The 62730-nt window shown below is 38.2% G+C and overlaps 1 protein-coding gene across 1 annotated transcript; it reads right to left on the bottom strand.

Moving 5' to 3' along the window:
- Positions 1 to 3249: 3249 nt before the first annotated feature.
- Positions 3250 to 28604, bottom strand: LOC120108706 (PH, RCC1 and FYVE domains-containing protein 1-like). The gene is made up of 7 exons (XM_039122394.1): positions 28139 to 28604; positions 27355 to 27441; positions 12823 to 12912; positions 12636 to 12722; positions 12286 to 12480; positions 10027 to 12126; positions 3250 to 3303 (listed from the first exon to the last, which is right to left on the bottom strand). Exons 1-7 carry the CDS (start codon positions 28187 to 28189, stop codon positions 3250 to 3252), a joined length of 2664 nt encoding a protein of 887 aa, XP_038978322.1. The 5' UTR covers positions 28190 to 28604.
- Positions 28605 to 62730: the final 34126 nt, after the last annotated feature.

Below are 62730 nucleotides of genomic sequence, written 5' to 3'. Positions count from 1 at the left end.
GAACAGAGAAATAAAATCATTTTTCTCTCTTTTCTCTTATTTTTCTCTTCTTTTGTAAATATTTTAACATGGTATCAGAGCCACCGATCACCTAATCTACCGCCACCATCTCTTTCGCTTTTATTGTGGTCGTCATTGCCATGTCTAGAAGCTTTGATAACTTTCGTTACCGATCTATCAATCTCTATTTCTAGATGAATCAACACCCAAAGATTCTCTATTTTTCGGTGGATCCACAGATCCTCTATGTTCTAGTGAATCAATATTCAAAGATCTCATATTTTCTTAGTAGATCTACATATTATCATTTTCGGTGGATTAATACCCAAAGATCCTTTATTTTCTAATGGATCTGCAGCTCCTCTCTATCGCTTTTCTTCACATCTTCAGATCTTCGGTTGTCTCTTACAATGGCTTGGCCCCTTTCTATCTCCGATTTTATTTGCTACCTCCAATTTCTTCACCATCCAATTCGAAGTCTCTTGCTCCTCTTTCATGGTGTCTCCGTTTATGAGGATCGTCGACCTTCGGTTGTCTTCTCTCTGTCTATCTTCACTGCAACTGCCATCTTCTATATGTCTTCTCACTGTCACAATATCAGGCAAGTCAATCAGCCACATCGGCAAACTAATGTCACATCAATAGGACACATCGATAGACACCAGTTTTCTATATTAGTCAGTTATGTCAATGGACGTATTAGTCTACGCATCAGTTAGCTACGTCAGCATTGCTAAACATATCAGTTTGCTAGATTAGCATTCTGATCTGCCGCATCGATTACTTAGCTTCTATGTCAGCTTTTATTCTATCATATCAAATTCTATAGTCACATCAGCTTGACACATCAGTCTGTCATATCGGCTTTTGAGTTATTATGTCAACTCTTAATTTGCTACACAGTTCTGAGCTGCTATATCAGCTCGTGTTCTGCCACATCATGCTCTGTCCTGCCATATAGCTCTTGATCTACCACCATGTCAACCTCTGAGCTGCTATATCAGCTCCTACTCCCATCATGTCAGCCCTGAGTTGCTACTTCAGCTCTTCATCTAGTACGTCAATTTTTAAATACATTCATGATCTAGTTTCCAAAACTCAAGTTGGCACCTATAATACCATCTTGAGTTTGAGGAAAATATTAGCATAATCTTAGGGATCACGTAAATAACCTGCATCACCCATAATATTTTTTTTATTTACGTAATCCTATATCAACCTATATTATTTTTTTTGTTAGTATGATTTTGTTAAAGTGATTTTAGGAATCACGTAACAACCTGTATCACCCATAATATTTTTCTTTATTAGCGTAATCTTATATCAGCCTATATTAATTTCTTATGTAAAGTCTATACACAAAGTATATATATAACCCCTGAAATATACCGAATTGTGATGGAACAAAGAACCTAAAATCACTTTTTTCTCTCTTTTTCTCTTGTTTTCCTCTTCTACCAAATATTTAACAGTTTCCCTTCATTACTCCTATCATATAAACTTCTCATTTATGTGTGCACTTTTTTCATTCTTCTCATTTTAGTGGAATGCCACCACTCTCCCTCTTTTTCTTCAGAACATTTTTATAAGTAAACCTCCAAAAACCAAGATTACCACACTAGTTTGAAAGGAAGTACTTTCTAAAGAACTAGTACAAACTTTATGCTTAGCACATATATTTGGAAGCATATACCATATATTAAGTGGGTATTTCAAGGTACGGCATCTAGATATTGAACCCCATACCAGTACCATGCTGGTACATGTTGGTATGCTAGGTGTAGGGCTCCTTAGATGGGTAGGCTTAATTTGTAATATAATATATGGCACAACCAGCCAGAGGCGGAGCTAGAGCCATTATTGATGTAGAGAGAGTCAAGAAGTTCGTTAAATGTTGAGTAGTGAGTTTTTCCTAATTTCTTTTTATCCCTATTCCCTAAAAATCTGCACTTGTTCTCATCCATTTCTCCATTACTCTCAACTACCCCTAGAGAATTCTGACGTGGGACCTCAGTGGTTAACTCAAATTGTGAACTCAAGAATTCCAGAGTACTTAATTGTCTCAAGTACAGTCAGGAAATAATATTTTCCAAGGAATGAAAAACATAATTAGCATTGCTTAATGCCGAGTGTAAACTAGATGTCGCTACATGATGTTGCTATGTTGCATGTTGCATGTTGCAGTATAACATTACGCTCCCAATTTCTTGCTACATGACCTATCTGATGACATACTCAAAATTTTAGAATCTGGGATAATTTAAAGAAAGTACAAGAATAATATCTTGCAAACAAAAGAATACAAAAAGTCTGATAAACATTAAAAGATAGAGGAACAGAGAGAAAAAAATTATGCAAGTTCTTTTTTCTGCGTGCGCATGTGTGCATGACTCCTTTCTATCCTATAAAATCAGTTCAGGATACTGTGGACTTTAATATTCACTTTATCAAGAAAAAAGAATGTGAAAACTGTTTCCCTCTTTTATAAAGCCAGACAAGGAACTAAGAATCATATGTAAATGTAAATGATAAATAATACTAATACATAATGGAGCTTTACGGTAATACATATACTTAGCACTTCAGAAGATTATAACTACAGAGACTAAAGAGATTTATTCATTGCATTTCTTTGTTTCATATGTTGTAACCTTCAAAGACCCAACAAAGTTCTACTTGACATAAAAATGTGTCAGATAGTTATGACTACAACTACGGATTTTTCCCCTCCAGACTGCTTTTTGATATATTTCAAAGATCTAGGTAATTCGTCTTGACTAGTCAATGGACTTAATTCCATTTTACAGAGGCATACTTTATTTCTACAAATTGTTTATGCTTCCTCTCAATGGAATATGGTTGTAACCACGAAGGTAGAATTTTTGCACTAGTACTAGTTCATATTATGAAGGGTTTTAGCAAGAGACAAGCAAGAGCTGACTCTGTATGTTCCAAACAGGGAAAATCATTCTGATACATCCATATCAACTTTATAAAGGTTTGGTCAAGCAGTTCTGCAAGTGGAAATGCAACTGTTCGTATTAAATACATCCTTTGTTGCGAACTATCCTGTACAAAATCCTTTCCTCTCAAACAGTTCTAGTAACGAGCAATCATGCAGTGAACACAGTTTGTTAAGAAATTATATGCCTCGCACCTGATTTGTCAGAACTTTAATTACATCTTTTGCTGCTTTGCATTTGCAGCTTCATCCCTTGCAAGTGACCAAGTTTCCTCGATTTACATTTATTAATGTTGGAGCTTCCGACTTCTACTTTGACATTGGTGTGTAAGGAACATTGCCTGTATCAAGAGCATGAAGAAGTTAAATCAAAAGGTATTCATCTTTCACATACGTTAAAAAATATGCATCTAACTGATAAATAGTTTAACTGATGCAAAGTGCAAGAGAACAGACTCCAAATATAAGGGTTGGAAAGTGAACTTATAAATTATCAATTTAATATTCAGTTTTTCAAATCTTAATTATCAAGGGCGCTTGCATAAACTTATTGGTCATTGCTATTAGTTCTTTATAGTTTTGATGCAGGCTGAAAGCGATGCAAGGATGGTCCAGACTAGAAGTCTGAACAAAAGGGAATAAGATAATCGCAGGAATCATTCATCGAGGAAATGGACACCACTCAACATTGTTAAGTTGTAGAATCACTCACACAACTATAACAATCCAAGACCTTACACAACAAGCCAGCTAAGAAAGTACTATTTGGGTTCCCTACCCCTATACGAGTACCAACGATCTATCTAGTAGATAGATGATATGGGGCAACACACACTTGCACGGGTCTTTTCACACACCCCCATTTAAGCCTCATGGTCCTCACCAAGTCAAGGGGTCCAAATCCAAGCACAAATATTGCCATCCTAGATGGGCAAATTGCTACAATATACCCTATCCATATGGGCTATTGGCCAGGTCACCCTGATACCATTTATAACAATCCAGGACCTCACCCAAAAAGACTAGCTAAAGTGTTATTTGGGTTTCTTGGCCCTACACAAGTAGCTAGAATTTACCCAGTGCATAACCGATGTAGGACTAAACAGACAACCTGCATGAGTCCTCACAATGACCAAGCTAGCCACTGGATTTATTGGAGTAAACTTCACTCCAGAAGCAAGATTACTTTGCTGAGAGTAATTTGCAAGAATAGTTATAGGCTGCTGCACTATTAATTGTTGTTTATCTTATTAATCTAATGCTTTTTTTCTGTTCTATCAGGTGTATCTCCAAGTGAGCAGTTATTTTCTTCCCCACCCTTTTATGACCATTTTCATGTTTTTTTAGTTGTACTTGTTTAGTTTTTTTACCACCATTAGTAATCACCTTTGATCTACTATTTGTATATTTCTTGGTTACAATTCTGATCCAATTGCAAGGCACTTTTACTCTCCCGTGATATGATTTTATTTGAACATCTACCTTATTAGCCTAAACCACCCTCGATGATACCATGTGTCCTTTAACTATTGTTGGTTCATCTTTCTTAGATCTATTCTCTTCTCTTTCTAAGAATTCAATCCTTTTCCCACAGATGAGGGCACTACACCTGCTCATACCCCAAACTATACCCCTCAAATCCTCGCTGTAGGTAACAATGATGTAGCTCCAAATCCAACTTAGGCTCCTCTAGTTATACCGCTGGGTTATGCACCTGCTCCCTTAAAACATTATTATCCTACTTAGGTATGTCAACTAAAGCAATTTTTTGGCTGCATTGCCTCTCATTCTTCTCTAGAGTATCATACTTTTCTTGCAGCCATTCATCGTCACCGGGTACATGCAACATAACACCAAGCCACTAGCCTTCCTGAAGTGGCAGGATCCTAAATCAGAGGAGCTTGCAGCATCGCAGCATCTTCATACTTGGCAACTTGTGCCCTTGCCTCTTGGGGAACTGCCAATTAGTCAAAAATATGTTATAAAATTAAGACTTGTTCTGATGGCTCTGTTAAGCATTATAAGCTTTGCCTAGTTGCTTGAGGCTTTATTCAAGAGCATGGTTGCCCATAGCTGAGATGACATCAATGTGTGCTCTTATAGCAGCTATTGCTGAAGTTCATGGATGGGCCTATCTAATAACTTGATATAACAAATTTATTAAGGTACACCGCTCTTCGGTACCGGGCTCCATACCAGTGACAGGAAGTATGCTCGATACGGAGGCCGGTTCGGCGTATCGAGTGTCAATACGCCCTTTATACCTATACCGGTACCGAATCGGTATGATATGGTATGTACCACTCGGTTCAATAAGGTATGATGGTGATCTTTAGGAGGAAGTGCCTATGCAGCCACCATCAAGTCTTCCTCATCCTCTTGGTCATATTTCTTTGCTTCATCATGCCATGGTCGCAAACAAAGCTTCTTGTGTTTGATTTGAGAAATTTAAAGCTACTAATTTGGCTATTGGTTTCTTTTTTCATAATAACCATAACCATGCCATGTTTATACCAACCTAAACACCATGGAAGACCATTCTTCTATTTTATGTTGATAGCATGATTATTTCTGGCAATGTCTATAGTGTTGTTTCTAGGTATTTTATCTGTCCGGTACCAATACAATACAATATGGAACCATACTATACCGACACTCAATAAGTAGATGCTTATTAATTCAGTACTAATACAACATTTTTTGCTTTTCTTGCTTTTTAAAATTTTTTTTGAAGATTATTTTAAGATTTATGGATTTTTAGATTGTGATTTTAAGGGTATTTTAATATTATTTTATGTTACATTAATCCCGAGAGACCCTATGACTACTTATTGGATCCAATTTTAATATTAAACATAGCAATAGACATTTTTAATCTTGAAAATACATACATCAACTTGATTTAAATTAAAAAATACATATTGACAACTAGTGCCTCATGGAGTGTCTATGCCGCTCATAGATGTCAAGATTTTATTCATTATCGAGACCTTGGATACGACTCCAATGCACATACTATACCTACCCCTACTTCCAATAATCTAAGCCTCTTTGAAAACCACCCTGATACTAATCCTCTTTCTGTTACTGGATTGGCCATCCCACTCGCATCTAAGGAAAGATCGCAGCAATGAAATCTAGCTCGTAATCTAGCTACAACTATGAGGGCAGTAGTAACTCGAATATGATATCTCAAAAAGAGGATATTTATACAAGTCATACCCTATTTGTGCACAACAGGATCTCATATACAATGAGGATACAAATATGTACAGGGACTCAATTGTAGAAATGTCATATCATGAACCACTTCGAGGAGCCCATCTCCTACATGTTATCATATACTCCTATGTCTTATGACATACACCATGGTCTGTATCCTGCATGGTAGGGTGAATTGTGATTGTCCATGAATCATCGCTCGAACTATCACTAGTATCATCACCCCATTGTGAAATGATTTGGGAAACCGTTCATTCGAGGGCTCGATGGTCTCCTCTCTTCAACAAATCTATAGCTTTCTTTTCTTTTCTTTCCTTACTGCTATGAGAAATTGCATTCTTTCACTGGCTATCCCTGTGTGTCTAGCTTTGTTGGGTGACTCGACTAGACCCACCACCCTGACTAGCCCTATTTTCCTGACCAGACTAGGTACCATGGTGACCTCTTCTTAGCATCTCCATATCATATCTCTAGATGGATGTCTCAGGAATAGAGCTTTGCATTCACAATCTGCTCCCCCCTAGCCTCTATGGTTGCTCTGCTACTGGGCATCGCCTGATTTATAAGTGTGGCATGTGAGGCTCTGCCCATTGCTTTTCATTCATCCCAACCTCTTTTGCCCCATGATACTAGCTGGTCAAAGAGGTGACGTTAGCTCATTAAGCTCTAACTGCCGCTTCTAGCCCTCAAGCTAACCAACCATGGGATCCTCATCATCATATACAAAATCACTATGAAGTGGATCATCATATTTCATCCCTCTTGGATGCTCCTCAATTTGAGACGTAGATTGTATTGGATGTATACCAAGTCATTTAGTCTCTTCTGTATTAGGCGGTTGCTCTACTTTCTATGCATTAAGGAGAAGGTTGACGGGTTGCGCTCACAATCACTAAATGAGACCATTTGTGAGAGGATCAAAAACATTTTAGCGTTGGTGTCAAAAATACCCGGATTCATATTGTCTATGCATTCCACAATTGGCCTCTCACCAAAGCTGTTGAAGTCCTTTATAACAACTTTAGTCTATGAAGCACACACAATATATAGCATTATATATCTTCTTTAATTGGTAAGGTATTCTTCCTATTTCCCATTATTTAACTTCCCTCCTCCAAACATCTAGTAATAATGACTACATCAAGCTCCATCTTGTAGATGATATTGCACTTGGCAGTCAATGATTCTTCATCCATATCCATTCCTAGGACACTATATTGAAACTTTGGATGGAGGTAGTAGGTTGCCAAGACATCAATCTTCCTACTTGGAAAACAAAAAATTGCACGATTCTATTTTATAAGAAAAAACAATTATTAAGAAATGCACTTGGTTTGCATGCAAGATGCAACTTCCTACTCATTTGGTAATCCCACCTCTCCTCAATGATATCAATATCTCATCAACATACTTTAGATCCATTTGCCTAATCTCAGCCTTGGCAATCAGCATCATATGATACAAGATACCCATTTGGAAGTACTTCTTGCTATTTATGGCCCTACTCGATACAATAGTGCATATACCTTCACTACGCTCTCAGTCCACTTCAAGAACTGCTGGCTTGTCGTTAACCCGTCCACATTACTCCCTATTGTGCCACTAGGGGCATATCTACTCTCTTTCCATGACACTCATGCATACTTGACATAGGCCTTCCTTCTTCTCAATAAGGTTGTCAAGTGAAATATAATGGGTAACAAACCAGGTGACTATTGGTCTCAGTATATTATCCTTGGTGTGCTTCCTCATCAAAGCCAACACCTAGATGTGGTCATATATGAAATTTGTGATGGTTTGGGCTGTCTCTACCACTTGCTTTACCCTATGGAACCTGCCAGTATCCATCAACATCAAGTCTACATAGTAGGCAGCATAAGGGGTCTAGAAAATGTATGGCCTCCTGATCGTCAAAATATCCTTAGCAACATTTGTATCGTAGTTCATTACCATAACCACCTGCATGATATGCTGCTTTCCTATCTGATCAATTACCTGCTCAAGCTTAAGATGTACCGGACATCGTGCACCTTGTAAGCATTAACTTAGGAAAGCATATCTTCTCATCACCATACATCAAAACATTGATAATGTTTCACCTATTAAGCCTTGTCCAACCACCACATATCAATGTCACACCATAAGTGTCCCACTTGCTCTAGCATGATGCTATCCATCTCTCTATAGCTCTTATCTATTATCATTAAGTAGCTTGCCATAGATATCCTTTGGTCCAGAAAAATTGACACCCTGATTAACTCTTTGTATGCAGCTGATAGTAGAATGGTAGTAGGTGGTGCCTACAATATTTGCAGGGGTGTGCTTGAAATAGAACCACAAAACAATAGCTTTCTAGGTTTCCTTTTTCCAATCCTTGAGAAGCATAGAATCAGTCCTTGCTGCTTTGAGTCTTTGCTGGGAAAGGCACATGTATCCAAGTTATGGATGGTGGCCCCTATTGGTGTATTTCTAGACTTCTTTCCCTTCTTGCTGGTGAAGGTCCCAAATATAAGTGCTATCCAATTGCCATCTTTACCGACCTCTCTCATTCATTGGCTCCTCTTGTAGCCTAGACTTGTCATAGCAAACCCAGAACCAAACCTTCCCTCATACTATATGGGACTCAAATTACACTGTGACTCACAACCTCCTCCCTCTGTCACTGATCATTTAAACTATCTTGTATGGTAGCATGCCTACATGTTATCTATATCTAATGGCTCCTAGTTTTGTGGATCCCTAGATTAATATCATGGTGGCTCAACTATCCGACAATCAACCTCTACTTTGTTTCCCTGCACTTTTTCTTGCTCTCTCAAAGTTAAAAAAAACTTTTTCGCCAACTATCAAGCCTCTTCTGGACATTCTTTACATGCAGTTACATCGGTGTAACCACCAACCAAATGCTACTTCAATATTGTCACCAATATTTGTCGTACCGGCCGTTACTGATGCATACCGGCTACACTGTATCGGACCAATACCAAACCTGTATGCGATACAAGAGACCGGTTCGGCGTACCGACGTAGTAATAGGATGGCATGGGATCCAGTACTGAGATGGAGAACCTTAATCATCACCTCTCCCCCTCTACTCCTCACCGCATCACTTGCACCTCTAATGGTCCTGGCTTAAAATCATAATACTATACACCCACCCTATGTCAATATACTTCTTCCGTCTTGAGTCCATTTCTACAAGTTTGATGCACTTCTATCCTATTCTTTGTCCAACTTTTATCTTTCTATATATGCACTACTATTTACTTGAAACAAATGTGTAACAAACTCATTTGTCTTCCCATCCCAATATCAACATTTTTCATCACCGGATAAATTTAGTCACTTCAAGAGTTTCACAATTCAAGCTCTAGGAATAGCACATAATTCATGCAGAGTAAAAGGGATGAGGAATAAAAAAATGATAACAGGTATATATAGATAAGTTAAAGAGGCCAGCCAATCAAACACCTATGCCAATATTTTTTGTTTAGTGCATTGATGCCTTTTTTGTTTGGATGCAAGATGTATAGCTATGTAAAAATGTGAGATAAGGACCAAAGTCAGACTTTAATAACAATTCCAGATCACTGACGCATGAAAAGAATGCAATTCCAAGCCCAAAAAATGCTTTACTTTGCTCACCCTTCATAACAAGATGGATATGAACTGCAAGAATTTGCGTTAAAATTTACATACAACACGACAAATCATGAATATAAGCAATGGTCCATTACTATAAGAGTAGGATTGTAACTTTTTTGTAAAAGGATTAGCAAAAGCAATGGTCCCTTACTATAAGAGTAGGAATGTAACTTTTTTAAAAAGGATTGGCAATTTACCTCAGTTTGAAGTCGCTGCACTTCTTCTTTTAGTGTCTTCTCTATTTTATTTATATCTTGCTTCAAGTTGGTAGTATTGTGAGTTATAGATTTTGATGCAAATGAGTGATATTGTGCACGAACATGAGAAACATCAGAAAGTTCTTGGGACATTGGGAAAGACATTAAAGATTTTTCTCTAGCTTGTTCACTGAACTGCAGCGGGCATGGAACCATTCCCCACCTCTCAGTTTTGCCTTGGCATGGTAGATATGAATCTTGATAACTTTGCTCACCCACTTGCATAGGTACTATTTTTCCATCAGCTAGTGTAATTTCCTCGGGTGCTGATGGTTTAGGATAAAACATGCTTACTCCATGAAAGAATTTGTCTTGTGTTCTTATTTTCTGGTCTGAGTATAGCTTATGCATCATCTGTAGTGGTCTTGGACTTGCAACTCCCTTACTTAATCCGGGATCTATAAGCTTTTTCAGCTGAGCAAAGCATGGATCACAAACACGGCATTTCTTGTTTTTATTTGGTGCCAGAGCTGCATTTATAGCCTTCTTGCTGCTACAGGAATGGCAGAATACAAGGCCACAATTATAGCAATTATGCTTCTTTCTTGTAAATCCAAAAATCATTCTGCATCCAGTGCAGATGGATTGGTCCTTGCTTGAGATTGATTTATGTAAACAGATTGCTGCAGTAAAATTTGATCCACAGGCCACACTTTGTACATTTCTATTTTCCAGGGCCTCTAGAAGAGCTGGAGAGCTTCTGTCTTTAGTGTCACCTAACCCAAGTTGTCCACTTGCACCCTTTCCCCAAGTATACACTTTTCCTTTTGTTGTCAACACTGCCACATGAAAAGAACCTGAAGAGATCTCCTTAACAAACTCACTTTTAAGTAATCCTTCAACAGTTGCAATTGATACATCCTCCGCCTGAGGATTTCCCAATTGTCCATTTACTGCACTTCCCATGGTAAAAACTATGCCAGTAACTGTGAGTGCAACAGTTAGAGCTGTTCCACAAGAAACTTGAACAAAATCACAATCCACAAGTGATGCAACACATGTGGGTAGAAGCTTCCTCTCCTTATCTGCATGACCCAGTCTCCCCTTGTCACTGTCACCCCACGTAAAAAGTTTGCCACCAGGAGTATTGCTCTTGTAGTTACCTATTATGATTTCCACAACTGCAGCTGTATGCCATGGTCCACATGCAACAGACTTTACTCTTAATCCTTTTAGAGACTCGACTGACTTTGGTTGAGAAACACTTTGAAGATTTCCATGTCCAAGAACTCCAAAGGTTCCTTCCCCATACGTGAATAATTGTCCAGAAGAGGATACAATAGCTGTGTGCCACTCACCACAAGCAACCCTTGATATACATATACCATCTAAAGGACCAGCTATTCTATGAGGAAACCACTGGCTTCTGCTGCTTCTGTCACCTGAAAGCCCAAAGCCATGATCGTTATCACCCCACACATAGAGTTCACCTGACCTTGTTAATGCATATGTGTGTTGTCCTCCACAGGCAACTGTCTGTACATGCACATTACTGAGAGATTCAATAACTTTGGGATAATTCGCATCCATATTGACCTTGTGACCCAGTCTCCCCCCATTTTCCTCACCCCAACAGAAAACTTCGCCCTGTTTAGTAACCAGTGCAGCATGCCTTTCTCCACAAGAAATATTTTGCACATCAAGCATCCTGGTGGAGTCCAATAACTTCGGAAGTAAAGCATTAACATTTGAACGATCTGTGTCCAAACTACCGCCTAATATCCCTCCTAAACCTTCTCCCCACATGAACACATCCTTCAAGGAATCAGTCTTATCTACTATAGGAAACACATGGTCAGATGAGCTGATTTTAGAAGTCAAAACCACTCTTGGTTCCTTAACAAAGTTAGAATTGCTAATATCTCTGAAACTGTCTGATACAGTAAAGGGTATATGGGGTAGCATTCTATCCCAATGTGGTTGCACATCTGATAAGGTTCTTTTCTTTGGAGAATAAAATACATCTGAAGAACTTAACACACTATCGGAAAAATACCTCTCTAGTAGTGACTGAGAAGGGCTCCCATATAAACTGTGCACCTTCAGAAGAAAATTAATCAATGGAATATTGTCAGCTTAAATTTATCAAAATGAGATTAAGAAGTTCATGGAGTGAAGGAAAAATACTGTATTCAAAGACTGCAAATACAGCATAGGCACCTTCAACAGTATAATAGAAAGCTGTACTGCACTACTAACCTTTGAGAATTTCACTGAGTCCTGTAAAAATCCTAGTTTATGTTTTGTTCGGACATGGCCAATGGGGCTATTGACACAGCTATATGCCCCTCTGCTATTTCTTAGGTTAGCCAAAGTTCTTGGATGATGAGAAGCCGAAACCAAGGCCTTCAATCCAAGAAACCAAGATTCAGCTTGCTCCTTGTCTTTGCAAATCTAAGATAAAAGACGAAGCAAACAAGCAAGTTCAGAAAACAATAAAAATAATAAGTATTTGAAGGACGAAAAGAAAATTTACTTAAGAAATGGGATGCAATTAGATTAGCACTTAAACAGACAAAAGTCAATAAAGAACTCCAGGGCGACAGTACCAAGTCAAGAGAGCGTTCACCATTTTGATAGATTAGTGAAAATGACCGAGTCTCTTTCTCTGGCTGACAATGGCGCAGAAAATTTACCTGCAGGATCATATAGTTTGTAAATGTAAAATTGCAATTCAGTATTAATAGATAAACACCAGGATTTTGATTAAGCTTTTCAACTTAAAGTATTACATACTGTCTGCTGTCCAAGAACAACCTTGGACACAGCAATTAACTTCAAGTGTTTTTCCTTCTCTCCTGAGTACCAGATTAAAATTTTCTCATCCTGAAAGTCAAAAGACAATATTTTTTGTTAACAAAATGTTTTAGACAGATTACCTAAAACAAATTTTCTTCTACAAGTATTGTTGAACAAAGACATGAAAATTAATTAAAATCTATGAAACATTTGTTGCTCATGATGTTCCTGGCATGTACTTCAAATGGTTATATTTATGGTACTACGCAACAATAAATTATCTTTCGTAAAAGGAGAACTTTTTATGCATGTTCACATCATGTTATGGAAGTATGCAACTCAAAGTAGCACCTTCTCAGATTCCAGGAATGCATTGCATTTAGATCTAACATAAATGATACTTCTTCAAAAAAGTCAGTTCTCTTCCAGGCATTGCTCTGTCCTAAAGGATACCTCCATTTGATTACTTTTTAGTTTTTATAATTAGATTTCTTCAAGAACAGTGTCTTTCATCAATGATCCCTTCCTATTAACCAATATCTTTAGTTTCTTCCCTCAGCATCAAATATGATAGGCCAAAACAAGCCTCTATTACTTATCACTATAACTCACTGCATTAGAAGCATTACTGTTACTCACTCCTGACTCCCCAAATGATACCAAAACTTCTGCCTCAGGTCAAAGGACAACGAAACCATCTTACCACATAGACATTCAGCTAAGTTGTTAATAAAACCCTTAAGAAAAACCCATGGTACATAAACATTGTAAAAAGTTTCTAGTCGGCTAAGAATTCTGCTGAGACGAAAGATGTGTTTCTTCAACAATAACAAAAAAAAAAAAGAAACTTCATGGGGCCTAGATTTGTCGGAATGGACTGAAACTTGATGTTCCAGAAGACAGCTCTATGTAGACCTACGCATAATATCAGCGAGATCTGCTTGCGGATGGAAGGGCAAGGGTTTCAATCTCACAAATATTTTATGGATCAAACTTTGCAGCTGCAGACATTTTTGTCTAATCTTACCATATACCTGGCCTGAGGTTTTGAAATGCAATTCAGTCTTCAAAATATATTAGCTGACAACAGTCTGATGTGAACCCTAAATTGGAACTCAGAATGTCTTTTGTTGAAAAGCATTTTTATGATTTATTTCCTCATTATAAAGCCATGTCCATTTTTAACTAGGTCAAATTTAGCTTCCCTACTTGGAACCTCCAACGACACCAGACATGCATGTGAATATTGAAGAATAACCTTGCCATATATAATATAGTCATATTAGCTATCGTTAGATATGTTTAGGGTTCTCAATTAACTTGGTTCAAACTTCAAAGCACTAATCTCATTTCTAGGGCTCCATATAGACTGGCTCCAATTGAGTTGAAGGATCTGAAGGAGCAATTGTAGGATTGTTAAAGGCTTTATCGGACCTAGTGTTTCTCCTTAGAGTGCTCCCATATTATTTGTGAAAAAGAAAGATGGGAGGTTCCAAGTATGTATTGATCAGGAGCTAAACAAAGCAACAATATAGAACAAGTACCATTAGCGAACTATTTGATCAGTTACAAGGAGCGCAAGTCTTCTCAACAATCGATCTTCGCTCTCACAACCACCAGCTAAAAATTAAAGCTAAGGATGTGCCCAAGACAGTCTTCAGAACAAGGTCCGGGCATTATGAATTCCTAGTAATGTCGTTTAGGTTGACAAATGCTTCTGCAGCTTTCATGGATCTAATAAATAGGATGTTCAAAACAAGGTTTACCGCATCAGTTAGTACCATACCATACTGGGCATACCATACCGTATCAATACCAAATTAATATACAGCCTCATACCATACCGACACTCAGTACGCCTCACCATCTCGTACCATACAGTCTACCAACACTAATAAGATAGTATCGATACGGGGTCCAGTACCGAGACGGCGAACCTTGGTTCAAACCTTTCTTGGATTAATTCATGGCAGTGTTCATTGATGACATATTGGTGTATCCTGAGGGTCAAAAGAGCATAAAGAGCATTTAAGCATAAAGCTGCAAACTCTTAGAGAGAATACTCTATGCTAAGCTAGAAAAAAAATGCAAGTTGTAGTTGAAGTATTACATTTCTTGGGCATTGGACTCTTAAGAATGGCATCTCTATAGACCCAAAGAAAGTAAATGCAATGGCTAAGTGAAGTCGGTCTACTAATGTGTCTGAGGTGTGCAGCTTCTAAAGTTGGCTGGATCTTACTTGATTTTTTTGAGGGGTTCTCTCACATTGCGATGTCCATGTCCTGCCTAACCTAGAAGTGAATTAAGTTCAAGTGGATAGAAGAATGCAAGCAGATCTTTTAAAAGTTGAAGAAGCGATTGGTGACAGCCCTGGTTCTGATCATTCCATCTAGGACAGGATGTTTCACCAATTTTATACATCTCAAAAAAATTATGTTGTGTTTTGATGGAGAATGGAAAGGTAGTAGAATTACCCCACTCAAAACTTGGAACTAGCAGTTGTGGTTTTTGCTCTAAAAATATAGAGGCACTATGCGTATGGGAAGCCCTATAAGATCTTCACAAATTATAAGAGTTGAAACATATGTTACTTGGAAGGAGCTAAACCATCTAGGACAGGATGTTTCACCATTTTTATACATCTCAAAAAAATTTATGTTGTGTTTTGATGGAGAATGGAAAGGTAGTAGAATTACCCCACTCAAGACTTGGAACTAGCAGTTGTGGTTTTTGCTCTAAAAATATAGAGGCACTATGTGTATGCGAAGCCCTATAAGATCTTCACAAATTATAAGAGTTGAAACATATCTTACTTGGAAGGAGCTAAACCTAAGACAGAGTAGAGCTATTAATGGATTATGATCTGAACTATCAATTATCACCCGAGGAAGGCAAATGCTACGTCATATGCTTTGAGCAAAAAATCTTTGTATAGTTTGGTAGATCTAATCACTTCATAGAAGAATGTTTAGGGAGATTGGAGAGGTTGGGATTTAGGTATAATTGCACAATCTTGATTCCCAGCTTACTATTCATAAGGTGCAGCTCACTTTGATTGAGAGCATGAAGCCATCTCAAAGAGAAAATCCAAAACTGCAGAAGATAAGAGGAATAAAATCCGATGCCCTATCAGAATTTGGAGTACATAAGGATGGTTCCCAAAGGTTTGGTAAAAGATTTTGGGTCCGTAAAATTGCATAGTTGAAGAAAAATATTCTAAAGGAGGCCCACAACTCTGCTTACACCATACATAGGAGGCACCAAGAAGTACAAAGATTTGAGAGATAATTTTTAGTGGACTAGTGATGCAGGAGCAGCAGGGGTCGACTCTTTGCTTTCAAGAGTCGACTAATGTGTAGCAGGGGTCGACTCTTTACTTTCAAGAGTCGACTCATGTGTAACGAGGGTCGACTCATTGCTTTCAAGAGTCGACTCATGTGTTTAGTGAGTCATCCTTTGATCCTGGCAGTATGACAGAGTTAGTTTTGAATTAATTCTGGGAACAATATATGGTTAATCAGCTAGCATGCCATATACCATTGGAAAGCTCTACTCCTCTAGTTTCCAACGCACTTGATCTCGTGCCATTTGAAGATCCCTAGAGAAAGTTATGGCATTTTTACTACTGTATGTCTGGACTAGCAGCTTCTAGCGAAGTGCATTTAAGTTGGTCTTTTTCCAGCACATAGTTTCATTTTCCTAAGTGTCTTTTGGTATTTCTAAATATTGGAACTTGTAACTAGACTCTCATCAATGTATTTTAGCACTGTTTTTTGTCTTACCTATGCTTGGAGGAATGTTCCAAGATAGCATATAAAGCTGGTACATGAATGAAATGAGAAGAAGAGTTGTTATTTTCAAAATTCCTTTCCAGCAAGCCTTTCTTGCTTTTGTGAGTTGAGTGGCATCCTCCTCCCAATCAAGCGTGTGGCTTGGTCGAATCGAGTGGCATCTGCGATTAGTAGCGTTAAGTGGCATCCGCTACCCCTGGTTGAGTGGCATTCCAGGATTATCTTTTTCTTAGTTGAATCCTTTTGGTTTGGCCAAGACTTGCAGGTTTCAGCCTGCATCAAATTGGTATCAGAACAGATTTTCGTGTTGTGGTGTCCTTTATTTCAAAATTATTTGATCTTCTTCGTATCCTTAGGTCCTCTACAATGCCTCCACGGCGTCAAAGGAATCCTCCACGACGTCAAAGGGATACGGAGCGTGATGAAGTGCAAGCTGAACTTGCTGCATTACGAGAATCGAATCAAGCACTGACAGACATGGTAAATAAACTCTATCAGCGGATGCAAGATTCACCCACTCGAAGCCATAAAAGTCAAGAAAGTGAACACAATATCTTCTTCAACAACCACAGCCAAAATGACCATTCATCTTCTTCCAATTTTGTTCCAGAACCTGGTGTTGCTGATCAATGGTCCATGGAACGCTTGACCCGTGCTTTCGAGAATACTGATCGAAGCATCCAAGTTCAAGTGCAAGACTTTGATGGCAAACTTGATGCTGATGGCTATTGTGACTGGATAGCATCCTTAGAAGCTTTCTTTGATTGGAAATTTCTTACAGATGAGAGAAATGTGCAGTTTGTGGCTACGAAGCTGAAGGGTCATGCTCTAATCTGGTGGCAACAATATCAGCGTAGCAGAGATCGAAGAGGAATCCCAAGAGTTAATACCTAGGCTGAGATGAAATTGAAGCTTGATGAGAATTTTTTTCCCTTGGATTATTCTCAAACTCTCTACCAAAAGTTCCATTAGTTGCATTAGCGTGTGGAGCAATCTGTTGGTGATTATACATAGCAATTCTAGAAGCTTATGAGTCGTGTGAACTTACAAGAATCTGATAATCAATTGGTGGCCAGATATGTGAGTGGACTGAAATATAATCTCAAAGGCGAGCTGATGATGCATTCACTTCATTCTTTGGAGGAAGCATATCAAAAGGCATTGAAGGCAGAAGAGAAAATAAAATGGAGTTCATACCAAAAGGGTGAAAGCTCAAAAGGGGTGAAAGAGAAGGGTAAGAAGTTGGCTCCTACCTCTGAAAAACAAACCCAACATCAGGGTGGAGGGAGTAAGGAGAGTGGGAAGTTTCATTCATCTTCCAACAAATGTTTTCGGTGTGGTAAATCTGGATATAGGTCCTATGAATGTCCAAAGAAGAAAGCTGAATTGCATCTTGTGGAAGAAGAAGATGAAGAGCCAATTTATGATGAAGAACCAGAGGCTAATCTTAATGAAGAATATTGTGAAGGTGATTGTGATGCAGAAAGTCTTGTAATCCGGCAAGTGCTGAATGTTCAAGAGACTGATAAATGGCTGAGGCCTAATATTTTTCGAACCTATTTCTTTCTTATGGAAAGAAGTGCATCTTGATGATTGATTCAGAAAGTTGTGAGAACATGGTGTTAAAAGTAATGATAGAAAAGCTGAAGCTTTCTTGTGAACACCATCCAAAGCCTTACAAGATTTTCTGGTTCAAAAAGGATGGAGAAATCATGGTGACTCAGAGATGCAAAGTTAATTTGTTGTTGACAAGTATGAAGATGAAATTTATTTTGATGTGTTGCCCATGGATGCCTGTCATTTGCTTCTTGGCAGACCATGGCAGTTTGATAGGAATGCTTATCATGATGGGAGGAAGAACACTTACACTATTATCCACAACAAAGTGAAGTACGTTTTGACATTCCAAATAGTGTGCATTCTTCGAACCAAATCAGCTTATTATCTTACACGGAATTTGAAGAGTCATACAAAAAAGATGGTATTGTTTATGCTCTGGTTGCTGCAGAAAAAAGTGAAGAATTTGAAACAGAAGTTCCGGACGAAGTTCGAGACTTATTGGATAGATTCAAAGGCTTAGCTCCTGCTGACCTTCCCGCTGGTTTACCACCACTTCGAGATATTCAGCATCAAATTGATTTCATTCCAGGTGCTATTCTTCCTAATCTGCCTCATTATAGAATGTCTCCTAATGAGCATGCTGAATTACAAAGGCAAATCATTGATTTATTGCAAAAGGAATTGATTAGAGAATCACTTAGTCCTTGTGCTGTCCCTGCCCTTTTAACTCCTGAGAAAGATAAAACATGGAGAATGTGTGTTGATAGTAGAGCTATAAACAAGATTACAATCAAGTATAGATTTTTCATCCCTTGACTTGATATGCTGGATGAGTTGGCTGGTGCAAAGGTGTTTTCTAAGATTGATTTACGGAGTGGTTATCACCAAATCTGAATTAAAAAAGGTGATGAGTGGAAAACAACCTTTAAAACCAAAGATGGTTTGTATGAGTGGCTGGTTATGCCATTTGGATTATCAAATGCCTCCAGCACTTTTATGAGGCTTATGACCCAAGTTTTGAAGAACTTCATTATGTTGTGATGTATTTTGATGACATCCTAGCTTACAGCAAGGATAGTGTACAGCATGTGAATCACCTATCTAATGTTTTCAAAGTGCTCCTTGAAAACCAGTTGTATGTGAATATGAAGAAGTGCTCTTTTATGACTAATCAAGTTGTATTTCTAGGCTATGTTGTTAGTGCTGATGGCATGAAGATGGATGACGAGAAGGTAAAGGCTATTCTTGATTAGCCTACGCCTAGAAGTCTCACTGACGTGAGAAGTTTTCATGGTTTGGCATCATTCTACAGGAGATTCATCCGGTACTTCAGTACCATTGCTGCCCCAATGATGGATGTTCTAAAGAAGAAGGAATTTCAATGGACCAATGAGGCTGAAAGAAGTTTCCAAGAGTTGAAGTCCAAACTTGTTGAAGCACTGGTCCTAGCACTACCAGATTTCTCTAAGCCATTCCAAGTGGAGTGTGATGCTTCCAAAGTTGGCATAAGAACTGTTCTCTTGCCAGGAGGAAGATCTGTTGCTTATTTCAGTGAAAAATTCAGTAATGCAAAGCTGAAATATTCAACCTATGATAAAGAGCTATATGTAATTGTTCAAGCTTTGCGGCATTGGGAACATTATCTTATTGGTGTTGAATTTGTGCTCTATTCCGACCATGAAGCTTTGAGATTCTTGAAGGGCCAAAAAAAGCTGAATTCTCGCCATGCTGGTTGGGTATCATACCTTGAGAAGTTTTCTTTTGTACACCATAAAGGTGGTTCATCAAACAAAGTTGCTGATGCTTTGAGTCGACGGCATAGTTTGTTGGCAACACTCTCTTATGAAATTACTGGCTTTGATCTCTTACCAAATTATTATGTTGCAGATCCATTCTTTAAAAGGGTGTTGCAGAATTTGAATAATGACAAGAGTAAAGACTATTTGCTGATCAATGGCTATTTATTCAAAGGCAATCAACTTTGTTTGCCAGAGGGATCTTGGAGATTATTTGTTATTGCAGAATTACATGCTGGCGGACTTGGTGGACATTTTGGAAGGGACAAGACTGAAGCTCTTGTGAAGCTGTGATACTTTTGGCCTACCCTGAAGCGTGATATTTCTCGGTTTGTGCAAAATTGTCTTGTATGCCAAAAGGCCAAAGTGGAAGTCCAAAATACTGGTTACTATCAGCCCTTACCAATCCCTAATGCTCCCTGGGAAGACTTATCAATAGACTTTGTTCTTGGTTTGCCTAGAACACAGCATGGGTTTGATTGCATTTTTGTGGTGGTAGATCGATTCTCCAAGATGTCTCACTTTATACCATGTAAGAGCTCAACTGATGCATTTCACATAGCTACTTTATTTTTCAGAGAAATTGTTCATCTACATGGTGTTTCAAAGTCCATAACTTCAGATCGTGATGTAAAGTTTGTTGGTCACTTCTGGAGGATGCTGTGGAAACTTTTGAAAACTTGATTGCAATTCTCCAGTGCTTACCATCCACAGACCGACGGACAAACTGAAGTAGTAAATAGATCATTGGGGAACTTACAAAGAAGCTTAGTGGGAGAGCACCCAAAGAAGTGGAAATTTGTCATTCCTCAAGCTGAATTTGCTTATAATAGTTCAGCCAGTCGATCAACGAAGAAGCCTCCATTCAAAGTTGTTTATGGCAGAAATCCAAGTCATGTTCTTGATCTCTTGCCACTACCAAATCAAACAAGAGTGAGTATGGAAGCTGAAGAGTTTGCTGATCACATAAAGGAGGTCCATAAACAAGTTCGACATCAGCTGCAGCATTCTACTCAAATGTACAAGTCACAAGCTGATGTTCAACGAAGGAAGTTAGAGTCCAAGGAAGGAGATTTGGTCATGGTATATTTGAGAAAGGAAAGATTTCTTACAAGTACTTATAATAAGTTGAAACAGAGAAAGTTTGGACCTTGTCGGATTCTGAAGAAGTTGGGTCCAATGCCTACCGAATTGAAATGCCTGAAGGATTTTCAATCAATCCTACCTTCAATATATGTGATCTTTATCCTTATTATGGAGATGAGGAGAAGATTGTGTTTCAACCAAAAGACTTCGAGTCCCGCCTCTCTAATCCTCTGCGTGAGTCTGTTGATGTTCTGGATGTACGTTCTATCACGACTCGGCATGGCACTTATACACAATACTTGGTCCATTGGCAAGGAAAGCCACATTCCGAGGATGCATGGATTTCAAGTAAGGAGCTCAAGAAACTAGATCATCTGCTTTGGGAAGACTTGAATTCCAACTCGAAGGCGAGTTCTTTTCAAGCTGGGGAGAATGATGCAGGAGCAGCAGGAGTCGACTCTTTGCTTTCAAGAGTCGACTCATGTGTAGCAGGGGTCGACTCTTTACTTTCAAGAGTCGACTCATGTATAATGGGGGTCGACTCATTGCTTTCAAGAGTCGGCTCGTGTTTAGTGAGTCATCTTTTGATCCTGGCAGCATGACAGAGTTAGTTTTGAATTAATTCTGGAAACAATATATGGTTAATCAGGTAGCATGCCATATACCATTGGAAAGCTCTACTCTAGTTTCCAACGCACTTGATCTCATGCCATTTGAAGATCCCTAGAGAAAGTTATGGCATTTTTATTACTGCACGTCTGGACTAGCAGCTTCCAGCGAAATGCATTTAAGTTGGTCTTTTTCCAACACATAGTTTCATTTCCCCAAGTGTCTTTTGGTATTTCTAAATATTGGAACTTGTAACTAGACTCTCATCAATGTGTTTTAGCACTGTTTTGTCTTACCTATGCTTGGAGGGATGTTCCAAGATAGCATATAAAGCTGGTACATGAATGAAATGAGAAGAAGAGTTGTTATTTTCAGAATTTCTTTCCAGCAAGCCTTTCTTGCTTTTGTGAGTTGAGTCGCATCCTCCTCCCAATCAAGCATGTGGCTTGGTCGCATCGAGTGGCATCTGCGATTAGTAGCGTCGAGTGGCATCCGCTACCCCTGGTTGAGTGACATCCCAGGATTATCTTTTCCTTGGTTGAATCCTTTTGGTTTGGCCAAGACTTGCAGGTTTCAGCCTGCATCAACTAGTATGACGAGAGAGATAGCTCAGTGTGTCGCACAGCAGGTGAAAGCCAAGCATCAAAGACCTACAAGGCTGTTGCAGTCTCTTCTCATCTATCAGTAGAAATGGAAGTACATTACCATAGATTTGTGACTAGTCTATGCAAAATCCCTACACGTAATGATGTTGTTTGGGTGATTATTGATCAACTGACAAAATTGGTATAATTTTTACCTTCTAGACTTAGTCTTTCCCTATAGAGACCGGTAAACTTGGACATTAAGTAGATTGTGAGGGTACATGCAGTCCCAGTAACTATTGTATCGAATAGGAAGATTTGTATCTCAGTTCTAGAAGAGCCTACACAAACTTATAGAAACTAAATTAAATTTTAGCACAGCTTTCCACCCATAAATTGATGGATAGTTTGAAGAGACCATTCAAATTCTGTCTTAGATTTGGGAGGTGCATCAAACAATCTAGTCGAGTTTGCCTACACTAATAGCTACCAAGCGAGCATTTAAATGGCTTTTTTGAGATATTGTATAGCCAAAAGTGTAGGTCCCCCATTTGTTAGGATGATTTTGGCAAGAGAAAACTGTTAGGCCCTAAAACAATGCAGCAAAATGTAAAAAAGGTTCAGCTAATCAGGGAGCAGCTTCATAGAGCACAGAGCAAGTAGAAAAGCTATATAGATAATAAAAGGAGCGCGCTATAATTCCAAGAAGGGTATTATATTTTCTTGAAGGTGTCTCCTACTATTGGCATGACAAAGTTTGCAATATGCGGCAAACTAAATCCCAGATATGTGGATCCATTCAAAATTCTAGAAAGAGCGGGAGAAATTGCATACCAATTAGCATTACCACGTGCCCTTTCTAAATTACACAATGTTTTTCATGTATCAATGTTGATAAAGTATGTGCCAGACCCTAGCCATGTAGTGGAGTTTGAGCCATTACAATTTCGTGAGGAACTGACCAATGAAAAGTATCCGATTTGGATTATGGATAGAAAAGAGCAAGTCTTGAGATGCTGCACCAGTCCTTATAGATGCAATGGAGTAATCACACTGAGAGAATGGCTACTTGGAAACTTGAGGATGAGATGAGAGCTAAGTATCCTCGGCTTTTTGAAGGCCCAGTTATGACAATTTTGTAGTTAAATTTTTTTTTAAGAGAGATGTGAGGGTTTGTCCAATTGGACTAGCCTAGTTGAATCGACCCAGCCTTAACGGCTGGGCGGGTCCGAAGATGCTGCCTGAAAAGAGGAGGCGTGCATGATTTTGCAGCCAAAAAGGGGGTTGTTGTGGAGTTGTCATTGTAAATGGGGAAGGGTGTGGAACCGTTGCTAGATAAGGGACGTGTGCACAGTCCGCCCAGAACCCTCACTTGGATCACCAGTGAGGGCAGGGCATGCATGTCCTCTACTCTGTTTCTCTTATTTTCCCTCCTTCCTTCCCTAGTTTGCAATCGATGCAGCTGTTTCTCTCTCTCTCCAACTCTCGATCCCCTCCTTCCTACCGATGTCCTCATCAGCATCCACCTATCAATCGAAGAAATGCCCACTCTCCTTTGTGCCTACTATCTTCTTCTTACCCTCTCATGTTTCACCATCACTACATCTCATCTCTCTTTTTCCCAAGTCCTCGACGGTCTACCATGCTACCACTAGGTTGACACCTCTTCTTCTCTAGTTCCCCTATCAATCGATGCTTGAAGCCCTCGATAACTTCTCACACACCCTGGAGCCACTTCCTTTCTTGCCAATCTCCTCCTCGTCCCCCTCTTCATCTTACTAGCTCCATCGTCTTCGACTCCCTGCTATCCAGGTCTCCTTGCTTTTCAACATCACACCTATGTACTCACCGGAATCTCCCCAAGTTTCACCATTTAATCAGATGCTTGAACCCCAAACCCTTCCCATCATCTTCTTCTTCCCCGATTTCACAACCCCTGCCTTCATCTCCTCTATTTCTTCCTTTTTCCCCTCCAACTTCACCCTACATTGCCTATTGCTGGCCAATCCCCACCAAATCTCTCCCTCCCTTCGCTAGATCTTGCCTTTGGCAACCCTTGCTGTGCTGCCTATACTTAGATCAGGCTTCTCCTCTAGATCCAACCAACTGCCACTAGGATTTGGCTGGTTTTCGCCACCGTGCACTGCCACCCAGCCAGCCTTATCCATCCTCCTCTCTCTCGTGTTTTCCCCACGGTTGCCCCCTATGCAACAAACCCTTCTTGCCTCTATCCGAGCACTTCTAGGGCCCTCTATTTTGCCACCAATCAGTGATGCCCCAACACCCTGACCACCCTCCAGTTCCATCACAGACTACCCTCTTCCATGCACTCTTTCATCCCTTATCTTACGATAGATCTCCACCCCAAATCGCAAATTTCCACTCCTCTGTTACCATCTCCTCTATTTCCTCCTTTAATTTAGCAAGTTTGATTTTGTGTAAGAGCACGACCACCCAGATAAGAAGATGATTAGCATGGGGTCCTATGCTTTAGTCCCCTAATTGGGGTAAAACCCTAGCCTCATGCTCCTTAATGTAGGACATGTAGCTGGATTAGGGTTAGGTTAGGGAAAACCTAGGGTTAGAATAAGTTTCGAAAACCAAAAAAAATGAGATTAGAAATTTGGAAAAATTAGTAAATGATTAATTAAATTTAGTTATGCTTGTGGGGTGGTTAATCATAGTCGAGTTGGTTCTCCGATTTTACAAGGATAATTAGTTTTTATAATTATACTAAATATTAATATTATTTTAATTGGATATGTTATGTTGAAATCACCACTTATCCTAAAAGCTTAAGCTTATAGGATGAGGTAGATTTATTTATATATTTTATATTTTCTTACACTCCTCCTCATATGTGGGCCGGACTTTCCTTTAATGGGCGAGCCCAACATGTGAAATTTTTAATAATGGGGTTAAAGAGTGTGGAGACAGGGTTCGAACTCAGGACCTCTGCTCTGATACCATGTTGAAATCACCACTCATCCTATAAGCTTACCACTGTTAGGACCGTAGGCGCTGCCATCTCACTAAAATCCGCAGGTGATAGTGAAGGCTTAACCATGGTCTTTAACCCGACCATCCCAAGCGCCCCTCCGGCGTTCGATTGCGACTTGGCCCACACCGGCCTCCACCAACAATCCCCCCGCAAGCGAGCCCTGCTGACTTAGCCCACACCGGCCTCCGCCAACAATTGCCCCTCTCCAGCAAGGGAGTTTTTTTTTTTTTAATCGCTTATCCTGGGAATCGAACCCGTGCCGCTAGCTCTGATACCATGTTGAAATCACCACTTTTCCTAAAAGCTTAAGGATTTTTAGGAAAAGTGGTGATTTCAACTTGGTATCAGAGCAGAGGTCCTGAGTTCGAACCCTGTCTCCGCACTCTTTAACCCCATTATTAAAAATTTCACATGTTGGGCTCGCCCATTAAAGAAAAATCCGGCCCACATGTGAGAGGGAGTGTAAGAAAATATAAAATATATAAATAAATCTACCTCATCCTATCAGCTTAAGCTTTTAGGAAAAGTGATGATTTCAACATGTTAGGTGTATTTTTGAATTGATTGGCATACCTTGTTTGGGTTTTGCTATCAGTAGAGATAAGTATCCCCTTCCATGCTTGCTTGTACAGCGTAATTTCTGATATGTGCATGTGTATCATAGTACGGATGTACTTGATTGTGCATGTAATATGATAATATTTTTGCACTTTAATATTGTGAATATGATGGGTGATTTTAATTAATAAATGAATTAATGAAGCTTGCATAACTGGATGATTCAGTAAGATGCATTCAAATTAGCCATGTTTATTGCTGCACTATTACGGGCTAGAAACGTGACAATAGTTAGTGCAAAGTCGAAGATAACTTAATCTATCTAGTATGCACTCTTGAAACAAATGAATGGATGTGGGCTCTGGGTTAGCCATGTTAATAAAGTTCACCTCTTCACAGGCAGGAACATCATTGTGGTCCATCTTGTCATGGGCAGAGATGTGATACTACGGTTCGCCTTGTCACAGGTAGGAATATGATACTATGGATTACCTCAACACAAGCTAAAGCGTGACACTATCAGTTGCCCATCACAGGCGGGAAACATGATCATGGCGAGACTAGAGCCAAAAAATAACTTACATTACTTATGATGTACAATCAGGATGTTTGCCAAATCTGTCCCCTGTCAAAATGTCATGAAATGTAAAACAAATTGATTGCTTTGAACCACTGAAGGACAAAATTCTTATTTTGGTTGTGCAGGACATATTGATATACATTGTGCCCTATTGAATAATGGATACGAAAAAAATTATTAACTATCTTAATAATAACATTCTATTATTATATTTGTTGTGGAAAAATTGCTATTAACTTTTATTTAGTTAATATATTTATTTGTGTAAAGGCGTTCTTATTGAGCTATTTGCTCATGCCATTTGGTTACCTTTCTTTTCAAAGTCACACTACACTTAGTACTTGGCCATGGTTTCAGGTCCGAGTGAGAGTAGAATAGTTAGAGTGTCTCAGATGCCAATTAAGTGTTTGAAATTTGTAGCCGATTAACTCTTATTATCTATTAATGGTGGAATTATTTTATCTTGTTTTGAAATGTTGATCACATTTCATATCCTGGTATTGTAAGATTTAATTCAAGTCCATAGGCCTTGCATATTCCCTGCAATCATACTTTAACAAAGATATGGCTATGTCATATTCCAGCTCAAATGGTGGGGTTGGGACGCGACAAAATAAATATAAATATTTATAAATATAAATAATTACTAAAATAACATATATCATTCATGCATTTATTCATTTTTTTAGCATATTGAGCCGAATCAGCAGGCTATGCGGATCCAAAGCTTGGCTCATTGATCTATCAAGCTCAGGTTCCGCACAGAATGGCAAGAATCTGTAGCCCAACCGAAAACCAATGAAGCTATCATATTCTTTCTGGCTACAATAAACTATTCATGTCGCGATCTTTTGCAGTCACTCCAAAAGGAATTCAGAGAACTCAAATCTTAATTTGAACATGCATCTCTGCAAGAAAATCAATCTTTTGGGAAATAATGGCATACAGTGTCAGAAGCACTTACTGTGGATAGCCTGAAAGGACAGAATTTTGGCTTTCCTCTCCTTCCACACTTCAGAAGATGCGCACCCTTCTTCAAAGCAAGGATGCCCTTTGCAAGATATGAAAAGTTCAGTTTATTATTATGTAATAGCAAAAACAATCAAGAATATGTGCAGGAAAGAAACTTAATAATAAATGTGCAAGATCAAAAAGTTTCATTAAGACTGCAAATCAGCTGCAAAGTATAGATACCCAACAAAATTTCACTCTGGATATATGTTCATCAAACAATCTGCAATGTATGGCAAAGATACAACTAACTCGTGGAAGAGAAAATAGGGAGTGAAGACTGCAAGCCAAAGAGTATCATAACATCAAATGCTATACTATTTGCAGAGCACCTCAAAACTAGCAGTAGGGAAGAGTAGTCCCCACCACCATTAGCCTGTGCAATAATAAAATAGAACTGAAAGACCAACAAAACCTCATTATTTAAGTCATAAAAAAGAAGAGCTCGACCCACGAACATAAAGAAGTGGTCTTCTCCACATGGATATAGAACCAGCTTGCTCCGTTCCCGAATTTTTGGAACTCGCAATCAAATAAAAACCTGGTTACTTAAAATCACCTACCAAAAATAGCAAGCACATCTGCCAAATTTAACGCATTCCACATCACAAACTCTCACCGAAAGTGGAAATTATTGCAAGAACAGGAAAGCAGGAGAGCAACCAAAAAGGAAAAACGGATGGAAACAAAATGAGCATCATTTAGAACTGATAACAAGCTCGTATCAAAGCCCAGACCTGCTCGATTCCTCGGTCTGAGGGGGTCCTTCTTGCAAAATTTTCAGCCATTTTCCTCCAAACCGCCTAGCCTGAATTCTCATGGAACAAGCAAATAACAAGAAGAGAGAGGAGAGGAGGACAAAAAAAAAGCAAAAGTAAAAGGAGGAGCAATACAGAGACTGTGTCAAGAAGAAGTTGAAATTTTCACCAAAAAAGGAAACAGGGATGCGCTAAAGAAGCTCTGCAGGCAGAGGAGAAGAAGCAATGGGGTCACAAGAATAGTATAAAATAGAATTCTTTTCTCCTCTCTGAAGAAAAGCTGAGGGTGAGAGGATTCTGAGCTCTGATAGAAGCAGCAGTACCATCCCTCTTTCTCTTTTTACTGTCTCCATCCGCTTTCTTTTGTATCACTCCAAAACCACACCGGTGAGACATCCATCCCGGCGTCTATCAGACCAGACTTCCCCACTTCTGGACTACCATCTCCTCGACTTTCGAGCGAGAGAGAGAGAGAGAGAGGGATTTAAACATTTTAAAAAAAAAAGATAGAGAAGAGTTGTGAAGGAACGTGGCACGTGTGCATCATTGGCTGTTTTTTTTTTTATATTAAACGAAAAAAATTAAATCATACATCTAACGACCAGAAAATAAAATTTTTAGTAATTGAACTTGAAGATTTGCCAAAACATCCTGTAAAATAATCCAAATATCATCAGATCAACTGCACTATTCTATGTATATAAAATTTCAATAAAGAATATTAAACAAAAAAATTAAATTATACATCCAAAGGACTAGAAAATAAAATTTTTAATAATTAAACTTGAAGATTTGCCAAAAAATCCTATAATATAATCTAAATACGCGCCCTATTCCATGTATATGAAATTTCAATAAAAAATAATGCTCATATCATTCACCAGTAATTTTTAGAAGAGGATGAATCTAGAAGTCATCTAATAATTATGAAAAAGTTTTTTTTTTAAACAAATACGGAAAGCTCTCAATGACTATAGGGGGCGTTTGGTAACCCCAACAGGATCACCATGGTGATCTAATATCCCCAGTGATCCGAATGTCGGGGTGATTTGATCCTCGGTGATCTAAGATCAATGTGTTTGGTAGACCATGGTCCAGTAATTAAAAATCTCCGGATATCCATAAATAACTTGTTTGGTATGGTATGGGAATCCAAGATCACTAACCACATAATACCACAAATACCTTTGATATATCTTAGATGGATTTTTTATGTATTTTTAATTCTCATGAATTAAAAATATAAGTCAATATACTAATTTTTAAAATAGCTCCATAATTTTGTCACATATTCTATTTTTAGTATCCCTTATCATATATTTATTAATCATATAAAATATATTATAATAAATATTAATATATTTATCAATATATTAATTGTTAATATATTCTATAAAAATATATTTATTACTCCTATAAATTATTAATCTTATAAAAATATGTTATTTGTCATCATAGAATTAATATTTTTATTTTTAATACTAATAAATATTTTGATTAAAAAATAAGGTAAATAAGAGAATATAGTAGTATATTAAATATTTTCATTATATAAATATAAAATATAATAATATATTTCTACTAGAATTTAAAATTACTCTACAATAATAATAAGTTAATAATATAATTAGTAATATATTATAATATAACATATATCATTAATATAATATATAATATCAACATAATATATATATAACATAGGCATAATATATTGATGGTATATTGATGTATCAATTTTCTACTAACTTGAGGGGTATTTTTGTCTTCAACTTTCAACTCAGGATCACTGTTTTGGGATGATCTTGGATTTCTGACCTTAAGAACGGGTATCCCATCACCGAGTTGGATGGTGATTTGAGGAGTGGATGTGATTTAAGATTACTGCTACATAGGATCACTGTGGTGCAACCAAATACGGTGATCTCATCACCTGTACCCACATCATCCTTGATTCTAGAACGATCATCCCATACCAAACGCCTCGATAGAGTATAAATCAATTCCCGCGTATAGCTTAATTATTAGAACAGTTGTATGAAAGATTTTAACTTCACCCATGGCTAGATCTATGTAAGTTTTCGGACGAGTATATCTCTATGCTGAACTAGCATGCTTCAAGGCCCATCCATATTACCCGAGGAGCTCCAGTGCACGTGTGCAGAAGTGATTGGATGTTTACACCGATCTCCCAACGTTGCAAATGTCCGATCATGACACGTGGCATGAAGAACCTTGGTCGGGCTTGGCGGCGGCACTAATGAGCAGAATGGCGAGGGAGGAAAGGGAAGGGTGATTGCACGGGGACGGTCGGGGATCGTGGGCTCGGATGCCGACAAGTGGGGTAGTGAGTTTGGAGGTCCACATCTCCAAAATATGCGTTGGAAAACGGCCGCCTGAAGTTTCCTGGGGACAAAGACTGTGGTCTGAGCTTTGCTTCCAAGATTTTGGATCTCAGTACTGCTGCTAGCATGAACATGGCAGTTGGCAGTTTCTGTGGCTGTCCAGATTCACAGAGGTCCATGGATTTTTTTTCTTCTATGAAACATTTTTTGTTTATTTTTTATTGAGAGACAGGGAGATGAACAAATTATCAAGTTCATATTTTTGGAGAGGCATCCTCAAAGAATTGGACATAAAAGCTTTAGTTACTCCACAGAAAGGCATTACCATGAGGGCAAGTCCAAGTTTAGAGGGCACCAAATAATTGATATGCCTGGCCATGCATGTGGTCTAAGTACTGGAGTGCCATACTATATTTTGGCTCAATATTGTCCTTGATGATTCAGCAAAGGATCATATATCTATATACTTTTGCTTGGTGTATGCACCAGGTTCCTGGAGATTATTTTATTATATTTATATAGGCACTGGTGCTAGCAAATGCAAAATAACTTGAAGTGAGTTTGATCATGAATGAATGAAAAAAAAATGGTTTGGGGGTGCAAGTTTCAAATTGAAAAAATTGATTTGGGATAGATGGAATTTAATAAAATAGAGGTACTTTAAATTTTTTCCTTAAAATGAGGCATAGAATGGGGCCACTATGAGGAGGCTTTTGGGGTTAGGAAGGAAGCTTGGGACTCATATTGTTTGTAGTTTGAGAATGATTAAATTATATGAGATTTTTTGTTGTTCCTCGATAGCTCGATGATAGCACTATTGGTTGTTAACTTACTGAACATAAGTTCCAATTCTACTTGGAAAGATTTGGTTAATTTTTCATTAAAGAATGAAAAATTGAATTGAAGATCGCTCGCCTGAACTGTTAGGATTAGGTAGCCCATCATGCAATTGATGTAAGATTATCAATTATTGGGCACCTAGTAGTTACTACTATAATTTGGCCCTCTTCTCTTTACCCTTTTTATTTATAGAGTTACTTCTTGTTAGAAAACATAATCTAGCATGCTACTTACAACCATAAGCTGCAGGAGCACATTATACATTCCAATCACTCTCAGGTGCCATGCTCCACTTGTAGCACTTGAAACATGACATTTATTTACATAAGGGCATTGGAAGCTTTTATATGCGATTCAGGGCATATCCACCATAGTTGATTAGGATTGCAAGAAATTACAATCTAAATCTCATTCTTTGTTAAATAAATTTTGTTTACAAAAATTCAGGCATGTTTTTCCAGAACATAAATACTTTTTCTTTATGTTTGTTATATAAGCATAATCTCAAATAATAGAACAAGCTACCCTTGAGATATCTTTGTTATAAACAAAAAAATAATAAATAATTGTAGCATATTTATTGTTAATATTATTGTAATGTAACATTCATTATTTTAACAAATTAATTGATTCTTTTGCTAAAAAAATTCTTTATTACTATTACTTCATAAAATTAAGTACAATATAAATCCATATGACTTGACAAATCCGGTGATAAATCACGTTAAGCACTCTATAGCCCTATGTTTTTGTGGCAACCCAAATCAAGAAACATTTACATTGTTTTTTTTACGGAAAAAAAAATTCATTGTTGAGAGAACATATTTGATGAAATTTATGGAATTTATGTATTTTGCATAGTAAAATCATTATAATATTGCTATCTAGAAATAAAATAGTGATACTATATTAGATATCTATATATCACCATTTTTTTATTTTTTATGGCCATATCCTATCATAAAATAAACTATTATTGTTAAATTATCCTAAAGTACAAAAAAGGTGCAAATATATTACCACCACACTTTAGTTTGGTGGTACCAAGAGCAAGGCAAGAGTTTGAGGGTTGAATTCTAATTGAAGTCACTCAAAGGCTGGAGTTGGAATAAGGTAGAAAGATGGGGATTAGCCCCTCCTAATCTGAAAAACCTGAAAAGGTGAAAAATATTTTTTTTTTCTCTCAATATCCAATAGTGCATAGACTTAACAATATTAGCAAAAATCATGACAATTTGTTCTCATGGCAGTTTCATGCCAAATTCCACATGGATATCTTGCTTCATCCAAAAGCAATTTATGATTAATTAGTTCATAGTGTGGTTCAATAGATAAATTTCAAAACTTAAGTCATTTCTTGTTTAAAGCATTATAAGATCATCTATGAACTAGATATTGAATTTAGTTCTAGAATTGGCTTAGACTTAGAGAAGAAGTAGTTGACTCCCCCTCTCTCTTATATTAATAAGTCAATAGCTCTAAAGGTCATGCAAATAATGAGCTATTAAGAGAGGAAGTGAAACAAGGTCAAGAAGAATAGAGAAAGAGGGAAAGAAGATCCAAGGGTGGGTTATTGGTTTCTCTTGCATTCTCTGCCAACTCACAACATATTGAGGACAATGAGCTATTAAGAGAGGAAGTGAAACAAGGTCAAGAAGAATAGAGAAAGAGGGAAAGAAGATCCAAGGGTGGGTTATTGGTTTCTCTTGCATTCTCTGCCAACTCACAACATATTGAGGACAATGAGCTATTAAGAGAGGAAGTGAAACAAGGTCAAGAAGAATAGAGAAAGAGGGAAAGAAGATCCAAGGGTCAGTTATTGGTTTCTCTTGCATTCTCGGCCAACTCACAACATATGGAGGATAATATAGATGAAGCAGTGCCTCCTGGGATAGGAGGATCACTAGACTCATTGTCGACCCATTAGTCTTTGAGTAGTTGTAGACAAAATTTTGGAGCAAAGTCTACCACATCTGACGTCAGTTCACTATCAAAACTCTTGAAGGGCATAACTTCATATATTATATTCATTTTTGATGATTTCTTTTGAGTTCAATATTGTTTTTGAGATTTATGATATTACGACTAACAATAAGCTTGTTCAGCTCAAGATTACCTTGAATCAAGATTGTTTAGGTCACTGAAATATTTGGTCAAAGTCCAATTATTATTTATAATAAATATTAATCAAAGCAAAACTTATAATTCACAAAGAATTGGATAAAATGACAAAAGATAAAGTTGATTTAGGTGTTGAGACTTGGAGCCAATTTTCACAAATTTATGATTTTTTGCTTTTGGAAAACTTAGATCTCTTAGTTAAAAAAGCAATTTGAGTCAAATTTGGAGTGGTGGAACTTAATAGTATAACTAGGAGCTTTATACCATGATTTTATGCCCTATTTTCAAGAGAGTAATTACAGGGTAATCACTGCTTTCCACATTTCCATAAAATATTTGTTATGTTTTGTTATTTTTTCATATTTTGAGAAATTCAAGTTAAACGAACTGAAAGAAGAAACTCATTTAGAGCAAGCACATGGCCTCAATTACCTATACTTATAAAATCTCAACGGTTTTTTGGAATTCTATGATTTAGCTTCAGAACTAATATAGGGGACTGGGTAAATTTCTAGTATCAGTCCAAGGAAAAAATTTAATAAAACTGAATTTGAAGATTTCTATTTGCTAGTTTAGTTAATTATAAAAGAGTAAATTACAAAAGAATAAATTACAAAACTCCCCTTCAGGTTTATATTTATTACACTTACATCCAATTATTTGTAAAACCTACACTAACACCCAATTAAATTAACGACATTAGTAAATTCATTTACCTCGTGTAAGAACTCAAACTTGCTTGTAAGTGATAAGTAAATTATAAAAACCTTCTAAGATTAGGGATAAATTATACTTAATAAATACGATAGTTTGAAAAACCTATGCTTATCTCCCTTAGATTTATTTTTATCCAACACTTTAATCCATAACTTATTGAAATGTTACCTAACTGTTAACTTAATTGGGACCTAAATTTTATGAGAAAAATTTAAAACATGACCAAACTAGACAGAGCCTATAAGAAGAGAAGAGGCCTATAAATTGACGTTTATCGTGTCTTGAGGTAAAGAAGAGGCCTTCGGTCAATGTTGCCGGAAGTGAAGGCCGTCGAATAGGATCCCTTTCGAAAGACAGAACTATTAAGTACGCCAACGCTAGTCAGAAACGAAGGCAAGGGCGATCCGACTTAACAATGAGCCCCTCCCCAACTGGATCCGTCTAACCCGATGTTGCAATCAATGCTTAACACATAGGATTTCTAATTGTCCAGTGGAATCCTTCATCGCTTCATCCATGAGCGGTTCAATTGAACTAAACTAATCCTGTCAATTGGTTTTTTCTTCCCGTCACTCTTGTATCTGGGCTAGACTGCATCTCGGGAGTTTGAAGACCATCCCATTTCAACCAAAAATACAAGCAGGTGTCTAACCTTCCTTCCGGAAATCCAATCCTGTTTTGTCTTTTTTGCATCAAAAGCTGCCAGCCGGAAATCGAATTGCCCCTTCTTTCACCTTAGTGAAAGGAGGCAAGGTAAGGCTTCGCCGTTTGAGAACCCCTTCTTTCACCTTTGTGAAAGGAGGCAGTAGTTTTATAAATTCCCATTTATAAAACTATAAAAGGGAAGTACTAATCCTATTGCACGATCAATATATAGAAGGAACTTAAGTAATATAACATCCACTCAAGGAGGAGAACAACCAGCAAGTGTCATGGGTCTGGAGCTTGATTTTAATGAATCATCAGAAAAGAGCCATGTGCCAAAGAAAAAGCAATCTAAAACTCTCGGACAAATAGATACCTCTAAAATTTTCAATTGCAAGAAACTAGCACCAAGAGTTCTATCGCTTAAGCCAGCCAGCCTATCCATGATCTGAGCCAGACCATAGAACCGCAACTAATGCACCATTCAAAAAGAATTGGTGACGGTAGGAGAATCAACGAAGAGGGCTTGCTGCAAGGGCTTTAGATCGGCAAGGGCGGTGGAGCCAACGGTGAAGTCGCCACTGCCAAGATCATGGTGAACTTGGAGACGATGCGGTGGTTGGGATCAATGGGGGCAATGCTGATGAACAAAGAGGAGGGGGCATAAAGAGAGAGAGAGGTCGGTCTTAGAAGCCACAGTTGATGTCGTCGACACTGTCATTGTAGGTGCAATGGAGGCCATCAAGGGTGAGGCTAAGGTTGGGGATGTGAAGTCGGCGTAGATGCAAAAGACCTAGTCAAGGATGGTGTGAACTACTAGTTGGTGAAACTTGATGTGGCGGTTAACAACGACCACGGGATTAGCCATCTCCTTCTGGTCGAGCATGCTACCACCATGGCGCCGCCACCACTCTCTCTCTCTATGATATGAGAGCAAGTATTGAGATAGAGGTGAAAAGAATCGGACCTCAAAAAAGCTCTCGACGTTCACAATAATTATCGGACCTGCCATCCTTTTTCATTTCCAAAACATTTCAGAAATTTGAAATATCTACCGCATCGGCCACACACTTAATCGATTGCCGGTGGGTAAATCATCACCATCCAAGATGAATTGGACAGTGACGAAGCAGCCAATTGTATTAAAAAAAAAAAAAAAAAGAGAGAGCAAAAAATGCAAATTTTTTATGTCTTAAAGTGGCATTTTGCTACCAAGGTGGTAGCCCAGTTGGAATGGGGCGCTTGCTTCCAACCAAGTGGTTTCAGGATCGAAACGCGCAGGCGTCGATTAAATTCGGAGACCGGATGCCCCACGTCTGGGCACGGGGTCTGCAAACGCTACTGGTCGGCTGGTAGCCTGGGTGGTGCCAGGTGTGATTTACTCACACGGAGGGTCGGGTCGGATAACCGAGCCGGCCCACGGGTGGGAAGGATATAAGTAAAATAGGTCGGGATGCCCAACACACGACTCAGTCTACCCGCATCGAATATTCTCCTGACGGGGTGGGGGCCCAGTGGTCGGGGCTGCTATGCTGGGGTGGGCTTGTTTCTTTCTCCCCTTTTTCCTCTTTTTCAGCAAAAAAAAAAAAAAAAGAAAAAAAAGGAAAAAAAAGAAAAGAAAAAAAGTGGCATTTCGAATGGCCTATCATTGGTCACCCATGGGAGGCGAAATTTACTGTCCTCATGTACTTTCACATTCATCATTAAAAATTAAAGAAAAAGAAAAAGATATTCGGTGGCCAGGACACTCCCCCCACTCTTTTTTGATCTTTTCGTGCTCAACCTTGTCCTCCAGCCGGTTCTTACATTTATTCTTATACTCTATCCATCTTCTCAACAATCTCTACTTGCACCAATAGCAATGAGTTCCCTTGCAACTTTCCGAGTCTTGATCCCTTCTTTATATATAATTGCAGGATCTACGGGCTGTTCGGTTCGTAGGAAAAGAAAGAAGAAAAATGTGGTCAGCGGAAAAGTAATGAGATGCTTTTTGTTTGATTGGAGTTTTCAAATGAGAAACACGAAAAAGTTGTATTTTCATGAAAATATAATTTTCATATTTTATGAAACATAAGAAAGTTATTTTCTCATGAGCCGGAAATCACCATATTTTTATTTATTTTCCAAAAATACCTTTCAGCATTAAAGAGGTATTAAAAACCTAATTTTTATTTATACATAACTTTTTCAGAAAAGTAGATGGTCAACCAAATATAAATACTCTGAAAATCTGTTACTTTTTTTATGATCAACCAAATATGCCAAAAATATTTTTCTAAATATTTTTTTTCTAAAAATTTGTTTTCTAAAAATTATATTAAAAAAAAACCTTCTCGCAAGCCAAACGAGGCCTATATATTTCTTCATCCATGCAACAACCTTGGTGTATGTTATTAATGCACGAGGATAAGCTGCCGATGGCACATGTACACCAACCACCGCCACCAACTTGGTTTGCGTGTGCACCCTTTCTTGCGGCTAGAAATTTATATTGGCCTCCGATAAGACAGCCAACCTATATAAAGCTTGCACCAAAAAATGCTAGCTAGATGGAATCCTACAACTAATGTCGTAACTCGTAACATGCCACTTAGCATCGCATTAATCACGAGGGGCAACTTTTTCAATGCTGATACGGTAGGTGTAGGTATAGCTAGGGCCGGCCAAGTACCTAAGCTTCCACTTCATTGGTCATTACAAAATTTGCATGCTTTTTTTTTTGTAAGTTGAAATATTTTATTTTGATATGGGTGAGGGTCTTTTGGCATATCTGCCAGTTTTCCCTTTTTGATTTTTATTTGTCAAAATATGAAAAAGTAAGACTGGATTCCATGCCCACAGCCAACACCATCACATTCACAACCCAAGTGATTCCAAGTTTGTTTTGGATTTCGGTTTTAAAAAAATAGTGACTAATTTTGGTTGGATGAAAACTAGAAATTGAAAATTAGAAGTGATGTTCCAAGAAAGCAAAGTTCTCCTATTAATTATCTTTGATTAAAGCATAAGACATGGGGCATTTTAATATGAGAAGTGGGATATAGTTAATGCATTAAGCTGAGGATTTGGGTGAAGCAAGGGGTTTGTATATGCTGGGTATTGTTAACCTATTCGGTCCATTTAATCTATAGTTGAGTATGATTTATGCAAAATGCCTTACTAATAAATCTTACTACATAGGTATACTGAACTTATTTGATCCAGCATGGCTCCTGTTCATCAAGAATTTTGTAGATCAAGCCAATTATTATTTGATTGTAATGTAACAATCATTATATTCTTTTGAAGTATCTTTTGTCTCTTAGATTAGGTGATATTGCTCTCTAAGGGTCATTCTTAAAGGTAAAAGAAAAAAAATCAAGTGATCTAGTAGCAAGGCTATAGCAATATTGGACCTCACTAAAAAAGCTAGTCGGAAGGTAATATTTAGGTTTCTAGTCCGGTATAAGTACCTAAAATCTTTCTGATGAATAACTGATGTGGGATTGAACACATGCCCATACAAGTCTAATCACGAACACTATGATCAGCTTGTGGTCAACCCAAATAGACTCATATTGCAGTATCCTATAGTCCACATAGGTCATTGGTCGAGTTCCTTCTGATATCATTTGTAACAACTCAAGATCTTATTCAAAAAATTTAGTTGGAAGGTATTATTTAGGTTTTTTTAATCTTGTATAAGTATCCAAGATTTTTTCGGTAAATAAACGATATGAGACAAAATATATATCTATATAGGTTCTCACATATGTGGTACTTACATGCTGAAAAGAAAGCTAGGAAACATGCACCTTGCTTTATTTTGCATGCTGTTTCTTGCTTGAAACTTCTAATAGAATATTTTAAGATTTGAAGCATGAATAAATAAGCTATCTTCGGGTGTGGAGTAAGCCCATAGAAAATCAACCGACTCGCTTTCTACTCATTTTATTTTGAAATAAATTATTTTATCATGCAAGGTAGAAATACTACAAACTAAAAAAATTATTTACTTTTCTGAAATATCTATTCTATTTTTGGATTAAATAGTTATTCATTTAATTATATTTGATAGGGTTTAAGAGAAATATAAGTGGAATAAAAGGGTCTTACCAAATCAAATATAAACTAGAGATTCTTTAATAAAATTATAATTACTCTTAAAAATCCATTTATTCTTGCAAAGAATTTCTCCACAAGCATCAAATTGTGCATTCCGGCAAGGCAAATCTATTCAAGTTGTTTTATGAGTTCCCTCTTTTGGGAAAGCTTGAAATTAAGGCTGCAAATAGGTCAGCTTGACCCATGACCCGACCCGACCAGACTCGCTCAGACCTGATCCGACCTATTTTAAAGAACCCATAAGGCCGGGTCAAGTTCTAAAATTGCTCCGGTTCTATTTTTGAGGTTAGGTCTGGGTTTCTTGAATTCTAACCTGACCCACCTCGATTCGATTTATTTGAAATTTGGATAATTTTGAGTTTCCAACCCTACGACCTGACCTGATCCATTTGAAATTCTAGGAAATTTTGATTGTGGTTGCTAATTTGTAAAGATAGACATCAAAACTCACTCAAGAAGCAGCATGTCAGTTTGATATCCTGAGTGCACTAAACTGTTGGAATTTGTATCCTAAATGTCAATCGTCAGCATATTGATGATTGAATTTTGTAAATGAATTGACAAATTAATAAAGTGTTATTTGGCATTATTTATCATTTCATCTTCAAATGAACTCTTATATGATGAAGTCCTTAGGACTTATGTTATGATAAAGGAGGATTTATCTTTGAGTCCTTAAACTTGTTTGCGACGAAATGATATGTTGTTACTAGGACGACAACATTATCGAGATTAGGTCGTTGTGTGACATATACGTTGGTTGTCCTCTTAACCAAGGAGTGTGGAGACACTGGTATGCCACACAAGTGAAGTGTAGAAGTACATTTCACTAAACGTGACCAATTCCGGAACGCTCTACTGTCGAGAGATGTTCCGAGTGGATATGGGTATAAGTTTGGCCCTCTGACCTGAGACCGCAACCTGTGACTAGCAAGCAACTCACTGTACTTTGGTACCGGACTACCTGAATTTCTAATTCAGTGACGGAAGGTCACTGGGTGAAGTCAAGTACTTGCGTAGTCAGTTGTGAGTCAAGATGGAATTGACCCCTCCTGAAAACAAGAGATAATGTCTTGTGATTAATTTAGCAAAACCTTGGCCAGGGTAATCCCAGTGAGGAGTCACGGGATATCTAAAGTTAATCACATAATGGATGTACTAATTATAGGGTTGACAGTGAGCTCTAAGCCATCCTGGCATTAGGAGTCAAAGGGATTGAATTATACAGTAACCATAGTTCAGGGTTCCAGAATATTTGCTTCGCATATATTCGACCTATCCGGACGTCGGGTACCATTGCTAGATGGTCACATCGATTAGTGTAGAAAATTGTTCCTATACTACTGGCTTAGGTTCGAACCTATGAGGTCACACGCATAGAAGATTCCTGATTGATCAAGAAAGCTGGTGAATGATTAAGAATCATTCAGGGGTAATTTGGTCAATTTGATTGGCAAATTATCTTATAAAATAATTAAAGTAATTATTGAAGGATTAATTAGTAATTAAATTACTAATAAACTCAATTTGATTGAGTAATTGTGCTAAGGATGAGCCAAATTGAATTGGATTCAAGTTTGGGCTCAATCAGGGTTTTGACCTGATTGGATTAGGTCAGAACCAAAAAGGACTTAAGCTGATCAAATTAATTTTAAACTAATTTGTTCTTAATTGGGGATTGACTTAATTGAATTAGGTCCAACACAAAGTAATAATTTAATTTGATTGAGTTTGCATGAGCCAAAATTGAATTAGATTCAATTTGAGCTCAATCAGGGTCTGACCTGATTAGATTGGGTTCAACCAAATTGCTTTGTTTTAATTCGGGTTTGACCAAATTTGATTAGGTGCAACCCAAGGGGATTAGGCTCAGATGATGTGGCAATTATTGGTGACATGGAATTGGATTTCATGAATTTTAAATAAACCAAAATTATTGCATGGCACATGGACCCATTGCTTGACACATGGCGACATTGTTTGTTATTTGAATTTAAATTCAAACATTAAGCAATGTGTTACATGATTCTAATCACTCAAACCATCAGCCAAGGTGGCGTCTGAGTTTTTGAATGGATTAAATTCGAATTTCAAGAGGTAATTTCGAAATTATGAAGTGTTTTACCTTGCCGCATGGATTTCAAATTCCTTCCCTCTTGCACATGTGTTTAAAATTTGAATTTAAATCAGATTTGGTTGAGATCTGATTTGGGTTGTTCCTATTCCTTTGCATGTGCCAACTAAAAGAGGTTTTCTGAAAATAAATTTCGAATTTTGAATGAAAATTCGGAGGCCATTAAAAGGGGTCAAACATGGGCACCAAAAACACATCCATTGCAGCCTTCTTCCTCACCCGCCTCCTCCTCCTCTTCTTCTCCATTTTAGATAGGGTTTTCAGGGTGAATATCTAGAAGATTCAAGATCAGATCTGAGTCCTCTACTTCCCTTACAAACCTCATCTCTATCTGCTTCAAGACGATTGATCAAAAGTTGATTGAATCCCGGCGGGCAGATTTCAGCTTTCAAGTGTTCTGCAGCTGCTAGCACTGTTGCGGAAGAAGATCCTTCAGGACTTCGCGTGTACTTCTCGTAGAGGCCATTCGTGTGCGTGGCTGCGAAGTCAAGAATCAGATTCACAACTTTCATCCATCATAAAAGGTATTAATCTAGCATTAATCATTTATTATGGTGTCAAGGTCTAGGTCCAATTCTCCGAGGTTTTACCCTCTTTTGGGGCTCCTCACGGAGATATCTCCAGAATCCATTCGATGGATATTCGGAGATTAATTGGAATAGAGTTCTTAAGTTTCAGATCTGATAGTTAATCATGCATAAAAGTTTTAGCATAATTGTTTAAATGATTCCGGCATAATCCTATGTGTTCTTAAGGTGCTGATTTCTAGATTTGATCTTGTAAGCATGCATGAATTAAATTGTTTGATTCGGTTTTTCCGCTGCATTTTAAAACTTAAAAAGAACTACGTATGGCTTGATCCCCCTTATGAAGGGGTACGTAGGCAACCCGATCAGGTTCAGCCATGGTTTTCAAAAAAAAAAAAAAAAATTCAGCATGCTAAACACCGAAGAACCTAGGATTCACTTTCATAAACATGGCAAGTACTAGTGTTGTTAAGCAGGTATATGCAGATATATCAAGTTTTCCTCTGCAGTTTTAGTTCAAGAGGCTAATAATATATCTTATACACATGCAATTGTGTTGAAGTGCATCTAAATTTAAGCCTTAATGACATGCAAATTCTTCTTCTTCTTTTTTTTTTTATTTAAGCAAAGGTGTTTTGTCCATTTTGTTTCCTCCATCAGAGCTCAGAAAAACCAACAAGGAGCATTGAAATATAGATAAAATCTACCCTAGCATTCAAACCGTGTCATACATTTACGATGTAGTTTTATATATGGACCGACTTGGACCTGTCCCGAACCCAAATTTTTTGGGTTAGAACTAGATTATACATGGACCCAATCCGGCACGAATAACCTGTTAGGTCAAAAATTGTAACCGTGGACTGATCCGATTTTTTATTGGGTTGGATCTGGGTCCAATATTAGAACCTGAACAAGAAACCAGATTAGGTCGGAGTCACTCATGACTCGGTCCGAACCGACCTATTGCACCCCTACTTGAAATCAAATCAATTTCGATTTCAGTTTTTGATATGCTTTACGAGCTCCCCTCTTCTGGGAAAGCTTGAAATCAAATCAATTCCGATTACAGTTTTTTAGGCATGGATGGGTCTTGTTGTTGCAAGCATCCACGCGTGCACTTACACCACCTTCTATATATTTAATGTTCTTTTATTTTAATCTCCTCCAAGCAACAATGTACCAAACTCGAGCAGCGTTAAATTCGCCTTTTCATCTATGAAAATGCAAGAACGCCAAACATCCCAAGGTGGAAAGCATGTGAAGCACCATAGATCTAGAAGGTAGGGACATATGAAAAGGGATTGGTAGCTTCATACGTGCCACCCACTCGGAAGCTTTTGCATGGGATACGACTCAGCTTCCTCTTCAGTTGCGAGATACTTTATATGCCGATGCTAATGGCTCTATTTATTTTAGGATCATAAAATTGTTCTTCCTAAACATAAAACATAAAGACATGAACCTTATCGCCATCAAAAATAATTGCATTCATTGCTCCATGGAGTTCAATCAATGACTTATACGACTCCAATGACTATGCCAGATGAGTGTGACCTTTTAGTGCATAAAAAGTTTGACACATCCACGAAGGTTTCTGCATACTGGGATTGCTCTGATATGAGAGCTCAAAGAAGGCCAAGGACTAGGGCTTCTCGTGTTCTACGAGGTAGACTACTTTTGAGCTTAATTGGGGTCCGTTTACTGTACTTTGTATCTGTAATTAATGTACTCCTGAACTGATGAACTAATCTCGTGGACTACAAAAGGCTTATCATTAGGTGATATAGGCATTCACGAGTGTACAGTTGAGGCTACTAGCTTAGCTGGAGTGAACTTATAATAATAAACTGAGTTTCTAAGGTTTCTTTAGTTTAATTAAGCTCAAGCAAGATTAGTCAATAATTTGTGAGTCTTCTGTCGGCTCCTGTATCAGTTCATCACCTCAAGAAAGAAAGAAAAAAAATAATGGGAGGGGCCCCTTTTCTTTAATTAATTGGAATATAATGTGGGAACATGTGCATTATTGATGCCTAACCTTCTTTTTGAAATTATGGATCATTGTACTGTGAAAGATGATTATTTTACTACAAACTCGTTATGATGCACATGCAAATGCACGTGGTTGATAAAGGTTTTAGAAATATAAGAAAATGCATCTCATGAAATTATTTAAAATTTATTTACTAGATATTCTTAGTTTAGATAGATTTTTAAATTTCAATATGATAAAAACTACTATAAATTTGGGGTTGGAAGATGTGAGACTACTATGATATAGAACATTAGAAATTCTAATTTATGAACAGTTTTTCCTTGTAATTCCTAGAGTCCAAGACTGACAGTTAGCTTAGTTGGGTGGTCTCTGATTAAAATCTAAGTATGGCAATCCCTATTTTATATAGTATTTATATTACATTTAGTTAATGCGAGTTTTTCATTATATTTATGGTTATGGTTATATATCTATATATATGCTTATTATTGAGAAATACTATGGAATGTCACTATGAAAAAAAAAAACAGGGTGCTAGCTAGAGTTTCATTAATCCATCACATGAAGTAAATGGGGCTGTAGGAATGTATATAAGTCTGCTAACTTAAACATATATGGTCTATTACGGTATTGTAGAAAACATCACAAAAAGCACCATTGGTTTAACCTTAAGCGAAATTTTTGATAAATATTGGTGTTGGTCATTGTATTTGCTCCGATATTTATCGTGAACACGAATGCTGCTAAATGTATGTGATGTTTCAAAATGTTGCTAAAAAAGAAATAACCTTTTTAATTTTTAGGTTTGATGATAATTTTAACATGTTACTTTAGTATTTTCTTGTGATGTTTGCAAATATCATTTAAATCTATCACCTGTTACTTAAAGGGGATGCAGGTCCCCAATGAATTGTTATAACAACAAAAAAATATACTGACAGAATTTCCTACCAGCTAATGTAAGGTCTGGGTTTGTTCCATGCATGGGGGAAGGCAATTTGTTGAGCAAATTAATTTTGTTTCTTTCAACATAAGAAAACTGGGATCTTAGGTTAGGTTTTGCTTTCCAAACATCAAGAAAAAGAAGATTTATGTTCGTAGACTAGAGTTATACTTGATTTCTCTCGATTTAGAGATGTGCAAAAGCCTAGATGGTTAACTTTAAGTGTGGCCAAAACCTACGTACGTACGGGGGTTTGCAGCTAAAATACCAACATTAGCTGAGGAAATGGATCTATACGCTAATTTTGGATTCAAAATTGTTTGGGTTTAACATTATGGAGCACTGTTATGCTCCCCCCAACTTCTACTTAAATAAGGTGTAAACCCAGTTTGCTTGCATGAAAGATGGAGATTGGGGTGTGTTTTAAGGCCAAAATACCTATTTTGCCGCAACCAAAATTTCATGAGAAGTCAAGTTTACTCCCTCGTTTTGGTTAGCTTCTGGGGATGCACCTCATTGAGCCATTATAATTAAGTTTTTTTGGGTTAAGTGATTAGTATCCATGGCCACAAAGCTAAGATTGCTGAAGGATTTGATGTTTGTATTTCCTTCAAGTCAATTAGCCATTTCACTAAACTCTCATATGTATGTTCTCAGTTCACATTAAGATTAGGTTTGATATATTATTTCAAACCTATTTAATAATAATTTTAGTTTTTGGAGTAGTCAAGTGGTCAGTTAAACTTATCATTAGTATTTATATTGGGTTTCTTTGCAATGCTCTTTTTAGGTAGAAGATAGAATAGGCCATGAAATTACAAAGGTTAAACGACGTTTCTCAAGACCTAAACTCACGAAACTAGGAGCTCCCAACAAAAAAGATGTCGAATTTTAACATGGTAAACTAATCTATTTATTTATTTTCCGAAAAATAGTGTTCTCTTTACTAAGCAACTAATTGTAAACGAAGGAAACTGAAACAAACTTGTATGTCCATCTAGTGATAGTTGCTTTGAAATAGCACCGCCATGCACCAACTTGTTATTATTTTATTATTATTATTATTATTTTTTGTGTGTGTGTGGTTCAGCATGCTTATGAATTATGATGCGCTTCTATAGATACAACACACAGCATCCCAATACAATAGATTAAGGCGAAGGGGCAAAATTTCAAAATATTGATTTAGAATGATTAGCTATATATGAAGCAACCCAATCTGCGACATTGCTAGCTTCTTTGTAGATATGTATTGTCTTGAGTAATTGCAATGTAGCAATCAATTTCTTAACATAATCTAAAACAAGATGCGGGACATCATGATGGCTTGAGGCTTCCGAAATCCAACCGATCACTATCTTAGAGTTCCCCTCCAACACCATATCGGAGGCGCTGAGTGCGATAATTACATACACCAACCCCTCCTAGGCTTTGATTTGATCCCGTTCGATTCTGGTTAGCTAGGCCCAAAATAATTGGCCAACATTTTCCTTTTCTTTGGTCCATATGAGCAAAAGCAATGCTCTTGAATCATGCGGCGGAACCATTTCTAACATTACGCTCAGAAAGCATGAAGATGAGTAGGTCCGTGAATGAAGGCACGATTGAGATGTCTCCCGGACCAGCATGCATGATGGCTAGAGCCATGCACCTGTCTCCTGTCCACGGGCACATCCACGTGCACCCGAGATAGGAGACAAGCACACAACTGCTGCCAGAACAAAAGGGTTGGCCCGGAGGTGCTATGAGCCCCGCAGACCCACGTACACACGGATGCGAAATAACGTTGCCCAGAGAAAGCTTATTGTGAGGATCCATATGGGCATTTGTTTAGTCCTATATTAATTATTCGCTGAGTAGATCTTAGATACTTATACAGAATCAAGAAACCCAAATAAAACTTTCTGGTTAGCTATTTTGGGTGAGGTCCTGAGCTGTTACAAATATTATCAAAGTGAATCCAGCCCATAACTTATGTTGATTAAGAGACACTGCAGCACGGATTCATTGGGGCTGACTATGAGCCGATCGTGGTGTTTGTGATTAGATTTAAATTGATTTGAACCTTTAGCCCGACGAGAATGTCAGAATTTGAACGGAAGAAATATGTGAGGATCCGTATGAGCGTGTGTTTAGTCTCACATCGGTTATTCGCCGAGTAGATCTTGGGTACTTATGCATGATCAAGAAACCCAAATAATATTTTCCGACTAGCTATTTTGGGTGAGATTCTGAGTTGTTACACTTATATATACTGTGAAGCAGGGCGATGAAAATTTGATGTCCTTCATTCTCATTAAGGAATAATTAAGGTCTGGAAATGAGCCAGAGAAAAAGTAGGACCACTCTTTTGCTTGCCTCGATAGTTGCATGGGCTCATGGGACTGAGAGTGGGAATAGCATCCGGTGATGCCCTTCAAGAAAGCTTGGCCTATGCATCTATTCCACTCTGGGCCTTGCTCCTCGCTGGTTGGAGGCTTTGCTTGGATTGGCCACGAGAAAATGGAAGCAGAAATCGGTGAACAGCGCAAACTAAAAACTTTGGTGTTTACTTTTTTTGGCCGTGTTTGCTGGGGGTAGATCCAATTTTTGGACCATTTTGCGTCTACAAGTATTGGATAAGAACAAAATATTTCTCAATTGTGACTACTGGATCAAAATAGAATATCCATTGATTGTTCTATAGTTGTAACTATATAACATTCTCCTTTCTTAGAAACAAAATGCTTCTGTAGTCATAACTACGGAACAAAATGCTCCTATAGTTGTAACTACATGATCTTGTACCCTCTATATGTACTTGTTATATATTAGGAATAATAATGCAATGCAGTCTAGCTATTGATTCCACTTCTCACATGGTATCAGAGTAGGAGAATCGATCCTTCCTATCATCTCCACCCACCTTTCATCTCGCCATTGTCGGATCCAAATTTTTCAGGTTGGGTTTGGGTTATATATGGATCCAGTTCTAGCCAAATGATCCCTTAAGTCAAAAATTTTAGTTGTGGATTTGATCAGACCAAATTTGATCTTCTATTAAGTTGGGAATCGAGGTTGGGATCGCTCATGACTTAGTCCAACCCAACCTATTTGCACCATTACTAGTATCTATCCACCCTATGACGTCCACACCGAATCCCACCCTCTTTTCTTCTTTCCAAATCCCACTTTCTCTAGCCTGAATCTACCTGCCACATCTACACTGGATCCCAACTACGAGCTTTCTCCGCCACCATCCCATGCTTCCGCTAGCGCTAAACCCTCCTCCACCTCTCCACTAACCTAAAAACCTATGACATGGATCTTCTCATTTTCATCGCCCTCCCACTATGGACACCCTATATCTAGCACACTTGGCCCATCTCACCATTAAGTAACCATTGCTGATGACTATACCGATGCATATGGACCTTTTTAATGCATCTTAAATCCGAAACATTTTTCATATTCCAATATTTTCATGCATATGTCCAATGCCAATAGGACTACTCCATTAAACTAATTTGCTCCGATAATGGATCTCATTTTTTTTTTCCCAATGAAATGCAACATTTTCTTAATAACCATGGTATCTTGCACCAACATGGTCACGTAGGGACGTTGCAATAAAACAGGGCTGTTGAATATAAATATCGACACTTGATGTTGCGCGTACTCTATATTTTCATGCTCCACGTTAGTCTCATTGGGAAGTTGTACTTTGAGTGGTTTGCTACATCAAGTCGTCGCTAGGAGCAAGTCTCTTCTTCTCTTCTTTTGATCCATTATCTTTTTCTACTTATTCAGGCTAGGATTCGGCTCGTTGCCTCACTTTTTAAAGGTCTATTACAAAATATTGTAACTTTTTGACATTAGTCATATATCATGAAAGTCTAAGAAACAAGATACTACTTCTTGCTCCTTTGTTGAAGTAGAATATCGGGCTATGGCATTCGCTGCATGTGAAATTTAATGGTTAACTTACTTACTTGATGATTTACAAGTCTTACGACATACAACCACTCTTTTTTGTAGCAACCAATTAGCTCTATACATTGCATGCAATCCTATCTTTTATGAGCGAGCCAAGCATATCAAACCTGACTGCCATTTCATCCATAAAAAAAGATCCAAAGTCATCTCATTAAGATGACCTATGTACGATCTGATCAGTAGATTGCTCCAACATCCAATTGTCAAGCTGGCTCGTGATCTCCATGTTCCAACTTGAGAGGGGCATCTCGGCTATTATTTGGCTGTTCATATATCAAGTATCGGATAAGAATAGAATATTTTTCAATTAAAACCATTGGATCGGAATAGAATACCTATTAACTTTTCTACGGTTGTAACTACATAACGTTTCCCTTTACTAGAAATGGAGTGATTTTGCCGTTTTGACTATGGAATAGAATGCTCCTATAGTTATAACTATATGATCTTATACCGTCTATATATCTTGTTAAACTCTATTTCACATGAAGAGCTTCGCTTCGATGTGAGAGGTATGATAAGCCACATAGACCATCTAGTGATACAACCAGCGATGGATCTAGTTCATAGAATTGGGAGGACAGATGGAGTTAAGTAAAGGTAGTATATACCCCAAATCAAATCCTTATAAAAAAAAGCATTAATAAGCCCACCCATTGACATTTCTATTCTTTACATTGCTTAGATAGAAGGATGATTGAGCCCGACCCAAGCACCAAAACACAATTTAAACCTAGGTGGCTAGGATTAGCAGTAGAAAATAGAGGGTCTGAATCTGGAGACAAAATATAGTAGGTGACCAATGATGCAAGTGAGGTAGGAGCAAAGGCAGCAGCTCTTTGAAATAAAAAATAGGACTGCATTTAGTTGCACAACAAATTTTGAAAGATAAGGAACTCGCTTTATGAAATTGATATTTTATGCAATTAGTTGGAGCAATAAATGTATGTATTTAATATATATTGTATTTGGTGATGATTTGTATTTTATTGCAAAAATAAATTTCCTTCCATATTTTTATATGTTTAAAAGCGCACAAGGGCAAAAAAATTAGAGAAGATATCTTTCATCTATTTTCACGATGTAAGTCTGCTCCATCAAAATGGTGGAATAGAATTATACCATTTTCTTCAACTTATCCCATATCATATAACTATATTTTGAGGTATCCAAAATAGTGGAAGTACTTTTTTTTTTTCTTTTTTTGGGGGGGGGGGGGGGGGGGGGGGGGGGGGACGCGGAATAGAAGTATTTTGGCATTTGATTGGAGGAATAAATACCAAGAATAAATAGGGAATTAGGTATATTTAATATGCATTGTATTTTGAGATATTTTGGATTTATCACAGATGACAAAATTACCCTCCATTTTTTATATGATTATATAGTAGATAAGGGCAAAATAATAATTGAAGGAAATAGAGGCAAGCATATACTATGACATAATTCTATTCCACCAAAATGATGGAATAGAACTGTACCATGTGGGCCCACTTTTATCTCACATGATATAAAAATGATGAAATCAATATAGTAATATTCCACCTATTTTGGTGTTGAAAGTGCCGGCTCAAATTGTGAGGATCCATGCAGATGTCTTTAGTCCTACACCGGCCATGCAGTGGGTGGATCTTAGATACTTACACAAGGCCAAAGAACCCAAATAATATTTTTCGGCTAGTCTTTTTGGATGAGATCCTGTGTTGTGATAAATGGTATCAAAGCAGACTCAACCCATGATATATATGGACTAGGGGATACTGCAGCACGGGCACATTGAGGCTGATCATAGGTTGATCGTGGTAGCACTTTCAGGATTTGAACCCTTAGCCTACAAAGAACGCCAGTGCTTAAACGAGGAGAGTATGTGAGGATTTTGATCTGATCAGGGAGAAGGGATTTTTTTTTTTAATCCGCTTAAATCGAATCTCTAAAAAAGAAACTAGAAGAAGATGAAAAAATCTTGAAAGTGGGGCTTAAGTCTCCTTTTCTTTCATTAATGATTAAAAAAAAAGGTACATAGTCTCTATTTATAAAATGAGGTCCGCCCAATACAATTTGGGTCGAATTTTTCTTCCAAACTTAATAGGACTCTCTTTCCTAAAATAGACATTATTATTAAAAATCTTCTAAGAAAAGCTAAAAATCTCGAGGAGATAGATCTCGACTTCTAAATCAACTCTTTCTTCTATCGTTCTACTTGATTTTTTTCGTATAGAAAGTTACATTTGATCAAAGTCTTACTTAAAAAGAAAATTTTCAGTTTAACTAGTCTGTTTTAGAGTCTAAACAGTAGAATTTCATCTCAATTCAACCTCCTAATTGTAGATCTCAAAAAGATACTTAATTTCAAAAAAATATATATCATCTCAATTGGGCATCGTACGACCAAGTTATGGCCTCCGGAAGTTTGGCCTACGACTTGCCTTCTCAATGTGGCGGATCTCGCTCCTGAACCCTTCCGGAAGTATTCTACATCGAGTCTAGTGGTCCTCCTGAATACCCATAGTGATCAAAGTGTTTCACATCGAGTTAGTGATCATCCTGAATACTGATAGTGGCCAAAGTGGTCCACATCGAGTTGTGTGATTTTCTTTGATACTCGTAGTGGCCAAAGTGATCCACATCGAGTTTGGTGATCCTCATGAATACTCGTAGTGGCTAAAATGTTCTACATCAAGTATGGTGATTCTCCTGGATACTTATAGTGGACAAAGTGGTCTACATCAAGTTTGGTGATCCCTTTAGATACTCGTAGAGGCCAAAGTGATCCACATCGAATTTGGTGATCCTTCTGAATATTCGTAGCGGCCAAAGTGGTTCACATTGTGACCGATGTTCCTGGGCATATGTTTAGTCTCCTATTGGTTATGTACTAGGTAGATCTCAGGGACTTACATAGGGCCAAGAAACCTAAATAATACTTTTTGGCTAGTCTTTCGAGATGAAGTCCTGAATCCTTTTGCAAATAGAGATTTAAACAAATGGTACAACTCGGAGGATTCCATCATATGTGTAGTAAAATCCAAATGAAGCATGGATTAACAACTCGGAGATTTAAACAAATAGAGATTTTTTTTTTTTTTTTAAGTAACTAAAAAGAGAACTTATTCAAAGAGATAAATGGATTTCAAGTTATTTATTGGTTGTTATTTTTTGTCTTCCAGAAAATGCAAACTTATTCTTTCATTACTATATCTCATCTAGTTATCTAAAGGAAAACACATTTAGGATTTAGGAAAAAATTCTTAATTTGCTGATTAGATAACATCCACAGATAGTCCAACTGATATTTAACATCAGGATGAGATTGCATCTGGTAGTCTACTGCAAGCCCAAATCCCTGCAAGATCCTAGTTTTTGAATAATTAATCTTTTGTGTGCGCGTGCGCGGCAGCGACAGACATTATCCACCATCAAAGTTCTAAGCATGTAGACGAATGCAATTCAAACACATTGATCAAAGATACATGCAGGACCACCAAGCACTGACACTTAGACTCAAAGTTAGCGTTCGATTCCAAGTGATGTTGGCTAAATCCCCTCTCTTAAAGCAGGTTGGGTTTAGAGCCCCTCCCGGTCTTAAAAAGGATGCAAATGGAGATTTATGCAAGAACATCAATAGGTCCCCCATATTTTATGACATAAGTACTGTAGACCACATCCCTTTAAACATTATTTCCCAGGTCCACCAAGGCTTTTAACAATACCAGACTCCAGCATTGGTACGTATCTAACTTTACAGCAACAACTCAAAGCTCGCTTGCTATAAAGAAAGAGTGGTCCAATCATGATAAGCATGGCAGAGGCCTGATATCTGAAGAACAAGAAGATGAGCAGGAAAAAAGGGCAAAAGACAGGTATAATGGTGCAGGGATGTTTGGGACACCATGCTCACAACTTCATGGACAAGGTATCATGAAAAAAAAATCATCTGAAATGCATTCATAATGTCATCCGAAAGGCACTCACATTTGTCTATATGGAGCTAAACACTGCAAGCATTTTCAGAATGCTTGTTCATAATGTTGAATTGGAAATGAAGTTTGTCTGCTAATGTTCCTCTAGTTATTGGCAGCTGTTAGCTATTATTAAACATCAGGACTCATGTTACCAGCGAGGCTGATCTGAGTAGCTTCATTGTCTTGGCATCAACTTGAATCAAGCTTGATCAAAGAAATTAAATAAAGCTCAATTCAAGTTGTTGGTGCAAGTTTAAATTGATCTCAGTTTGATTAATGCTATCAAGCCGCTTTTGAAATTATGCTTGAATGAAGTCGATCAAATAACAAATAGATTGAGCTTAATCTAGATTTTCAAACTTGAAATCAATTTGGAGCAAAATTTGTTCAGACCCAAGCTTAAACAAGGTCAGCTGAACTACACCCCTAGTCACCAGCTCCTCTTGCTGAAAGGAAATATCAAATATTATGAACATATCCTCTCAATCTTTTAGTCATCTCTTTGGTATTTATTGCCCGAAAATGGCTTCCAATATCATGCAACCACACAACAAGGCCTACTGATCATGACATGATTGAGTTTGGAAAATTTCTATGGTGCAATCCCATATTTCAACCATATATTTGGCCACACAGGCATGGTGTCAATCCTTCTGAAGGAACGAGCATGACATCAACAACTACGGGTGCCCAACGGCTAGGCTAACTGGCCCAGCCGTAGTAGGTTCAAAATTATTACTACAATCGATTTGTAGCTCAAAATAGAGCAGAATAGCAAAAACAATTAGATACCTAATTGCCCAGTGATGAGTGAATGCCCTTAGAATTCTATCTGGGCCCAATCGTGGGCCTATAGTGAGTTTGCTCAAACCACGGTTTTGGGCCCAATAGCAGTTACTCGAGACTGAACAGTGGTCAAACAGAAGTCAGTACAAATTTGACCGTTGGCATACCGAATCTCCTGACTCTAGGAATCTTATCCTGATTCGAATTAGAAATTCCATATATCATGGAGCAGTGTTGGGGGATCATATGACCCATAATTGCTATTTGATGAGTTGCCCCATAGGTGGCATTTGGTGAGCTTGTGATTCTTATCCTGGGACAATATTATCTCCAATGGTCTAATTAAGATCATCGTATTTGATATGCTATATTCTGGTGATTAAAGGTTCCAGATATCCATGAGTAACCTATTTAATATTTTATAGAAATCCAAGATTTGCTAACCATATAATAGCAAAACTATCCCTAATAAATTCCGTAAAAATATATTTATTAATTATATAAATATATTATAATAATATATTATTATATTTATTAATATAGTAATTATTAATATATTCTATAAAAATATATTTATTAGTCCTATAAATCACTAATCCTATAAAGATATATTAATGGTTATCATAAACTTAATATTTTATTTATGCTTATCATATATTATTTTTTAATACATATATTTATTTTGATTAGAAAAATAAGGTAAATAAGAGTAATATATTAAATAGTTTCATTATATAAATATAAAGTACAACAATATATTTCTTACTATAGTTTAAACTTATCATTGAATAATAATATGACAATAATATGATTAATAATATATTACAATATAATATATATCATAACCATAATAAATAATATCAATATAACATAATATCATATATATAATATTGATATAATATATTAACGGTATATTGATATACTAATTTTTTTTGTTGGATTGAGAGGTATTCTAATCCTTTAACTTTTAACCCAAGATCACTGCCCTACGTCATATTAGATTTTCGACCTTAAGGATGGGTATTCCATCACTGGGTTGGATGGTGATTTGAGGAGTGAGGGTGATTTGGGATCACTACCATATAGGGTAACCAAATATAGTGATCTCATCACCTCAATCTACATCACTCTTGATCTTGGGATGATCCTGCCATACGAAATAGGATCGTTATAAGCCCAGATCCTACCGATCTTGGAATTTTAAACAATCTTCAATTAACCTAATTGGGTATTCAGTTGCAGATTTTGCTAGATGTAAAATTGATAAGAAAAGCACTAGTGGAACTTGCTAATTTTTAGAAGTGAACTTAATCTCATAGTTTAGCAAGAAACAAAATTTGGTAGCCTTATCTACAGCTAAGGCTGAATATATATTAACTGAAAGTTGTGCTCAAATCTTATAGATTAAGCAATAACTTGAGGATTATGGCATTAAACTTGAAAAAATACCCACCAAATGTGATAACAAAAGTGCTATTAATTTAAGTAAAAATCTTATACAACACTTAAGAACTAAGTACATTAAAATAAGGCATCCCTTTATAAGAGATCATGCTCAAAACAATGATGTAATGATTGAATTTGTGTGTTCTAAAAAATAACTTGCTAACATTTTTACAAAAACTTTGAATGAAGAAAAATTTTGTTTGATTAGAAGTGAACTAGAAGTTTGGAATCCTTTTAGTCAAATTTCTCTTGTTAAACTCATGTTCATCATTTTGAATCAATTAAACTTTAATTGCATTTCATTGAATATCTTGAATTATCTTCTTTTGTGTGTCGACTCTTAATTTGAGGAGTCAACTCTGGATTATGAGGAGCTCTTACTTATCTTTGCATATTTTATAAACTTTAAATTATTTTAAATGGATGTTAAAGTTTATTTTTAAATGATTATATTGCTGAAAATGTGTATGTAGAACAACCACCTGGTTTCAAAAATCATAAGTATCCTAATTATGTTTTCAAACTAAATAAAGTTTGGTATAGTTTTAAAACAAGCAACCCATGCTTGGTTTGAAAGATTAAGTATATTCTTAGTTGAAAACAACTTTATGAGAGGAAACGTAGATACTACTTTGTTTATAAAAAGAAAAGACAAAGACCTATTAATAGTATAATTATATGTAGATGATATTATTTTTTGTGCCACTAATAAGATTTTATGTCAAGAATTTGCCAAACTAATGCGGGGGAGTTTGAGATGAGCATGATGGGAGAGCTAAAATTCTTCCTCAAATTCCAAATTAAGCAAACAGATGAGAGGATCTTCATCAATCAAAGCAAATACACAAAAGAACTGTTGAAGAATTTTGGGATAGAGAATGCCAATGCAATAGGCACCTAAATGAGTTTGTCTTGCAAACTCGATTCAGATGAGCTCGGTAAGAATGTTGACTCAAAATTTTATAGAGGCATGAAAGGATAATTACTCTATCTTACTTATAGTAGACCTGATATTATTTATATATGTGTGTTAGATTTCCATCTAATCCTAAAGAGTCAAACTTAACTACAGTAAAATGAATCTTAAGATACTTAATTGGAACTCAAAAGGTAGGTCTTTGGTAATCTAAACAATCATCATTAAATTTAATAGGATATACAGATGCTGATTTTGTTGGATGCAAACCAGATAGAAAGAGCACTAGTGGAACATGTCAAATTTTAGATGTAAATTTAATCTTATGATCTAGTAAAAAATAAAATTTGGTAACATTGTCCACGACTGAAGCCGAATACATTACCATCAGAAGTTGTTGTACTCAAATCTTGTGAATTGACCAACAACTTGAAGATTTTAGCATAAAATATAACAATATACCTAGCAGATGTGATAATACTAATGCAATAAACTTAACTAAAAATCCAATTTAGCATTCCAGAACTAAGCACATTGAGATAAAGCATCATTTCATAAGAGGTTATGTTCAAAATAATAATGTAATGTTTGATTTGTAAGTACCGATAAACAATTAGCAAATATTTTAACCAAAATTTTTGGTGAGGATAGATTTAGCATGATTAGGGTTGAGTTAGGAGTATGACCCTCTCAATTAAAAGCTGCATCACAAAAGCCTTTGTTATTAATTAAATCTCTCTTGAACAATTTGATTGCAATCTCTTTTGACCCTAAATTGATCATCTGTGTATTGATTTTTTCTTATTGAAGTGCCAACTCCCAGTCCAAGGAGTCGACCCTTTGTTATGGAGAGTTCACTCCTTGAATTAAGGAGGAGCTGTGGGTCGACTCTAGATGAAAGTTAGGCTTATGTAGGCTGTGGAGGAGTCAACTCGTGAGAAAGAACGGGCCAGCCCCTTCTTAGGAGCTGACTCAAGGATTAGTTCGAGTTGAACCCTATGTTGGGAGACGGATTCTATACCCGAGTCATCCCAAGTTCTCTTTATTTCAAGTCTTCTCTTCTCTGCTCGAAACTCCCTCCCATCCTCTTCCCTCCCAAAATCGTCCATTTCAAGTCCTAAATCTCTCCTTTCTTGGATCGTTTGGATCTCAAATGGCTCCTTGGAAGCAACTCGCCCAACAATTGAAGTGGACCAAAACCCTAGAGTGGATGGAACGACGCACGAAAGCTCGATCTAACCCCCATCCTCCACCTTATGAAAAGTAAGCGTCCATTCCTCCTCAACCCTCTCCAAGTAAGGTTTCTTTCTCTTTATGGATTGTCACAGCAGGAAGGAATGTTGATTTTGAGTTCTAGGATCGAGAAGGTTCACAATTGGGAGAAGTTCGAGAATTTTATGGAAATGTAAAGTTCGATGTTGGGAGTTCGGAGTGTGTGGTCAAGGATGTTTGAATTTTGCAATGTATTGAGTTTGGGGATATTTCTACAAATGCCGACTGGCGGATCCTCTACAGATACGTTGGACGAGTGGAGAATCGATCTCCAACATATCTTGGGACATGAGGATGTCAACGAACTGGAGGAGTGAGTGCTAATCAATTATCTATGGAAATGAGACTCCTCCATCACATGATCAATAGAATTTTCTTTCTTAAGATGGGAAGGTTCGATTTTGTCTCAGAGAGAGACATTACAGTGATGTTTCATGTGCTTAGGAAATATTCCCTAAACATGCCCATACTTAAGTTCTAATAGATGCACAAGAAGCAAGCAGGTCGAAGGTATGCTTATCTTTTATGGCATGATCCTGATCTTGGTATTTTGAGATCATGATGTTGAGATTGAGGGGAAGACCTCTAGAGCATTGATGCACATCGACATCTATAATGACCGCTCACTACATCGGATGAGATATACTAATATTGACGATCATGGGGTGAGAAGAGGTGGTGGGAGACAATATGAGCCAAAAGGAGATGAGCACAGATAACTTGAGGTCGGACCCAATGACCCAAAAGGTTTAATTTTGGTGATACAAACTATTTGAGTAAAAAGTTCACTAATCATATGTTTAGAGTGTACAAGAATGTTCACAAGAAGTCAAGTTAATATCAACTCAAAATACTCAAGAAGAAAAAATGTAAGTCAAGATTATAAAGTATTGTGTCAAAAGTGTCGACCCCAAGAACATTAGTTGTTGATCCTTGAACGTCCATAGGCTTAAATAGAAGGCCTCAATTTTGGACAATTTTAGGAGTCAACCTCAAGAGAACATAAGTCGACCCTAGCATAATAAAGAAGACTGGCATGCTTTCATGAGTCGACCCCTGGATCAACATAGTCAACCCTAGAATAGCCACAAGTGAAAAACAGAAGGGCATGAAAAATTGCACATTTACAAGTTGACCCTGAAGTATCATGAGTCGGCTCCTACAGAATAAGAGTTGATCATAGCATATATCGAGTCGATCTTAGAATGGTCCGAGACAGAAAATAGAGAGCAATAAAAACATGCTCTTTCATGAGTCGGCTCTAGAGGATCATGAATCAACCCCAATCTAGGATAAGTCGACAATAAGTTAGATGAGTCAACTCTATAGTGAATAAAGGCTAAAGACAGAGTGTAACAAAAATAAGCACTTTCTCAAGTCAACCCCTTAAGATCACAAGTCGACCCTTGAAGAAGTTGAGTCAATCCGTCTTCACCTGACAACAGTAACAACTAATTTTTCTGTAAAATTAGAATGGCTATTTGCACTCCTACTGGCTATTTTAGCTTGTCTAACAGCTAAAAATGGTCTTCCAACTATTTTTCAAGATATAAATGTATGGGAACACCCAAGAAAGACAACAAGAAGAAAGAAGAAAGTGGGAGCAAGCGAAAAACAAAAAGAAAAGAAAGCATTTAGTGTGAGCATTAAAGATTACAACCACTACTCCTAAGAGAATCAATTACAGAGCATTCAAGCCCACATCAAAAATCAGCAAGTGCTTCCTCATGAACTTCAACAACTGATCTACTGCTCTTAAGAGAGCCATTCTTCTTGTATTTTCTTCTTGTTGATTATAATAAGTTTCGGGGGTTGAAACTTAGGTATTCTCTGTTGTTTCCTTATCAAGCCAAGGAAAGGCTTGGAAAAGGAGTGGTAGTGGTTGATGACTTTTGAAGTTCAACTGAGTTGATTGTGAGCTCATATAAAACAATCTGACTGTAATCTTTGAGTAGATTATACTAAAATTCTCAAGAAGTGATTTTTGGAGAGTGGACGTAAGTGCTAAGTTTGGCATTGAACCACTATAAAATTTGTGTCTTGCTTGTTTCCTATTCTTTATATTTCCTACTTTATATGCTTGCATTCTCACTTCACTCACACATTGAAAATTGAATTCTTTAAATTGTATATCTTTAATTAAAATTTTGTTAAATCAATTCACCCCCTCCCTCCTCTTGGGTTGCATAGTTGGGCAATATGGCTCCTACAATCTCAAAGGTTGTGACTCCTTTGGTTATAATGTTGGAGGTTGAGGCTAGAGGGTAGGCAAAAGGGTTTGGTTGTGGCAGAGGCTATGATTGTGGTTGTGGAGGTAGAGGTGGTTGATGGTTTTACTTGGTTTCCATCATATTCATCTTATTGACAATGGTCAGAATTATCATTTTCATGCATGCAAGCATTTTGATCATTCATGTTCGTAGACATCATGAGCCTTAGTTTGTTTCTCTTGTTATTTTGATGTCTTTCACTTAAGGATGTTTCCTCATAGATATGTGAACTTCTAGGGTAAGGCTAACTTTTTCAGGTTAACTATGGTAACTCTCTATTAGCCCAAGCACTGGTCAATCTTGCCCCTTGAGACTTTCTACCTTGCAGCTTGCCCGTAGAGTCTTAAAGAAGGCATGTGAATAAAGAGACAATTATAAATTTAATTACAAGGTACTAATGGGATAGAAAAAGCCTCTCATCAATTACCCCGAACTTGAGTTACCCTATCTGCTTTTCCTTACCCTTAGAATCTCTTAGAGTGTAACATAATCTCACCCAAATAGGGGGCGAATTTCACTCCAACCTGGTGAGAGATATGCAACTGATAGTAGAGACCTACATGCGGTGGAGTACCACTTATCAGCAAGAAGACTTTGACCCAAGTAGAGACCAAGGGGACTTGAGATTGTCACGCTACTACCATATAACTCGAGAGTTGGTCATGCAAATAACACCTAATTTTTCTTGTGTCTCCTTCTAGGTTTCTAATCAGATTACTGACCAAAGCCTAACCCCAAATAAACTAAAATTGCAATACTCATGCATGTACTGCAAGAAGGGGATACAACTCAGGGATTTTCATGGTAGACGACTACAAGGAGGATGCTTCAAGGGTATCGTTATTAGATCAATGTATATTAGAAGTAATACTACCTGTTGCTGGAAATTGGACCCGGGGGCCGCCGCGAAACCAGGGGAGGAGGAGCTCCGCTGCCGGGAGGGCGGACGGCGGTGCGCCGGCCGGCTGCGTCCTCCGTGGAGGGGGTGAGCGAAGAAGAGTGCGTCCTGTCCTGCAAAAAAGAGCCGGTGGCCGGGCTTTCCGGCGCCGGCCCTCCGATGCTTAAGTCAGAGGGGGCAGATATGTGGAGAAGATAAAGAGAATATTTTGTTCAATTGTGTCTGTGCTGTTTTCTTCTTTTTTCTTCCGGTCCCCCCCCTCTTTCCTCCCAGGTTCCCTTTTATAGAAGGGTATTATGTTACCTGGGAGGTGACAGGGGAATTTGTTTTCTTTTGTGATAATTGGGTACGATTTGGCCCATTAATGGCGTAGTGGAGAATGAGGCCGAATCAGGCCGGAGTCAGGGAGTTGTCGTGGGTGACCAGACCCATTGGAGTGGTTGAACCGTCGGCCGTAGTGGGCCTGGGGTTCGTAGATGGTAAGTGCATTTATTACCGAGTGAACCGGTGGTCAGGGAGAGCCATATGCTTTGATGGTTCAGCGATCCGGAGATCGTCTTGGGCCGTGTTCATTAAATGACTGAGTGCTCCGGAGACTTGAGTGGATCTCGTGCATTAATGATAGGTCGTGCCAAAATACCTGCGGAGATCTTTTGCCTTGACGGCTCAGAGATGGTGGCAGGTGGCAAGTTGTAGTGGAGTCGTGTATATAGCCGTCATATCTTTAAAAGGTTAGGCGGAGATCGAGTATTTGGTGAGGGCATCGGCTCGGCAAGGATGCCGAGCCGAGCTGGTCGCCCAGCGGGGCGCCCTGTGGCGGGGTCGCTTCTAGTACTTCTGGTCGGCGCCCTTTGGGCGAGCACTTTCTAACCGAGCGCCTCTACTTGGCGCTTTGGTTGGGCCTCTTCTGATCGGCGCTCTCTTAGCTGAGCACCCTTCTGTTCGGCGCCCTTTGGTGGAGCGCCTCTACTTGCCGGTATTTTCCTCTGGTCGGCGCTCTCTAATCGAGCGCCTTCCTGGTCGGCGCTCTTTCGCCGAGCGCCTTTCTGGTCGGCGCTCTTTGGCCGAGCGCCTCCGTGGCGGTATGACTTGGGTTTTTCCCCCAACACTACCCCCCGACTATCGAGTTCCAGCTGGCTTCCAGCTTGAGCGCGGGAAGTAGCTTTAGTTGGGTCATTTCGGATTCCAAAAATTTTCACGCCGATGCGACTGAAGACGCTCTGCTCGGGGTCCAATCTTTGAGGACGTCGAGAGAGAAATCTAAGAATAGGTAGGATAATGTAAAAACATTAAATAAATGGGTACCTGGTACCGCGGTTGTTTTTTCGCCGAGGCGACTGAAGACGCTCTGCTCGGGGTCCGTTCTTTGAGGACGTCGGCAGAGAAATCCAAGAATAGGTAAGATAATGTAAAAACATTAAATAAATGGATACCTGGTACCGCGGTTGTTTTTTCGCCGAGGCGACTGAAGACGTTCTGCTCGGGGTCCGTTCTTTGGGGACGTTGGCAGAGAAATCCAACGATGGAGAATGAGCCGAGCTCGTCTGGTCAATCAAGACCGCACCTCGACGTCTCGAGTCTTCCCGACTTATCGGGGCATCCCGACGTCTCGGGGCATCCTGACCGTGGTCAGGGTAGGAGAACGAGCCGAGCTCGTTGGCCGATAGAGAACGAGCCGAGCTCGTCGGTGGAAGTCGATGGAGAACGAGCCGAGCTCGTCTGGTCAATCAAGACCGCACCTCGACGTCTCGAGTCTTCCCGACTTATCGGGGCATCCCGACGTCTCGGGGCATCCTGACCGTGGTCAGGGTAGGAGAACGAGCCGAGCTCGTTGGCCGATGGAGAACGAGCCGAGCTCGTCGGTGGAAGTCGATGGAGAACGAGCCGAGCTCGTCTGGTCAATCAAGACCGCACCTCGACGTCTCGAGTCTTCCCGACTTATCGGGGCATCCCGACGTCTCGGGGCATCCTGACCGTGGTCAGGGTAGGAGAACGAGCCGAGCTCGTTGGCCGATGGAGAACGAGCCGAGCTCGTCGGTGGAAGTCGATGGAGAACGAGCCGAGCTCGTCTGGTCAATCAAGACCGCACCTCGACGTCTCGAGTCTTCCCGACTTATCGGGGCATCCCAACGTCTCGGGGCATCCTGACCGTGGTCAGGGTAGGAGAACGAGCCGAGCTCGTTGGCCGATGGAGAACGAGCCGAGCTCGTCGGTGGAAGTCGATGGAGAACGAGCCGAGCTCGTCTGGTCAATCAAGACCGCACCTCGACGTCTCGAGTCTTCCCGACTTATCGGGGCATCCCGACGTCTCGGGGCATCCTGACCGTGGTCAGGGTAGGAGAACGAGCCGAGCTCGTTGGCCGATGGAGAACGAGCCGAGCTCGTCGGTGGAAGTCGATGGAGAACGAGCCGAGCTCGTCTGGTCAATCAAGACCGCACCTCGACGTCTCGAGTATTCCCGACTTATCGGGGCATCCCGACGTCTCGGGGCATCCTGACCGTGGTCAGGGTAGGAGAACGAGCCGAGCTCGTTGGCCGATGGAGAACGAGCCGAGCTCGTCGGTGGAAGTCGATGGAGAACGAGCCGAGCTCGTCTGGTCAATCAAGACCGCACCTCGACATCTCGAGTCTTCCCGACTTATCGGGGCATCCCGACGTCTCGGGGCATCCTGACCGT

This window comes from Phoenix dactylifera, unplaced genomic scaffold (genome assembly GCF_009389715.1).
Source record: "Phoenix dactylifera cultivar Barhee BC4 unplaced genomic scaffold, palm_55x_up_171113_PBpolish2nd_filt_p 001505F, whole genome shotgun sequence".
NCBI lineage: Eukaryota > Viridiplantae > Streptophyta > Magnoliopsida > Arecales > Arecaceae > Phoenix > Phoenix dactylifera.
Note: the sequence above shows the minus strand (reverse complement) of the source record. Positions and strands in the feature narration are given on the sequence as shown.

What these genes read in the sequence shown, in the direction of transcription:
- LOC120108706 (XM_039122394.1), bottom strand. Translation starts at nt 28,189, where the DNA reads ATGGCTGAAAATTTTGCAAGAAGGACCCCCTCAGACCGAGGAATCGAG. An exon ending in ACTCAGTGAAATTCTCAAAG is followed by an intron (nt 12,127 to 12,285) that starts GTTAGTAGTGCA and finishes TTTCTTCTGAAG; the next exon opens with GTGCACAGTTTATATGGGAG. An exon ending in TGCAGCGACTTCAAACTGAG is followed by an intron (nt 3,304 to 10,026) that starts GTAAATTGCCAA and finishes CTCTTGATACAG; the next exon opens with GCAATGTTCCTTACACACCA.